The sequence below is a fragment of the Passer domesticus genome, chromosome 2 (genome assembly GCF_036417665.1).
Source record: "Passer domesticus isolate bPasDom1 chromosome 2, bPasDom1.hap1, whole genome shotgun sequence".
Lineage (NCBI taxonomy): Eukaryota > Metazoa > Chordata > Aves > Passeriformes > Passeridae > Passer > Passer domesticus.
The window spans coordinates 7,606,067-7,678,155 of NC_087475.1; the positions used below are offsets into that span (position 1 = coordinate 7,606,067).

The 72,089-nt window shown below is 42.6% G+C and overlaps 3 long non-coding RNA genes across 7 annotated transcripts; 1 reads left to right on the forward strand and 2 right to left on the reverse strand.

The window, feature by feature from the left end:
* Nucleotides 1-19,354: 19,354 nt before the first annotated feature.
* On the reverse strand, nucleotides 19,355-21,330 carry LOC135293301 (uncharacterized). Its single transcript, XR_010355394.1, has 4 exons — nucleotides 20,534-21,330; nucleotides 20,020-20,095; nucleotides 19,592-19,701; nucleotides 19,355-19,481 (listed from the first exon to the last, which is right to left on the reverse strand). It is a non-coding gene; the product is annotated as an uncharacterized LOC135293301 (long non-coding RNA).
* A 126-nt stretch (nucleotides 21,331-21,456) lies between these two features.
* Nucleotides 21,457-24,667, forward strand: LOC135293300 (uncharacterized). Of its 4 annotated transcripts, none has more exons than XR_010355392.1 (3): nucleotides 21,457-21,579; nucleotides 22,418-22,608; nucleotides 24,170-24,667. It is a non-coding gene; the product is annotated as an uncharacterized LOC135293300 (long non-coding RNA). The 4 variants fall into 4 exon arrangements; XR_010355391.1 differs by having other exon boundaries at nucleotides 24,329-24,667; XR_010355393.1 differs by having other exon boundaries at nucleotides 22,418-22,580.
* A 6,343-nt stretch (nucleotides 24,668-31,010) lies between these two features.
* Nucleotides 31,011-55,771, reverse strand: LOC135293302 (uncharacterized). 2 transcript variants are annotated; one of them, XR_010355396.1, is made up of 3 exons: nucleotides 54,298-55,771; nucleotides 34,985-35,115; nucleotides 31,011-31,585 (listed from the first exon to the last, which is right to left on the reverse strand). It is a non-coding gene; the product is annotated as an uncharacterized LOC135293302 (long non-coding RNA). The 2 variants fall into 2 exon arrangements; XR_010355395.1 differs by lacking the exon at nucleotides 54,298-55,771 and adding an exon at nucleotides 37,564-37,702.
* Between the last annotated feature and the right edge of the window lie 16,318 nt (nucleotides 55,772-72,089).

A 72,089-nucleotide genomic window follows, 5' to 3' on the forward strand; every position in this document is an offset into this window, starting at 1 on the left:
ATGCAAAAGGATCTTCAGAAGTTCTGCGCATGCCAGAAGGGTCTTTTGACTCAGCAGGCTGCATTTTGGATACCAGGAGTATTTTAATGAAAGAATTTCTGTTCAGATCTCCTATCCACAAAAAGAGAATTCCAGGGTGAAATACAATTAAACACCTCAAGCATCACTTTTCTAACTTTATAATTTTTCAAGGCATATTTTTCTAAATCTCATACTGAAACAAGTTAAAAAAAATTAAAAGTATTATTTATTCTTTTGTCAAAGAGAAATTCCTGATCTTCAAAGCATGAAAAGATCCTTCTACATTTCATCTACTAACTTGCATATTTTTCACATTTTGAAAACTGTTATACCACTTGATTTTTTTTTTTTTTTTTTTTTTTGTAAGAGAAGCATTCAAGAAAAAACATTCCAAATAATGATGTTCAAAATCTGTTCCTTCCCATTCTATCAACATACTGGTTTTCAAAATTTGCTTATGACCAATAATAATGGGAATAGAGAAAATAGAGAGTAACTCTTTACATGGCAATAGGAGACACTACAGGATTTGACTTTATCCCATACTTCATTAAAAATAAAAATTGTAAAATAAGTCTATGTTTTTTCCACGAGACCTCCTAAGAAATAATTTTCAAAGCGTTATATAATAATCAAAGGAAGATTCTGGCTATTTTTGCATTATTTCAGGTGACCCATAAGAAGTCTGAGTTTCCTAAAGTGTTTATCATATGTTGTTTGTGACCCTTCTGCACCTCCTGTGCAATCTTCTGGTTCTGCCTAACCCCAAATTAGGCAGGCAGATGTCCCACAACCACTGTAAAATATTGATAAATGTCCCAGGGACTGACAGGCAGCTGTATGGGCATGAGTGATGGCTCTGGAGCTGAGGGAGCTTTTGTATTCAGCACCCACAGCTCCTGCTCTGGGATGGTTGTTCAGACTTCCAGCACAGGTGCCAGTTATGACAGACAGCCAAACACTTGACCTCTGCAGCTCTAAATTTTGTAGCTGATCACAGAGCAGTCAAATGGTGATGATTTTTAGTCACATCAACCTGGTCTGAATTTAAGGCCTTAAGGCAGGCTTGAGAACAGAAAGACCATTTTCCATTACCAGAGCCATAAGGGTTGTTGGAAACATATTGACATTAGAAGGCAGGATAAAAGCAGCATTTTATCTTTGAGTTTTTATTAGAATTAGAACTCAGAATTTCCTATCCAGAGCTTATGTTATAAATGTTTAGTCTTACAGTTCAGGTCTAAGTTTGACAGAAAAAATCTAGGAGTGGTACCATAGATATTTTTAAAAATAATTTCCTGTAAGACAAATAAATGCTGCACAATTACTTTTTGTGTAATAAAAAAATAAATAAATAAATAAATAAAAAGAAGAAGAAGAGCAAGAAATGGTCAAATCAACACTAACAACGGCCAGATGGATTCATTCCATATAAATGACACCTCTGTCTAAGCCTCAGAAAGGGGAGGCATGGACTCCCAGGAGGATACATATCCTTGGGTAAAATAGCTTTATATTTATCCAAAGAGGTGTCTCTAGCCCAAAGGTTAACACCAGAGGCAAAAGAGAACAGTTTAAAGCAATGGGCACTCTTGCAAAATGTTCAGTTGGGCAGACAAAAGAAGCAGAAGCTAAAAACAGAAATATGTCAACATGAGTGTTTGGGACATCATTTATCCTGTTCACCTGCAGGAGTGAAAATTTCATTACTGTTCACTTGTTACAAAATGCAACACAAAGTTTAGGACTGAAACACAGCAGCTTTAAGGCTACGTTTCTTAAAAATGCCATGAAGTTATTTGTTCTGTATGTTTTATGTGAGACACTTCAAATGATCACTTTAAGTGATTCTGTTTTGTGGGTACAGCAAACCTGAAATTCTGTCCTGCATCCAGCCCTAGACCTGCAGTGCCTTTGATAGACAGGCACCTGCCACAGGCTGGGGTCATAAAATCCTAAATACACCAAGTGAGCACACCTTTGGAGAAGCTCAGTCCTTAAGTAAATTGTTGCACCTGAATTTGTATCCCCAGTAACAAGGGTTCCTATTTTAAATATTTTCCATAACATGGAAATTTATGTGATAACAGAAGTAAAGGCTAAATTGTCATGAAATAACTCTTCACTGTCACTGCAGTGGTAGCATGATGTTAATAATGGAGGGAATCTTGTCACTCTACAAAGTTCAGCCAGGCTGGCAGGAGAGCACACTCATGTTGAATACCAGAAACCAGGGAAAACACTGAAAGACAGAAGAAATTGCCACTCCCAAGAGCATGTATTTAATTTCAGACATGTCTTTATGGGAAGTGTTTGTACAAACAACTGTGAGGAGCTTAGGCTTTTAAAATGTAAAAGAATTTAGTGACAGCCATTAACTTAGAGAGCACAAATTCCTGAGAATTAAAAGTTCTTTTCCTCTCAGATGCAGAAATATTTGCTGAATAAATAAGCAGGAAAGAGAAGCTGATGGTATATTTAAGGAAACCCATGTAATAAATTAACATTTGTGAAAAATCAGAGTTTTTATTTGGCAAAGTAATGTAACCACTCTGCTGCCCAAGAGCATAAAGGCTGTGGCTGTGTCCCAAAATTCATCTCCCCTATGGCAGCAACAGGAATAACTTCATGTAGTTTTGCAAAGTCTGGGTGTGATTTCCCTTGTTGTTTTTCCTGAAGAAGAAAAAATAAAAATTAAAAAAAAATATTAATAAGAGTATCTCACAGAAACAAGAACCCATTTAGGAGCTCTGCTAAGAATGCCAGCTCTTCCCCTGAGGTGTGGAAAACTGTGGCAATGGTAGACAGGAGAAATTATATAAAGGTGACACTGTTAAAGTAGATTGCTCTTTAATTGTCTGCCCTGGGCAAATAATATCATCTTTTTCCATTCTTCATTCTGCTTCTCCCCCACATCCCTGACACTAATGTAAAGTTTCGTGTTCTGACTATTAATAAACTGGTAATGTTATAAAAATCTTACATCTAGTTGAATAATACTGACTTAACAGCCCAACCACTGATCAAATTTATTTCTGTGTAAAGGAAGAATGTCTGCTTTGATATCAGTGGCACTGTATTAGCTTAAACTTGAAGATCAGAGTCACTCTTAAGATTCCTGTCTAGGATAAAGCTTTTTTCCTCTCCTGTTCATTTCTCTGCAGTCTGAGGCCAGTTTAATTTTCAAGAACCATATTGCTTCAAGAGCAGACTGCAGGCAAATTCCCACCAGTTTGATTGAAAGGTGAATTTTAAGCTGATGCAATCAAGCAACAGGAAAATATAAGATGTTTTGAAACTTCTTTTCAAGGAGATATTTCAACTAGGCTAAGAGTAGCTCACGCTGATTTAGCCTGAGAGGAAAAAGAGCTTGCACACCTGTTACAAGGTTTGTCCTCAGCCCGAGGTCACAGCCCAGCAGCTGAGGTGCAGGAATTAGCACACACTCACTCCTTGGAGCACAAAGGGGCAGCAGCTCCACAAGCCAGTCCAGCCCAAATGTGAGCACCTGTCTGATCTTAGCTGAAGTCAATTCCTTCCTCACTCCACCTAGCCCCGAATAATCCATTATCCCTCTGAAATACAAATACCTACACAAGCTTTGGGCTTGTTGAACAGATCAAATACAAATTGATTCAAGTTGCATCAATACAATTTACTTAAGTTTCCTCATTTGTACTTCACTCCATATCCTAAGCTTGGGTATTTTGCCCATGATCTCAATGCAGATTTAAACAGCCTCTTGTTAACCAACATAAATGTTCTGTGCCTCACTGTGAGGCTCCCAGAAATCCTTATCCCTGCTTTTGCTGTGCCTGATCCTGGATCTGCTATGCAATTCTCTTGGATCTCAGGGCTGTGATGCCTGTGACTGGCAGAAGAGCAGCTTGAGGGATCAGCCTCCAAAATCCTGTGTTGCAGTGTGATGTCAAGGCTTGCCTCAGTTACCAGGTCCTTCCCCAGGTGTCAGCCACCTCTCCTTTCCCCCACCCTGACTCCTGATGGGCACTATCAACCCAGAAATTCCAGGGGAGCATCGAGTGATTGGCAGGTTCAAAGGATGCTCTCCATCCCCTGGGGGCCATTGGCCCATCCAGGTGTGCCTCTCACCTGAGAGCCCCTCTCCCCGTACCTGGATTGGTGGTCCTTGGTTCCCCCTTCCCCTCTGCCCCGGGTTAAAAGGGCAAGCAGAGCATGCACTGGGGGAGTCCTGGTGGAGCTGTTACTGCATTCAGAGGCCATGCAGCCCAGAATAAAAACTCTGGATTAAACCCTCCATGAGGACTGACTCCTTCTTCACCATCACCTTAAAAGGTTTCTCCAGCTCAGGGAGGCCTGAGGAGTGATCCTCTTCTACCAATAACCTCCAGCCCATAAGCACTGGAGCTTGGACATGGCCAGACTTGTCCCCACGTGCTCACAGCTAGCCAGAGCATCTCTGGGGTGCAAAACACCACAGGTGCTGCTATTTGGTTCAGCAGCAGGGACCAGACAAGCCAAGGTATATCCAGTTCAGTAGTATTGGTAAAAACCAATACCCTGATTATGGTGGATACAGAGAGACCCACACTCCCACCAACAGCACCACAGTCCCATGCTGACCAGTGCTTCTCCTGGCCTCAGAGGGAAGACCTTGAAGAAAATATTCTTCATATTTTCAGTGTGTGCCCACAACTCATTCCCTGCAGTTACACTTTTCCTTGCTATATGCCTAAAATCAAAGCTTCACTTGCTTGCTGGGATCCAGACTAACAATGTCTTGTTAGTCCTCCTTTGAATATCCCTCCAGCTGGATCTCTGACATTTTTATTCAATCTGGTTTTTTTTCAGACTGTAGCACCTTGACACCAATACTATTTTGCATCCTCACTCTAGCCTCCGGTTTTCTTGTCACAGCAACTTTATTTTCTATGCAGCTCTCTCTAGGAACAGCTGCTGCTGTTCCACCAGGATATTCCTTCCTCCCTCAGTCTGGCTCTTGGGAGGCCGCAGGTGTTCTCCAGCCCCACAGTTTCTGTCTGTGCTGATGGATGACCCAAAACTTCCTGGGTATTCCTGCATTCAGGTGTGCCAGGGACGTGCTTCTGCAGCCCACACCAGCCACAGGAGCACCTAAGAAAGGTTATTTCTACAACAGGCTTTCAAGGAAGCTTTCTTTTTCAATTCCAGAGATCAACCTCTGCAGCAATGCTGCTGCTACAGTGCCCCAGGTCTAAATCTGCTTGGCTTTTATTACACATCCTGCCTTGTTCCCAGCTGTTACATATTTGAGGAGGAGCCTGTGTAAAGCCCACCCCATGCCCCAAAAATCACAGGGGGTGCTTGTCTCCAGGGATGAGCTGGGCCCAGTGCATTCCAAAGGGGACATCCCTCCATCTCCTCAGCACCCCAGCCTTTTGTCTAGCTGCTGGACTTTATGGGAGCAGGCAGGAATTTGGGATCAGCATTTCCTCACAAGTGGAAGGGTTTGTCAGTCAGCCTGAAACTCTTTTGAAAACTAGACCAGTGTTCTGCAAAGAAAGAATAAGCTTAATAAAACAGTCTTGGAACAAATTTATAGAAATGAAAAGGAAGCACTCTCTCTCAGCTAACTGCATGCTGGCTGGGCTCCAGTTGCTGCTCTCTTTATTTCATCCAGCTGAAATGCTGTCGGGGCCTGTCTCAGCTCCAAGACCCTGGAAAGCCTGAGCAGTTCATGCTGAACTCAAACACCTTCCAGCTCCTTAGGCAAGGCCCAGAACTGGGGTGCTGCCCTGGGGATGCTCCCATTCCCACAGACCCCTTCTCTCTTTGCAGGTTGTACAGATGCAGACATCAGTGTTACCTGCAGCTGATAAACTCAACCTTTGATCAAGAGATGCATTTTTTACCACACAAACTGTGGGATTGTCGCCTCTTACAACCTGCCTTTAGGAATGTGGGTATCCCCTGGCATAGGCCAGACATATCCTGGTATCTCATTTGTGTGGCCACTGCACTCCAACCTTTCCTGACCATAACCACAGGGAATAACAACTGGGTTAGCAATGTTCCCTGCAGGCAGCCCATGTTCTCTCTGCGGATGAGATGCTATCTGCACCCCAGCAGGGAGACATTTCATCCTAAATCCATGATGATAAAACATCTCTCCTGCCAAAAAAGGGTGTGCTTACCCTCACTCTCCCCAGCAACACTTCTCCACCTCTTTCCCTGCAGACAGCTCTGCTCTGACCCTGTGAGCAGCCAGCTCAGGCTAAGCTGCTCTGCAGTCTGGGCTTTGCTTGCTGAAGTCCCTGGGCCAGCACATCGAGGGGTTGAACACACACAGGGAGTGGGACCACTGATTTCAGGAGCAGCCTGTGGTCAAGTCAGCTCAACCACCCACTTCATGCCCAGTCCTTACAGCTGAAAGCTGCATTTTGTACAAACAGATGGAGTCACTGCCATGTGCTGTACAAGCAAAGGATGGGGTTAGAGACACAGGTGACAGTGGGGACTAACAGGAGGAGAGGGGATGGCAAATTCCAGATTTGACTGACCACTTCTGATGCCAGGCTTCACTCCTTCATTGCTGAGTCCAAGGACACGTGGCATGCCAGCACTAAACCTTTAGCAATGCAAACCTTTAGCATTTGCATTGGTTGGACATTTATTCACTTCCCACACTAAATGTTGAGTTGTGCAATTCTGCAGCTCCTTTGAGGCTCATCTTTCCATCACACCATGATGTCACTTTACCACTCAACACATCCCAAAGTTGCAGCCTCCACAGCTCTGCTCCACACAGTCAGAAGCAATACTCACTTGTATTTCAGTCTACAGGTTTGTAAGCTCACACATGGCACTGTTACAATAGGTTATAAAACCACTCCCATGCCTGGCTTTGGCAGTTTCATGTTTGGTTTTGGTGAAAACAGTGAGGGCTCTCTTGAGGAGCTGTTCTGTCATCTCTGTTACAGGGGTGGTGGCAAATGTCACTTGAATCTGCACCTACAAGACAGCTGAAACTCAGCTTGATACTGTGGGCTTCCATTTTTAAGTGCTTGTTGCTTGATTGTTTCAACAATTTAGATAAGCTGGAAAAACACATCAAAGGCACAAACACAGCCTTCTGGTAATGAATTTGTTTCAAGCTACTTGATGAAATATGGAGAGCAGCAGCTAAATCCAGCACTGACTGATGCCAAAAGCTGCCATCAGTGGAGAAGACCTGTGCTCAGCACAGTGTAGCAAGTTTAGAAATGAGCCTGAAAGGTGCTGGGGAGACAGTGAGTAAAATGCTGGCTTTTTACTTAAGAGCCATGGTTAGAGTGGAAGATGTTGCCTTAATAAAATATGTTTTGTACCTACTCTTAGTCAGTCAGGGCAAAATCGACAGTCTATACAGGAGAGGAAGACTAGAACCCAGCTTGCAAGCAGACTGAATTATTTCTCACTACAGATTTGAGGTTATTGGCAGACAGCCCATGTTGCCATTTACTCCTCATAGCAAGCATGTTTTAAAAAATATTTTCCATATAGACAGACACACTGTAGCCACTGAGACTCCAGAGAGCTGCCATGTGGGCCCTCCTGCCCTTTGGAGGCTCCAGTTTGATTTCCAGATAATACAAATCACAACTGAAATTGCAATTATGTCTGTAGCAGAAAACTGCTGGTTCCTTCTCCACATGACAAATAACCAAGAGAAGGGCAAAATGTTCCCAAGGAATGAGGAGATGCACACTGGTTTCTTTCCTCCCATGAGATACAAACAGTGCCTCTTACAGTCCTGAAATTTGCCTTGAATAGATGTTACTGTGTCTTTATCAGAATAACATCTTCATTTGTAACTGGAGAAATGTTAGGCAGAAAAAATTATAATTGTAATGTTTGCTTATACTTGATTATTATTTTTCTTCTTGTTGTCCTTCTGCCTTTTATATTTTAGGCAAGAATATCCCCATATTTAAATGCCTCTTTGGTTTCTATTAAAATAAGCAATGAAACATTTTGTCTCTTCCACCCCCCCCCAAAAAAAAAATTACTCATTGAGATATCTTTTTACCCTTCTCCTCAGGGAAAAGGAGCAGTCTGTGGCCTGTGCAGAGGTATCACCTGTGAGGTTTTCTCAGCAATACATTATGACTGTGTGTTAGTCCCTCTTTAGAGAGACCCTTAGGCTACTGCTTTTTTGTATCCTCCAAATAGAATTGCACCCACTTCTGGGTTACTAATTGATGCAAATTATACTGGCATAGCTGGTGAATTTCCTGCCTGAAATTAGCAACCATTTCAATGGAAAAATCGTTAAAAAAGAAAAGGACTAAGTAAATAAAAAAATGCTCTTTGTTATGTTGTTGGCTAGGCTGAATCTGCTAATGTTTTAGAAGTACTTTTAAAGTTATTTTCTTTTCATCAGTTCAGCTAAAATTCAGAGGCCACTGTTTTAACATTAATGTGTGATCTGGTTGGGTTTGTTTGTTGGTGGACAAGAATTTGCACAATTACAAAAACTCAAGGTGTATTAGTGCTCAGGATGGATGGAAAGAGGAAAAGGGAGGGAATAGGGGAGGCAGAGTGGGAAGGAGAAAAGGTGTTTTATTACAGACAGCCAGCATATCTGCATTCAACACTAGGATTAGTCAGAACTTCCTTCTCTTGCATTTTTTCATGTAGCAGAGGGATTTTCGGAAGCCAAAAACTCAGAGAGAAGATCCAGAAAAACGTGTCTGTTTTAATAACTATTTTCTTCTGACTCCCAAAATATCCTCCTTTCTGTTGGCCAAACAGACTTCTAGCAAGAGCCTCCCTTTCCTGCTCTTCCTCACACTAACCCCATTATTTCCAAAGCCATCTCAGCAAAGCAGTGCTTTCAATTTTTGTAAAAGCCACGAATGGAGAGCCTTGACCTTTCCTAGACCTCTTCACAACACGGGCATGAACGGTCAGCTCTGAGCAGTAACCAAAATTCACTGCACAAAAGGGAGGTGCTGAGGAAACCTGCAACCAAAGCATTTAAAATTATGAATAATTCCTCATCCAGTCTTTTGTAGGAAGAATGTGCAGTCAGGACAGGTTCAGCCCAGAGCCAGAAGCTGCAGCACTGGCAGAGATGAATGGCTTTGGGTAAAAGACCTGTTTCCTGACAGTTCCAGGGCTGATGGTGAGCGTGGCCTCGGGGTGGGGAGGCAGCAGGGATTGTGTCCCAGGGAGCCTGCAGGAGCACTGGAGGGGATGTGCCACGCTGAGGAACACTGCTGTGTTTGTCTCTTACTCCAACCCACAGCCTAGAGAATCACAGAATCATTTAGGCTGGAAAAACCCTCTAAGATCATCAAGTCCAGCCATTGACCCAGCATTGCCAAGTCCACCATTAAACTGTGTCTCTAAGCGCCACATCTTCACTTTTATTTAAATACCTCTGGGATGGTGCCTCAGCCACTTCCCTGGGCAGCCTGTTAGAAGCTGGCAAGTGCTCAAGTGTTGCCTAAAATAGATGAAATGTGTAAATGTCTCTTTCAAAAAAAGTGCCTACAGTGCTCACGGGATGGGCACTTCTCTTGGAAAACTCTTGTCACTCTTTCCTTACTCAAAACACTTTCCCTTTGAAGTTCACACATTGCGTGCCAGCACAGGAGTGTCTTCTAATCTAATGTTAGCAGGAGAAAAAAAAAAATCTTAAATCTCATGATGCAATTGTAATTCCCCTGGGAAAACAGGCAATCTTGTAGCTGTAAACCTCCTCTTCACCACACTTATGTTGTGGCCTTTACTCTCTTAGTTCTTTAATCTCAGCAATAGACTTGTGACTAATATAACATTTCAACAGCTTTGGAGCAGGGATCACAGCAATTTCCTGGAGCTAGGATGAGATTACAACATTCAAAGATGTGATACGTTAATAAAAACAAATTAATCTGCTGCAATACAAGGAACATCTTGAAGCGTATTTATTAATTCCACTGGGATTATATGAACTGCTCAGGTCCTTAGGAATTTCCTGTATTGTGCTGTAATTTATGCCAGAGAGACTAGACCTGGTACCAGCCTGCTTATCTGTCTACGAACAGGTCAAGGATTAAGTGTTATCAGTGCATTAATAGACTTGCCTGGAGAGAACAAGGGTAAATGCATCATCAACAAAGGCAACCTTGCTAAAGTTGAAAATTGTTGAGTTTCTAAAATCTGTTGCAGAGTATATCAAGTACACTGGCTCTCAGCATCGTGTGCCTCTGAAGAGGGAAAATGTAGCTCTAGAGTGGCTTCCCAAGTGGAATTCTCTGTGGGATGAGAGCACAGGGAGCCTGCAGCAAACCTGCTCAGCTGGGGCTCCATGGGCAGCTGGGCTGGAGCATCCTCTCCATGGGAAGGTGTGAGGGGGAGCCTGACAGGCACAGCAGAGAGGCCAGGCTGGTGTGCAGTGCCAGAGTCTGTTTATTCCTGGGCTGTTCCTGGGGTTTGGAGGCAAGAAATCAACCAGGACTGCTCCGTGGAGGTCCTGCAAGGGGATTTCCACCAGAGTTGTGTGGATATAAAGATCTCCATGGCTTAAAAATTTATTTACGTTATCTTAAGTCTTCCCTGGTCTGTTGTCTGACCCCCCCAAGATGCTGCTTGGCCTCTTGTGACCACCCTTGTTTGGATTCCAGATCCCAAGGGCATGGCTGTAATCAGCATTTCCTTAAGCTGCCCTTCTTACCTGTTTGTGAAAATAATGTGTGCCTGGTCTATATGCTCTGCATTTTGAGCTTTTATAATTGCACTATAAACTGATTGATTCCTGCTAAACCTGGGGTGCTGGGGATGGCTAATATTCAAGCATGCTGATGAGCCACATGGCTTTGTATTCATCTACTCAAATACTCATGACTTGCTCACCAAGAGCAAAAAAGCTCTATTCATACAGAAAAAAGGTTTGTTTAACCTGAATAGTGTCACTTAATGCTGACACCAGAAAGTCAGAAACCTGCACATCAGCAGGTTTCTTTTATAATCTCTTGAGGTTCTACTTCAGCTGTTCTCTGCCCAGCTTGAATGTCTATTTGCCTCATCACAAATGATTTGCCCATTTATTGTCGAGGCTAAAATTACCTACTCTAAATCCCTGCTAACTCCTTCACTTACAAAAAGTGATGAAGAAAAAGATCTAGGCGGGGTTTTTTTGTTCCTCCAGGATTTTACTGGGCTAATATCCTCAACCCCTAATTGAGGCTAAGGGAAATTAGATCACAAAAACTTATATTAAAGTGACACTAAGAATCTGAATTGAAGTTGCAATAGTGATGAATTTCAAAGATGGAGCTGAAATTCCCACTGGGCAGCCTCTCCTTACTGCATCCTTAAGCACAGAGACTTCACAAAATAGGAGATTGGATTCCCATGGCTCTGTCCATACTGGGAAACCAAACTGGGCCCTGGGCTGGGCTCAAACTCCACCTGTGAATATCCACAGAGTTTACACCTTAGTGCACCTCAGCATGGTTACATTCATGATTCTGCCACAGAGAATCTGTGCATGGTCCAGGAGCAGCACTGAACCCTGGCTGCCCTGGTTGGGCTAAATGGGAGAGGATTCCTCCTCCCTGGGAGAAGAAAACACATCAGTGTGGGAGCAGGCAGTGAGAAAGAGCTTGCTCCTGTCAGTTTTCTTTCTTAAAGCAGTCACATCTATTTAGTAATTTTATAATTATAAGAACGATAGGCCCATTAGGTGACAGTTAGCACCTTTCACTTTGAATTTTGTACCTGAAATTCCTTTCGTTTTTCTCCCTCCTGTCCTTTCTCCTTTGGATTGAGCTCTATCCTCAGTGCATCCTTCCACCCCTCTCGGCCTGTCAAGAAACTTAACTGAGTCTGACTGTGCTTGGATCAAGCACAGCTCCTCAAGGGACCTGTGCAACCCAAATAAAATTAAATGTAAGGATTAAGAGGAGTAGGGGAGGATGTGATTAACACAATCAATTAACCCAAGTTCTCCTGTGTGGAATGAGACCTACCGCATCCATGGTAAATTCTCATTAAGATACTAATTTTATCGTGGATGAACATAGAGATAACCCATCTCAGTCCCTTTTTGTAGCAGATGCTCACGAGACACCAGGGAAAATGTGTCTGAGCCTGGTGCTCTTGTGCTTGGCCAAGTGCTCTGGCAGACAAGGGAGCTGTGACAGGACCAGCAGCTGAGTTCAGGTACTCTCATTCCCAGACCTGGAGAAGTCTGTCTGTGCAGATTGAGCATCCTGTGTGTTTGTGAGGGGGAAAAGGCAACATGGGGAGCAAGAAACATGCCATTTTCTATTTTAAATAGACATCAGCCTCGGCATGGGGTGTTGGTCCAACAAACACTGAGTGTGGAGCACCCAGAGCTGGATGGAACTCTGCCTCCAGGGGTCTGCAGGGACAGTAAATATTGTTTTCTTCAACTTTCACATCTTCTAGACAGGACTAAAAAACCCACTTGGATAAGATATTCACGGACCTTCTCTGCCATGGGGAAACATGGGAGCAGAGGATTTTAGGAATGACAAGAGGCAGCCCCAGACACCTTCCTGGCTGCTCTCTGTCCCTGGCCCCTTGCACTTCCTTGTTCTTCCATCCTTCCTTCCAGTCTGTTCCCTCAAACCCAGGCTGGGCTGTCACCCCTGCTCTCAGCACCAGTTCTGCTCCTCTCTTCCCAGTCCTGGTTGTCCTTTTGTTCTCATCCAGCCACTGCTGCCCTGAGGAGCTGGCAGTCCCATTTCAGCTGCTCCTGTGCTGCCTGTAGTGCCCAGCAGTGTGAGTGTGAGAGTGAGTGTGAGTGTGAATGTTAGTGTGAGTGTGAGTGCACATTGCCCACATGTGCTCCAGCTGTGCCTGCTGTGCAGTGCAGCAGCCTGCACCAGATCAAATGATTCCAAAATAGATAAAATGAGTTCCTCCCCCTCTGATGAAGTGTAGAGAACTGTTGGAACCCAGGACACCCCTCTGGGTGCCCTGGGTGACATGTGCCCCTGGTAGGAAGCCAAAGACACTTGGGAGTTCAATCTCAACCCATGGAGCAAATTGCCAATCTTGTATGAAGAATTACAAGGCACAAAAGTTTAAGTAGCACAATAATAGTTGTCACAGGGTGAAAGGTGGAACTTTGAAGAATTTTACTATGGGGTCTAGGGAACAAGATGGAGGAATTTGGGTGTTGTCCTGTTCTTCTTCCTTCTTCTTCTTAGCCTCCATCTTCTGGGTGATGCTGGCACATTTGGATTGGTCTAGAGTAGAAGTAGACAGTCTAACATAGGTGATAGGTATTGGAAAATAATGATATATAAAGTACACGTAGTTTTTAGAATAAAAAGACAGCAGCAGCCCAGGGGTGGGCAGTGTGCCCTTGACAGACCTGCAGATCAGACCTCTGCGGCTTGGGAAGAAAATGTTTTAAATAATAGACAATAAACACAAGCCAAAGAACTCTGACTCTTTCTTCAGCTGCCGGGCTGGGACCCTCAGGCCATCCTGAACGCAGGAAACCTGAGAAAGAACTTTATTTCTCTCCCCATCTACTCTTTCAAAAAGACACAGAGGTGATGCTCTAGGGCCTTTATAATCATATCACAGTTTGAATCTTAAATAAGTAACATTTACTGTGATTTCAAGTTGCTGAGGAGCCTCCTCACATCCACCTCCCAGCAGACCCCAAATGAGCAAGGAGCTGCTTGCCTGAGCAAGGGTTGCTCCAGAGGTTTTCCTGGGGAACCAGGAGGTGCTGCACAAGCAAGATGTGGGGTTTCAGTCCTGATTAACTTCACAAAGGGCCATTTCTGAGCTGTGACAGTCCCAGCCCAGCCAGCTGCTTTCCATCCCACAGTATCTCAGCTATGCCAAATATGTGATAACGCTTAAAATTAATGCCAGTTCCAGAGTTATTCACAGGGTTAGGCATATTTATTTCTGTAAATTGAGATCTTGCTAAAACCTGACTGCTTTAGGAAACACTTGAGCACACGTGGTAAAAGAGAGAGTCTCTCCAGAAGGACTGAAGGGAGGTTAAAAGCCAGGTAGATATTCTTTCATAGAACATGTAGATGCATCAAAGGGGGACAAGGCTGTTTTTCTGCTCTTTTTGTTCGTAGAAAAGCTGTTTGGCACCTATACTGTATATGTTTGTTTGTTTGGCAATTGTCTGCCATATGGCTTTTCTCTTTTCTTCCAACTGCAGCTCTATGTCTCCTAAGAAACAGAAATCAGATTGACAGGTAAAATAACTGAACTTTTGTCAAAAATAGATGCACCTCCAGTCTTTTAAGAGTATGTGGATATAGCATGCAGATATTACATGCATATATACATTTTGTTTTGGAGAGGATCTGGAGAGAGACAAATTCACTTGCACCCCTCCAAAGCATAATAAAATCCTGTTTCTGTACCCAGGATGCAGGTTTCCTTCTTTCTTTCATTTCCTTTCCTTCTAAAATGTCAGTCTTTTAGGTAAGTGTCCAAAACACCAACCTTCTAATCCACTCCAAAAAAATGAGTTAAAAGCTTTTATAACAATCCCACTTCCTTCCATTTTTGTGTTTGTTTTGATTTGTTCCATTTCCCTCAAAATAAGCCAACTTTGCTGTTCCAGACAGTCCTCCTCATGAAAACAGCTTAAAATATTTTCCTCAATGAAACCTGGACACCTGCCTTATTTCAATAATCTCTCAGTCCTTTCAGTGAAGCAGATGCTGTTGAGTCAGACCTGCAGGAATTGTACTCTTCCTAGTCATTTTTACTATCTAGAGTCTGCCTTAAAAGAACAATACTCTTCTTCTGCATGCCACCTCGTTCTCTAAGAGGGTTGTAGGAGACCACTGAAGGGAAAACAGTGCAGAGCATCTGGAGGCTGCTGAGCCTGCTCTGCCCAGCCTCCTCCCCGGGCTGGAGTCAGCTGTGCATCCTGCTGACTCAGACCCGCCACGTTTTCAGAGGAGTAAAATACGACTGAAAAAGTGCTAAAGTAAGAGTTCATGCATAATTAAAACTTGCCAGCTATGCCTAAATGAGTTCAAAATACCTTTTCCAGAAATGACTATTCCTATAAAATGGGATTTTTTTCTTTCCAGATCAAAGAATAGTTATAACAAATGAGGACATCTGTGGGAGCATTTCTTACTAAAGACAGTGATTAAATTTCTTCAGTTTCTAACCTGATCCCTCTGACTTATAGGAAGCATTTCCTGGGCAGGTGCTGGCAGCAGCCCACCCCTCGTGGGGTTCTCTGCTGTGCAGGAGCCCCAGGTCAGATCCCATTAGCACCCAGGGCTGTGATCACCTGAAAAAGCAGCAGATGAAGTCAGTGCCTGCTTTGTACCTGTCTGTTGAATTATTGATATCAAAGGTCATGCAGCTTCAGAAAACACCAAAATGTGGCATCCTTGCTCCTTCAGAGCTCTCTCAGACAATTCCCCTCATTTTTCTCCATCACAATGGAGGCTCTCCCCCTGTCAGAACCCAGGACACCCCTCTGGGTGCCCTGGATGACACGAGCCCCTGGCAGGAAGCCAAAGACACTTGGGATTTCAATCCTAACCCATGGAGCAAATGACCAACCTTGTATGAAGAATCACAAGTCACAGAAGTTTAAGAAGAGTGATAATGAATCAACAACTGGGTGAAAAGTGGAATTTTGGGGATTTTACTATAGGGGTCTAGGAGGCAAGATGGAGGGACTTGGGTGTTGTCCTTTTCTTCTTCCTTCTTCTTCCTAGCCTCCATCTTCTGGGTGATGTTGGCACATTTGGATTGGTTTAGGATAGAAGTAGACAATCTAACATAGGTGATAGGTATTGGAAAATAATGATAAATAAAGTACATGTAGTTCATCGTATAAAATGTAGACACCAGAGCAGAGGCGGGCAGTGTGCCCTTGACAGACCTGCAGATCAGAACTCTGTGGGTCTGAGAAAAAATATTTTAGATAAGAGACAATAAACAACCTTGTGAACCAGAGCCGAAGAATCCCAACTCTTTCTTTGACCACCGGGCTGGGAAAAAAGGGACTCTCAGGGTCATCCTGAACACAGGAAACCCGAGATCCCCCCCAGCCACTGAGCTCCTGGAGCTGCTGGGGGAAGCACACAGCAGCAGTTTTGCCCCACAGCAGCTGCAATACCTGTGCTGCAGCCACCAAAGCCCAGGCTTCAAGCTGAGATATTTCTGGGGAGGTCTCACAGAGCCTGCTGGCTGTGACCAAGGTGTCTCTGGTGCAGTAATTTCAGCCAGCTGTTTTCTCAGACATGTTTTGTATGATCACTGAAATTTCTACTGAGCTGCAGCAACACAAATAATTTTCTTCTGTTTTATCATATTTACTGTGTGCTGGATGGCATGAACAACGTGCAAATTATTAGAGAGGGAGTTGTAAGGACTTCAGGAATGTAGTTTCCTGTCTCAAAACACTGTCAAGGCCACAGAAGGGACTTCCCATAGGGCAAGCCACCACAGCAAGAACTTGAGATAAGCACAGAAGAAAGGAATTTGCAACAGGAGGGCACTAATTCCAGGCCTGGTGAGGCAAATCTGGTTAACCTCCCAGTTATTGCACCTGGACAAAAATTCTCTATGGCAAACTGTGGGGAAGAAAACAACTGCTTACACTCATGTAATCCCAAGTTATGGGAATGGCACCCACGCCCTGCACATACCCAGAATTTGGACTGTATAAAGGTGATAGCCCAGAAGAACTCTGGGACCCCCACCAACCAAAAACCAGGCTGAGGAAGGACCAGAGGATCCATGGGATGGTGATAACTTTCTGCTTAATCTGTCTCTCTCTCACTCTCTTTGACCCCTTTCCTATTTCTTTCTCTCTCTCTACCTCACATTTACTGTTAAATAAAATTTCTACCATTGACTTCAACCTATGGTCTCATTTGCACCTTGATTTGGACAGAGGCACCTTTTAATAACTGGATCATAGGAGGAATCTCTGTCCTATTGGCATCACTTCAACAGAGTCAGAACAAAATCTCAATGTAAGCATTTGCTCAGGTGTCCAAAAATCTATATTAGGAATACAGCCTCAGAGGAATAAAATAAATTATTCTGTTTTATTTCAAGTGTGACAATTTTGTTTAATAATGGTTCCTACTGCTTATTACTGACCCAAAACAGGGCAGATTAAAATATCAAGAGACAGGCCCATATGGCAAACATTCATGGTTATGCTAAGCATTAAATGGCTGGATGAGCAGAGGGGAAAAAGATCTCTAGATTCTAACACTGAAAAGGACATTGTGCATATTCTCTGGTTTGAGAGGAGGGAGGAACATGATGAGAAGGGTGAATTGGGAATCATAAAATCACAGGATGGCCTGGGTTGGAAGGGACATCAAAGGTCATCTACTTCCAACTTCCCTGCCATGGCCAGGGACATCTTCCACTGGAATGGGAGGCAGGAGCTGAGCTGGGACCTTCTCTTCTACTTTGTGTTTTTTAATGAGGAAAAAGGGGGGTGTGGGAAAGGAGCTGTGCAGAGACAGGGAGGCTGAATTCCGTGTATACCCCAAAACATAGGGCTGGAAAAGCAAGTCTGCAGTTCCAGAAAGCAAACTAATCTATTTGCAGGACACAGAAGTCTATGAGTCAGGCTCTTGGGAGCTGAGTGGGGTTTCAGCCTCAGCTCCTTCAAGGCTGAAACCCCCAATCCTCCATCCAGTGCTTCTGTGCCCACCCTGGGTTGGGTGGGAACACCTCAGCAGAGGAAGCTCCACCTTTCACAGCTGCAGCACATCTGGGCAGCAGGCTCCTCAAAGCATGCTTAGCTTTGTTCACCTACAGCAAAAGCCCTAAAGGATTTTAAATGGTCAAGCTGCATTTTTTCACATGCTTGACTCATGCTCTATGTCTCCATGCCTTATGTCAATGATGAGGTGGCTGGCTAGCAACACAACCCTGCCCAGGGAAACTCTTAAAAGCCACGATCATGTTTGCCTACAGTTTGGTTTGCAGAGGTAAAATAATGTAATAATTAATCCTCCTCCCCGTCACTAAGGAGCTTCAGTTTTCCAGAATTAAATAACTTGGTGGATTGTGGCAGTGCACAATTTACCCTTTCAGCATGTGAGTCACAATCCACTTTAATTACTTAAGTAATTCAGTCCCCAGGCCTCGTTTACAGTGGGCATGCAGTGCCTGGCATCCAGCCCGTGATTTGCATCTGAATCTCCCACATGCGTGCAGTGCTCCCCTACATAAAACTTTATATATTCCTACACTCTTTCCAGGAGTTATATATTATTTACATCATCTATATTGCAAACATACCAGAAGAGCGCTGGAGTTTTCTCTGGAGTTCAGCAGCCTTTTCATGTTCCCCATGCCTGAAAGTATATTAAACATTCCTGCTTCCTCTTGTACCTCCACTTTACTGACTCCACAGCCTGTTTTATGCAGGGCTGTGCTCCCCCTCTGTGTAGGTGAAAGTTTGTTTACTCACATAATGCAGCTGAAAAGGCAGCTGTAATGACAGTGAGAAACAACAGAAGGAACCAAGCAATAGCAATATTTCTTCCTTTGAACATTTGAAAGGGTTTGGCTAGTAGTGAAGGAGAACAAAAACCAAAAAGTTATGTGGGATCACCAGCATGGAAACAAGCTGGGATTGCTCCTGCAGTTGTGGTAACTGGTGGGAGCAGTGGGGAAAGGCAGCCTGGAGAAAGATGAGGAAGGCAGCCCTGCAGAGCTCCCATGTGCATGGCTGCCCTGCCAATTACCTCTCCTCAACTGCCTCGAGTTCTGGGAAATTGTTTATGTGGCTTTTGGAGCCTTTGTTCTCAAATGGATCCTTTGCTGCTTCAGATATTGATCAGCTTACAAGATTCTCTGGGCAAACACAAGAGGAAAAATATTGTTTGGGAGACAAATGGAATATTGCAGAAAGTAACATTTCTAGAGCACACATTAGAACCAGATGTTCCACTCAAAAGTATTTGTGGCCAGGGACTATGCCGAGAAACTAGCTGCTATAAAGAGAAAAACCCAGAATTACAGCACACTGGATACAAGAAAAAGTTACACCAAGAGCAAAAATATTGCAGAAAGATATATTAGGTGTCTTACAGTCTGACGAGTCTAATTACAAGTTACTATCCAAGCCAGAAAAGGGCTGGATCCAGCTCCCACCTCTTCCACAGATGTACTGCTGGATTTTGACCAAACCACGTAGGCTTCACTTCGGTGTTGACTAAGGACTTGAGGGCTTTGCTGCACTGAGGGGTTTTATTTTCCTCTCTCTCTGTGCCTTACTCATAAGAACTGGACGCAGCCCAGGGCTGGCAGGGGAAGTGCTGGCATGGCAAGGTCTGCATGGGCCTTTCTCTGGGGCACCACACAGAGTGTGAGGAGGAGGAAGGTGGCTGTCAGTCCCTCAGGACCTTTCCCATCCCAGCAAACCCTTCCTGGGTCAACAATCCCTTTGTGAATGGGGAGTGGGCTGCTTCTCTGCCACTTGGAAGAGCTGCGAGGGACATCTAGGTCTCCCACTTGAGACAGTGATGGAAGATGTGGAAAAAGTAAAAAAAAATAAGTCAGTCATAGATTTTAAAAGCATAACAGATGAACACAGTTGTCACACCAAAAAGCAAAGCCTCACCTGGCTCCATGCCCTGAGTGTGGACACTCAGGTGAAGCACACGAGAAGCAGTGCAGTGACCTCCCCTCTCTCACAGCTTCTGCTGGCACAGGAACTTCTGGGGTTTCATCCTGGACACAATTTTGAGCAGAAACTGATGGTCCCATCCTCTGCCAAACTGCCCCACCAGCTTTTGAACCCATTTGTTATTTTGGTCTCCATAATATCCCATGGCCATGACTTGCACAACTTCAGCACATGCTGGGTGGTGAAGTGTTCCCTTTTTAAAAACCCTGCTGATTTCATCAGCCCTTATTCTTGTATTGTCAGGAATGATAATTAGTCTCTTTCCTCAACTACCCATTACCACTCATGACGTTATCAGGCTTCATCTCTTCTCCAAGCTGAAAATACCCAGGGTATTTTGCTTTTCCTCATGCAAAACTCACTCCATTCACTGAGCCTGCTTCTTCCTTTTTCTGGGGCGCTTTCAGCTCTCCATTCCAAGCTGTGGTTATGACTTCACTGCATAATATTCAGGATAAAGATACACCATGAATTTATGTGGTAGCATAACTAATTTTTTCTGTTTGTTCTCTATTCTTTCCCTAACAATTCCTAACAATCTTTTTGACCACCGCTGAGCAATGAACTGATTTTCACAGGGACTTGTCAGTAATGACTCCCAAATCTCTTTCCTGAACATCAGAAGCTAATTTAGAAACTGTCATTCTGTGTCATCCTGGAGTGGTTTTTTCCCCCATATGCATCACTTTGCATCTATTGGCATTGAATTTCTTCTATCATTTTATTGCCCAATCACTAAGCATTGTAAGATCCTTCTCTGAAGGTGAAAATCAGAAAATTGATATGGGAATTTGGCCAATTGCATGTTAAATGTATTTGTAATTTCACGGGAAGCACAGTCAATATGTGAAGAATGCAACTCAGAGAAAAACGTACCTCTTGCTGCCAGAAAGCTCTGGGAAGTACATTTCATGGAGGATCTGACTTTTAGAGAAAAAAATTCTTTTCCTCATTTGTGTGTGGCTGAAGGAATTACAGCTTTTCAGTCTGAACTTCAGTCCTGAGATACCTACGATGCAGGGAACATGGAATTTGCCAGCCAGGGAATGTGTCAGGGGGCAACTAACAGCCTATGGAATGCAGAAGTATTGACATCCCAGTCAGGATAGCTATGTCCTGACAAGGCTATGCCAGGTCTGACCAGGCTGTGGGTTGGTGTCCTGACACCCTGGTGCAGGTGCACCTCATGCTTTGTTTGCATCCCACTGGAAGTACACTTTGAAAATTATTTTCATTAATAGCTTTCGCTAATGATTTTCAAGCCACCCTTATAGGCCATCTACACCTCTAAGTAGCTATTTGTGTCACCAAAGGGCACTTCCCCCTTGCAGAAGAACAAAAATGTTTTCTCTGCACAATGAGAGAGTTGAAAAGGACTTGTTTTCACTGTAACAAGTGAGTTTGTAACAAGTGTGCCCGAGGTAAACCAGACCTGACACTTGTACATGGGTGCCTGCATAAATTGTGAGTAGCTCTGGTTGTTAATTTATGCAAATAAATCCTGCACTGGAAAAAGGTGACAGGACTTGGGAGAGATCTGATGCTTCCTCCTGTCCTTCTCTGCAAAATGCTTTGAGCTGCCATAGGTTTCCTTCCTTCCTTCCTTCCTTCCTTCCTTCCTTCCTTCCTTCCTTCCTTCCTTCCTTCCTTCCTTCCTTCCTTCCTTCCTTCCTTCCTTCCTTCCTTCCTTCCTTCCTTCCTTCCTTCCTTCCTTCCTTCCTTCCTTCCTTCCTTCCTTCCTTCCTTCCTTCCTTCCTTCCTTCCTTCCTTCCTTCCTTCCTTCCTTCCTTCCTTCCTTCCTTCCTTCCTTCCTTCCTTCCTTCCTTCCTTCCTTCCTTCCTCCCCTTGAGGAGGAGCTGTTCCAGCTCAGTTTCCCCTCAGTCTGATCCTCTGTACTGTTTTTGGAGGATAGGATTTGTTGGGTAAGTGGATTAACGTCTCTTCTTTGTGCTGTCCAGGGCTGCATCAAATTGCTACTAAAATCACAAGATACAATCTCTGGCACTTAAAACTACATATTTTCAGGGCTGTTGCCCTCTGCATAACACACATTTGAGACCTCTAGGTGTTATCTGGAGTCTGAGAATTTTACCAGGTTTATTTTCAGATTTTAAATAAAGGGACGGACTCCATTTGGGAAGCAAGTTTATTATCACCCTCCGTGGCCTGCCTGTCACTGTGCACAGGAGGATGTTAAATCTGTGCTTTAGAAGATAAGAATGAATAGAAATTCTGCTGATTGTGCTCCCCTTGGCTCCAGGATTGTGCCCAGACATCGGAGCTGTGGGAAAAGGGAGACAGAGCAGATTGACCACGTTGTTTTGACAATGGCTCCAAGGCGCAGCATTTTGAGTAGAAAGCCCTGCCTTCCCTCTGCAGTGCTCCTGCTCCACATCTGCTCCCCAGCCTCCCTCTCGGGCTGCCCTCAGCTCTGCTACAGGAAATACAGAGCAGCAATGTTGATCACAAACACCACTACAGACTCTTTTATTGAGCCAAGAGCAATTGCAGAAATGGGGCTGTGTCTGCCAGGCAAACACATGCTCCAGGTCAGAAATAGGTTAATTAAAAGGAGATAAGCAGGGCAGGAAGTCCTGAAATAGATAATATTAGTTGGCATGAACTTGACTTTGAAACTTACTTAATAGTTTTCCTTTTCAGAGAGTTTGTTTATTTTCTAAATCTTTTGGTCAAGGAGGAGAGGAAATGTGATTAAATGAGATTAAATGACTTTTAATTCACATTTTTTTCTCTTTCCAGCTGTATGCCAGCTATTCCTTGTGTTGAAGTCTGTGCTCTTGCATTCAGTGGGGATGGAACCAGAGCCTGAATAAATAATTGAATGCAGCTCAGTGAAAAGTGCTCCATGTGGAATTTCAGAATTGTGATGACACTGGATTCAGGAATCCCTCACTTAACATGGGTAAAAGACTGCCTGTGCTAAAGCAGAGGTCTGCTCATTTGCTTAATTAAGGTTCCTGGAGTCAAGGCAATGGGGAGGGAGGGAGGGAGGGAGGGAGGGAGGGAGGGAGGGAGGAAGGAAGGAAGGAAGGAAGGAAGGAAGGAAGGAAGGAAGGAAGGAAGGAAGGAAGGAAGGAAGGAAGGAAGGAAGGAAGGAAGGAAGGAAGGAAGGAAGGAAGGAAGGAAGGAAGGAAGGAAGGAAGGAAGGAAGGAAGGAAGGAAGGAAGGAAGGAAGGAAGGAAGGAAGGAAGGAAGGAAGGAAGGAAGGAAGGAAGGAAGGAAGGAAGGAAGGAAGGAAGGAAGGAAGGAAGGAAGGAAGGAAGGAAGGAAGGAAGGAAGGAAGGAAGGAAGGAAGGAAGGAAGGAAGGAAGGAAGGAAGGAAGGAAGGAAGGAAGGAAGGAAGGAAGGAAGGAAGGAAGGAAGGAAGGAAGGAAGGAAGGAAGGAAGGAAGGAAGGAAGGAAGGAAGGAAGGAAGGAAGGAAGGAAGGAAGGAAGGAAAAATACCTTTATCTGGGCAAGGGAAAAACTGGTTGTTAAATACAGGAAACCAATGCTATGAATAAATAATTTCACAGCTGATTCCTTTTCTCCTAACCCTTTATCTTAATGTGTTCCAATAATTGAAACAAAAAAACTGGCTGTTCAGTGCAGGAAAACTGTGTGAGTACAAACTACACACAGCCAGCTATGAACAGTGATTTAAAAGGAGGAAAGCAGGTAACAGAGAGTTTAGAATAAATTCCTGCCAGGAAGGCAAATGATGACAGGATCTAGGCACATGTTCTAGAAAGAGGGTGTGCCTGAGCTGCCTTGGAGGTGATGATCTCACATTGTGGCACGGTGTCCTCGTGGCCCCACAGCAGTGTGACTCCCCTGAAGTCCTTTGTTGGACCCCAACACCTTCCAGCCTGGACCAGCCGCAAGCACCACAGTGTCTTGGAACACAGACAACGATGAATGTGAAAGCTGAAGATAAAAATAGGCACAAGTTCTTCTTTTCCATCCTAAGCTCAACTGAAACATAACACAGTCCCAAGCAGAGAGGAGATAATCTTAGATGTGGCTGCCAGCCTGTTTACTTACTTATTGTCAGATGATAAGTGCTGGCAAGTCCTCATCTCCTGTTTTACCCTTGAAAATGTTGATTTCCAGAGTTTCTCCTGTCAAAGCCATGCTGAGTTGGACACGAGCTAGGGTGGAAGCACAAAGCCAAGTTGTGCACTGCCAGTGGTGGCAAGGCTGCTCCAGCACCATGCCCCCAGGCCACTGTGAGGCTCAGCATGATTTCCTCACACTTCCCTGTCTTGTTCAGAGTAATTGTATTTCCCAGGGATGGGAAAATGTACTCTGGCAGCCAAGGTGTATCTCCAGTGTCATGAACAGGCTGGGCTTGAGCACAGACATCACAGCTTTAGCCTCTAGACAGGGCAGCCACAAGTGAAATTGAAACATTAGAACCCTTAAATGCAAAGTGTGTGTCTGTGGCAACAAATTCCTCTATGCCAGCTGCTGTAGCAATCAGCAAAACAGGTTTTTTGTGCCTTCCCTCAGAGCTGAAAGATAAGAAATACCAGTTCCTGGGAGTGGAATGTAGAAGAGCATCACCCAGCATCACTAAAGATGATCAACTGCTTCATCAACAGCTTCCCTCCAGCACTGGTCAAGGAAGAAGAATCTGCTGCTCAAAATACTCTTTTGTCTCTCTTTTAGGAAGGATTTTCTGCTCATTTCTTTGACTGACTGCCACCTGTCCATGCCTCAAGTGAGCAAAACATCTCTGGGAACTAAAAAGTTTGTTGTGTAACAGAGCTGGGAATATTACACCAAAACACAGTGTTTGGATGCTGCTTAATCAATATTTCATCTCAGAAATACCAACATGTTCTGTCTGACAACAAAGCAAACAATTTTTCTGCAAGAACACTATTTATCTAAATAAAATCTAAGGCAGAAAAAGCTTAAAAGGATTAAATAGTCCCAAAATGAAGAAATCTCTTTTTAGATTAAATAAAGCATTTGAGTTTCAATAAAGGATCCTTTAAAATACCATTTTTGGCTCAGCATCAGATGAACATTTTTCCATCCTTTTGCTTCAATTGCCATTCTGACAAAACTAATATTCACCTCTCTCTTGCACTGCACAAATTCAAAGCAGGAGTACCCCTATCTTCCCAGACAATACTGCATGCTTTCCTAAGAAGGATTTCTTTTGAAGTTGAGATGTCTTGAGCAAAAAACCTACAAATAGATAGTGAGGAAGGTGACTTGGGACAGCTGTGAGTTGTATAAAGGGCAATTTCCCTACTCAATGGGAGCAGCAGAATTGGATTCAACTCATAGCCACTTATCCAGATGTCTGTAATTCTTTCTGTCTCTAAAATTACCTTCCCACAATAAGTAGGAAAGGTCCTGTAGGTCAAGGCTTAGAGATACTCATAGAAAGCAGAAGGAAAATGTTATTGCACTTTAGTAGCTGTGGCTTTGCTACTGAGTTATTTGTGATAAGTCTATCTGAACATCTAGGTATGATGGAAAATGACAGATTTTAAATAAATCCTCTCACTTATTACCAAGAGCAAAAGCAGCTTTATTTTATATATGTAAAGAGCTTCCACTTAGACATCATACTCACACTGTAATTTCAAATAAACAACATTTAAAACAGCAGCTAACAAGACTTAGAGTTAAAAGCCTGATGATTAATCCATCACTTCACCTGTCTTCCCAAATTATACATGTTTAGCCAAATAAAGTAGTAACATTCTGCATTTTACATACAGCAGCACAAGGTAAAATAATCTACTGTGACAAATATTTCCAGAGGGGGAAAAAAAACCATTTACAAACTGTTGAGAAAACTGATGTAATGCACAAGAAGCTTTCAGAGATTTCATCAGCAAAAGGCTGAGCTTTCTAAACACCTCACACCTGTTTTCTGACTGCACTTGTGCTGAATTACATCACTGTGGGTTTGCTGCTGTTGTTCCTGGCAAGGGAGAGGAGGGAGAATCACTGGGATGGTTCCTGCGCATTTCACTCTCACATCACACTGAAAAAAGGCATGGCTGGAGATGGGAGAGGTGAAAACTAAGGAGCAGGAGAGCTGCAGAGCAGGCTTCATCCAGCAGCACGCTGGGGATGGCAGAGGCTGCCCAGCAGCTCCTCATCCTCTCAAAAGCAGCCTGAGATTGTGCGGGGACTGACTCAGAGCAGACCAGGAGCGAGCACGTTAAAAAAGCAATGCCAGCTTGAGAAACACAACCAGAATAGCACAGAGTGCTGTGACACACAGGCAGGGAAACAGGCTCATTACCTCATGCATATGTTTGGAAACTGTTTTCAAGAGAGCTTTTCTGGTGGTAGGTACAGTTTGTTCCTCATACTCATTTAGCTAGGTAACATTTTCTCTCATTAGGGAGAAACACAGACCAGTTGGGGCAAGGCTGAGACACATCCTGGCTCATGTCTAGGCTTCAGCTGGGAGGCTGAAACTGTGTCACCAAGCCTGTGAGCTCTTTGTGGGGGATCAGACGTGATGGGGTCAGGCTGCCCACTGAGGCTGACCTGAAATGACAGGAAAATCAAGATATATTTTTAATACATTTATGCAGCACATCTTCCACTTCTATCAATATAACATCTTTAAAGCTTGGAGGGATGGTGTACAAGCTTGTAACAGGAAGGCAGGAAGGGAAAGATGGTGTTTGTTGAGGATGGGCTGATCCTTGGGCTGTAAGTCATTCCTTGGCCTTGCTTATGCTTTTTGCTTATTGTTTTGAAGTAATGCTTAAGAAGAGCCCACATTTTCACTGATTTTCCTGCAATGGTGCCATCATGAATGTCCTGTTAGCCAGCACTGCCAGCAGCACATTATGGCTGTATTGGACAGGGGTTTTGGAAATGGGTGGTGTGCCATGTTCTGGTTACTTCTCAGCACAGTCCTTCTCCTCAGATGGGGTTATTGCCACCTTGGGGGACCCCTTAACTGAGCACTGCAACCTCAGAGGCAAAAAGTCTGCTAACATTTCAGCCTGTGAAGGTCCAAGGCACCACTAATCCAGTTCTGCAGTTTATTCTGGCATCAGTATTTTGAGTCTGTTACAAGGCTTAGTGATTTCAGAGTCCCAGTTTTAGTGCCAGCAGCACGCAGAGTTTACACTGCAGAATGAGCCCGAGGTGCTGTCATTGTGTTTTAGTGCTCTTGATGGAAATTTTTTTCCATTCATTTATTCAAGCACTTTTCAAGCACCAGATAAGATTTCAGCGTCCTGCAGCAAGTCCCGCCACTCAGAGAGGTGCTGAGTATCTCCTCAGCCTTTCTGAACCTGCCAATTGTCCCTTCTCATGAATTGCTCCCCTCTGTGCTCCACACTGAGGGGTCCCTGGCTGGCTGTCAGGTTTCTGTGGGCTGTCACCTGTGTGTCCCTGCCCCAGCACCACGTTTCTGTGCAAAGTGGCTGTGGCTTTCCAGCCAGACCCTTTCAAAAACTTCAGCCTTTCTCAGGCGTGTTTGTTTTGGCTGTTCCAAAGTTTCCTCTCCCTTTAATAGATGGCAAATGCATTATCCAGCACAAACAGGGAGCCCATATGATGGGGTGGAGGGACAAAACAGATGGCACATGAGTCACTCCCATTCGCGAAGCCGGCGATGAAAACATGCTCCTGCTTTAGCATCCTGCTGCAGGCTCCTTGCAAAAGACAATTGAGGAGTTCAGGGCTTGGCACTGAGCCCCCACAGCCTTCCAGGTGAGGCAGGGATTGCTGCTCGAGTCCTTTCTTTGTGCACCCAGAGCAATCCAGGGGAGGGCCTGGGGGCTGTGGCAAGCCCCTGGTGAAAATCTGCTGAGAAAGAACAAAACTCCCTGGGCGTGGGGGCACTGAACCATCCCCAGGGCCACAGGATCCCTGTGTTCTTCAGGGTATTAAACTTCCTTGTTGTATTTTGTTCCACCTGCCTTGCTCTTTGCTTTAACTCCCTGTGCCTGGCAGCACTAGAAATGCTCCCTGTTTTCTTTTCTCTTTTTTTCCCCCCCCATCCACAATCCTTCTATGGGTAATGGATTTTATATGCTCACTCACGTCACTGAAATGCCATGAATTACACAAGTAGGAGTAGAAGGCATTGGTTATGCTCTTGCCAGGAAAGATCCTCAACCTATTGGAAATAATGATTATTTGCACTGTATAAATTGGATTTCTGCCATGAACAATATTAGAAGGAAAAGGCAGCGAGCAGTATTACTCTGCTGCTGAGTATTCATTGTGTTAAAACAAAAATAGACATAATATCAGCTAGCTACCACCTGGAAACTGCATTATATATTTGGGTGAGAATACAATCCCAGTCTGCAAACACATTTGCACATGATTACTTTTACACATTGCAAGAAATTTCCTTGAAATTCAGTCTGTGTAACATTATTAGTCTTTATTCATATTTGCAGAGGACAGCTTGGAGGAAGAGGCACAAGATAGTTCTTTCTATCAAGAAGGTTTAATTAATTTTCTCTCATAATTCAGGGAAGGAGGATTGTTGAAATCAAAGACATATAATCAATGAACATATTATTAGTTATTTCTAACTTAAGTGTCCAAATGTAAATTTCTTTAGACATCAAAAGCCATTTCACTGCATAGCTAGAAGGGATTCTTTTTTCCTAAAAATAAGGCAGACTTATCCTCAGGACTATCTGAAAAATTAAAATTTGTATTTCAAAGAAAAATTGCTATTATTGTAGAACAGGAAAGTTTGTTTGTTTGTTGTTTCACAAAAACAAACAAACAAATCTTCAAATGTGAAACCTGACAAATTCAGGATACATACACAGAGAGAGACTTTCTCTTTTTTTATCCTGTTTCCCTTTCACACTGACACTGTAAAATCGATAACATCAAAATTGTTCTGGTTTTGCTTTTCATTTTCCTTTTTATTGCCTTCAATAATTTTGAAATTTCCTCATCTTTGAAAAATAAAAATGGAAGAATCCCTGTTTGTGTCACACTTCAAGCACTAGAAAGACTTTTCAAAGTTCCAATAGCAACCAGCAGCAGAAATATTTGAAAATGCAAAAAAAAAAAATTGTTTGTGTGGGCAGAGCTGCCTGTTCAGCTTTCATTTTACTGTCCCCAGTTTCAAAGAAATATTTGACACTGTTAAAACTTCAAAGCAATCAGACATCGGTGTTTCAAAGGTTTACAAGAATTCCTTTTGAAAAACTGTGTAGTGTCAGACAGAACAATGTTCAGACAAAAAACCCTGATGAGGGCAGATGCTGGTAATTTGCATTGGAGTCCCAATACCAAAGAGCATCAGTTGCAACAACCCTTCCCAAATACTCAGAGCAGCAAAAATAAAATAAAATAAAATAAAATAAAATAAAATAAAATAAAATAAAATAAAATAAAATAAAATAAAATAACTTTTTATAATAATATAATAAAATAAAAATAAAATAAAATAAATAATATAAAATAACTTATATAAAATAAAATAAAATAACTTTTAAAATAAAATAACTTTTAAAAAACCCCATAATTTGTCTCTTACAGTGTCTCCTCCTAATTGAGGAGATCTGGTAAGGAGAGAAACATTTTTAAGTGGTCACTGATCCTGCATGAACTCATCTTTAGACATCTAAGGTGGAACTTTACAGGGATCTGATTTTCAGTCATCATGCAAAATCAGACCCTTTAAATTCGTTCCAAGTTCAAACCCTTGAGCACAGCACATTTCTTGGCCCATGCAACACAGTGCATGCAAATTACACCATGGTATAGACACATCTGCACACAATTCCACAGACCAGTACACTGAAAAAAAAATAATCATAAACCGAGAGAAGAAATTGTACAAATGGAATGTCACAGACACACAAAACAAAAAAAAAAAAAAAAAAGGTATAAAACCAAGGCATCCTCTTTCTGGTCCCTGATCATGGATCTGGTGCCAGACCCTGCCTGGGAGGGGTCTGCAGGGTCCCACACAGCCCCTGCACAAGGACTGGACCTGCACAGCTCAGAGAACTCAGGTAGGACTGAATGTATTCTCTCAGCTTCCACACACTTTGTGCACAGCCAGGAGATGGCCTGAGCCTCACAAGCTGTGATGAATAAGCAAAAGAGGGGAAATTTCGAGTGGGAAATGTAAAAGAAAATCCTGCTTTGTGTCACATGTGCACAGGTGAAGGTGCATCCTTCAGTCAGCCTGCAGCTCAAAGCCTGTAGGACAGAGAAGTTACCAAAATCAGAAAATATCCCAGATTTAAGCAGACCTGGCTCATCTCAGAATGGCACTATCATTTTTGAATCTAAGCAAAGATTTTTTTAAAATGGAAATTGGACAAAAGTGTAACTGGGAAGCTTACACAGAAGTAAATACAGAGGTGTACCCTAAACCCACCATGTCTTTCTGCAAGTAGCACCAAATAACACTCCAAGAGACACAAATAACCTTAATATATCCTCTTCAACAGATGTAACTAAGGCATTGACACCATATCAGTGCTTTTAAACTTAATGAGACGTCAATGCCTTTGTTGCATGTATTGATCTGTTCACCAACTACAAAATAAAGGCATGTGACCCCATGGTGAACATCTGCACTGCCTTTTTGGGTGACTTTTCCACCTTGACTTTGGCATGGGGAAAGTTTGATATTCATACAATCAGTAACATTTCCTCCATCTGATCTGTGTATTAAGGAATCACAAGTTGCCACGTTATTATATTTTTTTCCTTCGGGATTACTTTTTGGACAATAAATCTTACTTTCCTTTTAATGTTGATCCACATGAAGAACACTTTCCAAGCAAAAATTGTGTGGATTTTTTTAATGAATTTTAAGCAACGAAGGGTCTGCACATGTAATGCTGAAACTTTAGCACCTCAATCTGAAGGTGAAGAAATGCAGTCCCAAGCTGTGTTCCAGGAGAGTGGAGACTCCCTAATAAAGTCCCAATAAATTTCAGATTATGTTTCCTATTCTGACAGCACCTCTTGCCAATGGGTTAATGCAGCATTAAATTTGCATGTCCAGTGCCTGGCTTGGCTTTACAACTCCCTTTCATTTTATGGTCAAAATCCACATGGAAGATTTTAACTCAGTCAGATGTCTGTTGTCATCAGGATTTACTCAGCTCCCTTCAGCTGTAAAGCAGGGAGCAGACCAAAGGGTCACCAAAGTCAGGACAAGTCTCTCACTGACTCAAACCACCTGGCAAAAGTGATTTCCTTGAGTCTGGGGCAGGCATCCCACAAATGGCTAAAAAGTAATAAAAATGTACAGCCTGCAGGAATGCAGTGAAATACAACAATGAACTCGAGCTGTTGGATGAGCAGCATGGCCAGCCACCCCCAGCCTGGTTCCTTGATCAGTCAACATCAATGCAGAAGAGCTCCACGTGGATAATTTATGGTTCACATAAATATCACATTATTATAACATTTTCCTGTTCACTCAGAGATAATAAGAGACATACTCCAAATCAATATTTATTATTTTAGCTTTACTTCCTCCCTGATGTTAAGCTTGACGTCCTTCTCCTCCCCCATTTATAGCCTGCCATTGCTTACTGAACCCCTCCACAACCTCTGAGATAAGTATCTGGAGGAGATTCATATATCAAGATAGCAATAAACCAATCCTTCCAGACACATTTAACCACAATGCAATACTGTCAAGCTCTGAAGACAAGTTGTTCCCTGAGGAGCAGAACTACTGAACCTTGATTTCCTGCAGTTCAATGTCCCAGAGCTTTCCTTTTTAACCCCAAACAACACCTCTCTGCTCCCAGCATTGCAAGTTCACCACATGTCCCCTTGGTCCTGTACATGTCTCTGAAATATTTTGCCTTGCAGTTTTCTCCAGTTGCCTTCACATCTCCCAGGATTTCTGGTGACTCCACTCATTTTTCCTTCATGCCCTTGCTGCTTTTTTCTGTCTTGACACTTGGGCAGGAGACCGTGGGACTAGGATGGAAAAACAGATTGGAGATTTTGTCTGCCAGCTGTGGGGCTGCCAAAGCCAGCACAGAGCACTAATTTTTCAGACAAGACATGAAGAAAACCTCTGTGCTTCACCCACCTGCAAAGGTGGGATTGATAAATTAGGATGGCTGGGAAAACTCCCCCTTCCCAGGTTTGGTTTGAAGTGCCCAAGAGGGTCACAAGTTCCCAGAGGGCCACCAGACAGGTGACAGAAAGTCCTCATCTTCTTCTCACAGTACGACAATGCCAAAAATTTGCTGACCCACCCCACACTCTGCTTTTCAGTCAATAATCAACTGACTGACCCAACTGCACATGATCTCCACTAGACTGACTGCTTTCTTTCTTTCTTGAGGCAGTTTGTTTTGTTTTGTTTTTTTTTATGTCTAGTGCTAAATTTACATTAAATATCTCTGTTGGTTATTATTGTCAAAGTTGCCAACCCGAATCCATAATAATGTCAAACTTGATTACACTGCTGACGTTTTGCTGTCTCTGAGATGGAGCATTACTTTCACTGTTGTGTTATTTACAGTTATTTACACAATTTCTTTGTTCAAAAATAAGGGAAAAACCACTAAATATTACTTGGTGTATAGGTAAAGCCTCAAAATGCACAGCTAAGACAAACAAGGCTGCAGTCTGCACATTTACTGCTGCAGCTCTTATAAACAAAGTTTAGCTGCCTGAATCCTGGTGATTTATACACTTTGGGCAAATATTGAGCTAATATGTGATTCATGTCCCCAGGCACACTCCAAAGCTGCACTGTGTTCCCTCCACTGTGTTTTAGATGTGTGCAACAGAATGTTACTGTTTGATCCAAAACATGTTGTGACTTGCTTCCTTTTCCTTTGGTGCATTAGCAGAGGTTTTTGGTAAGCCTAATTTCTTTTCAAAGACTATCAGAATAAAAGGGTCAGATTATAATTTCATTTACTTGGAGGAAAGTGAGAGGGTGGGAAAAATAAATTTTATGTCCCTCTGTGAGCAATAGCTGTCCTGTGGGCACTCTTTGGCCCTGACTTTTCTTCCATGACTCAAGTTTCACCTTCAAGTCTTGGCTTTCACCAGGAAGAACTGACAACATATCCTGAAAGACACTTTGACACCAATTGATCATTTTGCTCACCTAAGACTGTCATTTATATGCTAACAGAATGTTCAAGGCTGCCATTCAGCTGCCAGCGAGTCCCCAAAGAGGTTCTGGAGTTTTCTGGGGTCACCTCAGACTTAGCTCACTCAAGACTGACAGATCAGTCAGGGCTCCTGTTGTATTTGCAGGGTCCCTCATGGCAGGAAGGAATGATGAATCTGACTCCATGTTCTCAGAAGGCTAATTTACTGTTATAATATACTGTATTATATTAAAGAATACAGAAAGGATACTTACAAAATGCTAAAAAGATAATAAAGAAAGTTGTAACTCTCTCCAGAGTCCCAACACAGCTTGGCACTGGTTGGCCATTGAATCAAAGCAATTTACAGCAGAAACCAATAAAAAAATAACCTGTTGGGTAAACAATCTCCAACCACATTCCAAAGGAGCAAAACACAGGAGAAGCAAATGAGATCATTATTGTTTTCCTTTTTCTCTGAGGTTTCTCAGCTTCCCAGGAGAAAAATCCTGGGTGAAGGGATTTTTCAGAAAATATGAATGTGACAGGCTCCTGCTGCAGTTTGGCTTCTGGGAGGTGAAATGCAGCCTGGGCTCAGGGGCCAGCTCCAGTGCAGCTCTCAAGCTTGGAGAGTGACAAGCAGCATCTTTCTGCCCCTGTGGTGTGAGAAACTTCCTGCACATCCCTGAAAGGACCAGCCTGGTTCTGCTTTCCCTTCTGCTTCCCAATTCCCAGCAGAGCCTCTGTGGGTATCAAAAGCTGCTCAACAACGACACTGTGCCAGTAGCTGATGAGTTAATTGCTGGAGTGGGACTCAGGAGGAAAATGGTTGAGGCTGTGGTCTCATGGGTGGTGACAGATCGACTTCACCCCGCTAAAATCATTCCCACTGCTACGCCCAGGGCAGCACAGCTGTGTGTGGTCACACTGGGAGACACGTCACGGAACAGATCCAGATGGAAACAGCCAGTTCCCAGCATTTTTCACATCATTAGGCATTTCTGTTGGCAGCCAGACAGAGGGTGACAGGGAGACAGAAGGGACAAAGGAGGGTCAGTGGGGAGGAGTGGAAATGATGCTTAAATGGCATCATGCTCAGACAAGGGCAGACAGGCCAGCAAAGCCTAAATGTTATCTTTGAGTCGCTTGGAATTCTCCAGATATCACTGGAAAAGGGGGTCTGGATTTCACAGGCATGCAGGATTTTTCTTTAATATTGCCTAGAGTCCATATCCCTACATAATTGTCATTTCATTTCAGCTTTTGGCCTGGGAGCACATAGACTACATATGTGTGTGTGTGTGTGTGTGTGTGTGTATGTGTGTGTGTGTGTATTTATATATATTTATATATGCTCATGTAAAAAATGAGCAACAAAGGTAGAAAACAGACAGGATCAGACTGAAGTTTGCATCTTCTGTGGATTTCTTCAATCAGCTTTTCTGGTAGGGACAATCCTTAGTTGACTGCAGTTCACATCACAGTATCACTGTACAGCAGATGTTTGACTAACGTTTGAGCAAGCTATAAAATACATGAGATTGTCACTTATTCTTTGTTGAAAAACATCCCTACAACACCGAGAAAAGAGAAGGAGGAGAAGGAGGAATCCACTCTTCCCTTGGCTTTGTATGGTGTGTTTGAACTGTGGGCTTTCCTCATGCCTTGTAAGGTGAATTTTTAAGGATTCCAGTTATTGAACAGTCTATAAAATCCTTTCTTTAGCTTTAAATAAAAATAAATCCAAGCTCCATTCTCTGCAGAACAAAATGTGAGAGAACACATACTGTGCAGACACATACTGTACAGTGCTGCCAACAGCTGTTGCCATAATTAAAGAGAGTAGTATTTGAAACAGTAATAAAAATTAGAAAATAGTATTGAAAATATGACTTTTCACTGGCTTAATTCTGGCAGGCAGCCTCATGTGACACGCCTGAAGAGTAAGAGGCTTGTTGCTTATCTTTCAGCACTGAAGTTCTGCCATTCTGTGCTTCAGCAGATCTTATCTTCATCTTCAGAGTTTTACTTCCCTTTGTATTTATATGTTTTAGAAGCAGATGAAATTACTATCACACCAATATGCCTTTAGTTTCTGATAAAACAGCATTGCCTCCATGCTAGATAATAGGTGTTGTTGATGCATCCTCATAAGCACTTATTCTTTTATACAAGATTTTAGGGAAAACAATATATATTTTTTTACTTATTAGATTAGTATGTTGATTAAGTTTGTCAGAATAAAACAACAATACTTACTTACATTGAGAGATCCAGCAAGTCCTCACAGGCATTTAGTTTAGTCTGATCATGGATATTCTACCAGCATGAGATCACATGAAAGTTTTTGCCTCTCTAATGATAATCATCACATAAAATCTCAGATAACTGTGCCTAGAAAGCAAAATTACAGACTGAATTTCTTGTACAGCCTATAATCTGAAATTAACTGGCATTCTGTTATTGTTTATGGACTACATTGTCCCATTGGTCTGAATGGCAGATTACAAACATAAACACAAGGTCTTTGTCCCAGGGAATTTGCAGTTTACTATATGAGTTATCTTAGGATAAAATAACACAACCAGTAAGCAGGGGTTTTTCCTTATTTCTGTTTTTTAGCAATAAAACATCACCATATCACTAATAGGAATTTGCTAAATTTTCATCTCCACTAGGCCAACAGCTCACTAGAGCATCTGAGAAATGGCTACCATTACAAAAAGATTTCTGGAAATTAAAGGCAATGATTAGCTCAACAAGTTGAACATGGCATTGTCAGCCAGCACTGGCTGGATTTAAGATTTCTCATTTTGGATGCTGTAGTTTTCATATGTGATGTTCTCAGTTACCAAGGACTAATGGACTCTTCATTGAAAACCTACTCAAAATTTCCCACCTGGCAGTTCTAAATGAATCTAGACACAGTTTGTACCTTGTTTATATCAGCCAATATATATTTTTCAACTAGAACCAAGGGCAATTCTCCAGTTCTGAGAGTTAAGGAGACTTAACATGTCAGTTTTTCTAACTCAGTGCTTTACAATACAATCTCATTGCCGTATAAATCACCAATAAATAATAACCTCCTTAACACTATCTTCGCTTTCCATTAACCAAAATGTTCTTAACTTCAAATTGCAAAATTAAATAAAAGAATATTGCTCTATCCAGCATTACCTGCACTGTTCATCATCTTACTATTCAATAAAATAGAATGTAACAACAGGATTCAACCTGTAAGTTCACAGTTAGAGAATTCTAATCAACTTCCACATTACACTATTTCAGCTGGAAACAGGAAAGCCTAGAGATAAAATTTATATTTAAAAATATTCCTAGGTACAACTATAATTTTATTTGAGTGACTCTTTGGGAAATGCAGTTACTCTGTAAAGGTGCAAATCAGTAGTAGCTGTCTTTTTACACAATTGCTGTTGGCATTGCTGTTACTTTCAGTATTTTCAGTAGCTCTGCATCTATTTCACATATGCCAATTACATATAATGTGGGCATATTTGCAATGGATTATAACAAAAAAGCCATGTAACAGCCTAGCACAAAACAGGGAAATAACTCCAAAATACATAAAACATATCAAAACCTTCAAACAGGCCCACCACAAAATAAAACTAATGACTAAAGAGTGCGTGTTCAAGCCTCCCTCAAAGGCCAGCAAACTCAACTTTTGATGACAGAAAGGATGTTCACTATTTAGTTGTGAAGTAAGATAAGAAACTTTAGCTATTGACACTGCTTGTCATGAAAAATAAGAAAGATGTGCTTTGGTGATAAGTTTCTTAGTAGATTTCATGTAGATATAACCTTTTCTAAGAGATGGCTTACTCATGATGAGAATATACCTAATGGCAGCAGCCCTTAATTTGATAATATCTTTTTTTTAGTTTTCAAATATATAGCTCAAAAGAAATTCTTAAAAGACATGAGTACCCCGTAAAATGCATTGCTTACATATACAGAAAAACCCCACGTATTTCACATAATTTCCACTCTGCTTTTTCTCCTTCTACTTTTTTTCCTTCATCTTCAGTGAAGTTATTCTGAGCTCCATATCACTCTTGATAATTTGTATTTCAGTTGCATCCCTGTATTTTTTTCACTTTTCTTCATAATGAAGGTACAAAAAGTCCTTGCCTTGGCAGCCAAGGGTGCACCTGGATTTGTTAGGAGTCACAGCAGTTGTGGATGCTGTAGCCCAGGCATTCCCTGGCTGCAATTCTGGCACCATTTATCCAGCAATTCACTGCTAGGATAGGTGAGAGTAGCTCACCTGTTGCAAGCACCATTTCCAACCTCATGCTTGGTAGAGAATTATCAGTGTAAGCTGCATTAAATATCCTTCATATGGCAGAAGATAATCAGGGCCTTTTCCACCCCATTTGTCACAGCAGCTGCAATCAGCAGTGGTTGGTATCTGCTGGTGCAGCTTCAGGGCTGCACAGATGACTCAAGAATCCCTGCAGATCTTGAAAGCTGTGGCAAAAGCTCCCGTGTTTGCTCGAGATCAGCAAAATTCTATTAAATATAATCCCTTTGCATAGGTTTTTAATTCCCAGAATCCCTCTGTCTTCAAAAATATCAACATGTTCCCTCTCTAAAAGGCACACAGGCAACCAGTGGCTTGTCTGTGTGCAAGTACCAAGCCAAAATATACTTTATTATTCTAAGTAAATCTTTCCCAGGTCTACATTCTGGTTTTCCAGTGCACTGGCAAGAAATAGATTTGCTGAACCCCAAAATAGATCACTGTTTTCAGCAGTGACTATAACTGTTTAAATCCACCATCCCAGAGCTGGAGGACAAGCACAGAAATTTTCTCACCTGCCTCCTCACTGCGAAGTTGGAGAAGTTGGGTTTGTCACAGTGATTGCTGCTTGGCTGGGAGCAGAGACATGTGCCTGAGCTCTAGAGAGTGATGTCATCTCTTTTATCTTCCAAGTGCATTTTCCTCAGTCTTTGAAAAAGAATCGGATGAGAAGTGACTGATTCAATTTTTATCCACTACTGAGTCGTGCAGCCACAGACTGTGTGTTTGTACTGGATGCATCAAGGTATTCCTGAGCAGCCTCTGTGCTCCTCATGCTATCAGTCATTTTTTTAAATGGCTTTGCTAACTCACTGGCTAATGAGTAATCTGTCTTCCAAAATAGTTTATTATTCAAAAGAGTCCGGATAATCAAAGTAGTGATGGGATTTTAAAATCACATCTGGCCTGCTTCTCCAGACAACTTCATTCATTCCAAAATAAAGTCTATGACGTGAATGTAAGAAATGCAAAATGCTATTAGGTTTTGGTTTTCAACACCTTTTTATTATCTGCATTATACTCTAAACTGATGCATGATTTATAAAAATGAGTAAAAATGAGTAAAAGACAGTCTAAATGGTCTTGGCAGATATTATCAAAAACATTGTTGATCCATTCAAGCATCACTTCCAAGCGGGCAACATCAAATATAACTATTCTGCAGCCAGGAAAGGAATTAATTCCATACTAATCTAAAGAAGTGCTTCAACTCTAACTGTGTCAAGCCTGACAACACAGGTATTATGCCATCCCTTCAGCAGCTGCTGGATAAAGCCTCAAACTATGGTGCCAAATTCTACACATACTCCTCACAAACGTGTCTCCTGGAAATGTTTGCCAATAGTAAACAGAAGATTGCAAATATGGTTTTGAAGTCACCACCCCAGTAATGATTCCATGTATCCTGTGAGGTTATGCATGTGGCCTTTGCACAGTTTAATCCAAAACATTTGTATTGGCAGAGTCAGTATTTCTAGAGATGTTGGTACTTAACATCCCTGCCTATTCCAGAGGAGATGGCAGAAGGCAGGTGGATGGCAAAATGGTGATTTATTGCTGGGTTGCTTTTAATATGATAACAAATTAATGTCTTTGCCAGGTCCCCTCCTGCAAGCACCACATCCCTGGTGTGCTCTGCTGGTCTGTAACCTGAGAGGGCCCATCCCATCCCATGCCCAGCCCTGCTGGTTGTCTCTGATGTTGAGTGTCCCCTCTTTACAGCTTACAGCAATAAATTGCAAGTTTTCTGCAGGGTCTTAAATTTTCTGGATATAGTCTTTCAAAGAGCAACAGAAAAAGAACTCCCCTTACACAGTATCAGGTGTGCTCCCAGTCACCTCCTGAAGGCTACAGAATTCTCACAGACACTGTTCTGGCACAGAAAGAAGCAGCAGCACAATGCCTTACTGAGAGTTGATGGTAGAAGTTGCCTTCCTCTCCTGTTACTGAATGAGGCACACGATGGCCCAGTCTGTTTAGTGTTTAAATGCTGCTCACATTCCTCAATAACCTCAAACTGTGACGTCCTAAAAGCAGCAGTAAATGTGCTTTAGGAGATGACTTTTTTCCATGTGGTACTGTAAAAACTGTAGTGGCTGAAGAAGTCGTAGTCTATCAAATGAAGATCCAGGAGTCACACGATTTCTGAAGATCCAACTTCAGATCTGCTGGCAATGGTGTTAATTCAGGGATTACTTTTCTGAGAACCATCCACATTTACAGTGGTGGGAACTGTTATGTGATGAAGAGCACATCACCACAAGCACAAAGGCCTGGAGATGGGCAGAGCACAGTACCAAGCAGAGGAAGCCCCATGGTCCTGGGTACTCCCAGGGACCTCAGCACACGACTGCCCGACCATGGTTTGGGTGTGGGACAAGTCTGCAGGATCTGCTGCCACCAGACAGCCTTGCAGACTGAGCAGGGTTATTGCCTTCAGGTGTTCAGGACTCTTTGTGGGATGGGCATTTGGGAAATGGTGTGAAATGTACTGCAGGATGTCTTAAAGGAGTTAGTGGGAATGTGTGAGACTTAGGGGTTTTTAAGGGTAAAGACCAAAGGCAAGAAGAGGAGGGTGAAGGTTGCTTGCAAAGGATCAAGCATGAAAAATAAAGAGATAAGTGAATAAAAAGATCCAGTTGCATGTGCTTGTTTGGTCATGCCCTGATTTTCTTGTTAAATTGCATTTCTGACTGCTTGCCTGGGTCAGGGACCATGTTCTGTGTGCCTGTGTGTGTTTGTGTTTGTGTGCAGTAGCTGGAGTCAAGCCATGCAGCAGAGGACCTGTGTGTCTGGGTACCAGTATCTGGAGAAACCAGTGTGTGTTTGTGTGCTTTTCCCCAGGGAACATCACTGCTGGGAGTGTCCATGTAGGATAAGGGGTGTGGGAGGCAGTTATGGGGGAGGCTGGATACCAGAGAGACACCAGAGGTCTGGCAGTGAGATCCTGGCATGGCAATAGGTCTGCACAAGCTACAGAGGGACCTTGTGTGCATGTTCATATCTGTGTGTGTGTGTGTGTGAGTGTCTGGCTGCAGCAGCCAAACTGGAGCTGCAGCCCCATCCCTGCAATCGCATGAATGTCCTGGCCTCCAAAAGATCAGCCCAGAATAACTCAGAGGCAGAGGCAGAGGTCAGGCAGAGCACGGAACGGTGCCGTGTGTCACCCTAGGACTGACACCCACTCCTGCCCAAAAATCAGCTCAAACCTCCCACCGAGCCAGGCCGAGGAGGCTGCAGGCAGGTGTCCTGGCAGAGCTCCACTGATGGGGCTCTCACAGCTCCAGGTGACAGGGAACACAATTGCCTGTGCAATTCTTGCTCTCCCAAGACAGGAGGAGCCAGGTCCCGAGGCAGAGATGGCCACACAGGAGCAGCCCTGTGGTGCAAGATGTGTGGGAGCTCAAGTGCTTTGGAGTATGGCATTGCCCAGGGACAGCCTGTGCACACAGAGCAGCCACGGGACAGCCAGAACCTGCCTGTCAGACAGTCTGGTGGGAATCTGGAAGTGGCACAGCCACGCTGTGTCCCAAGGGTGTGGGTTGCAGTGGTTTTCAGCTCCTGCCTCACAGGACAGTGCTCAGCTATGAACCAAGGCTGTCCTTCCATCTCTTCCATCTGTCTCCTGATTGAGGGGACCAGCAGGGCCAGCCCTCCTCACCCCACAGGCTGCTGGTACAAGCCAGGACAGTGGGGACAGCCCCTGAGGCTGCCCTGCTGCTCCTGCGCCATTAGAGCAGAGCAGGGTGCTTTGTTCACTTGTAGCTGGGTCACTGGGGCTGAATTCTCAATAAAACAGGCTCTGATAGGTTGCAGCTGAGATGCAAACAGATGGCAGAAGGCTTTGAGCTCAGCTGATGGGAAGAGCTGTCAGAAGGAACTGGGAAATGCTTTCCATTTTCAGGGTGGTGGGACTGGGTGACTCCAGGAGATGCCACACATCCTTGCCAGAGGCATCACATCTTCCCACTGGTGCATCTGCAGCTCTGGGCTCCCAGAGAACTTCCTTGGGTATCTCTTAATGCATGGAAGGTGAGGAGCAGGAGATTCACTTCCTTCAGCAACTGGCCTCACTCAGAGCTGCAATCTGATCCAGAACTCTGTTTTTACCTCAGGAGTAGAGGAGGATTTTAACTGCCCTGAGTTTTGTATTAAATGGAGCATGTTAGAAAATCCTGTACCTACCTGAGAAACCACAAGCCTAGGCATTAAAAAAAACATGTTTCCTTAAAACTTACAGAAGTAAGAATGTTCACCTTTGAGCTCTCAATTACAAGCGTTCAGGGGACAATAGAGCTGTACAAGGAAAAGGCAGTTTGTAATTGATGTGATTTATTAGGTTGTTTTTATTAGGCTGTTTTTCTGCTCTATGAATATCCATAAACCTGCTGCAACTGTTACATGCATTTGTTTATTCAAATACATTTGACTAACAGTGTTCAGAAGCTTTGACAAGGTGAATTGATCATATGTAATCAAAACCTGAACGGTGTTGCACTAGTAATTTGCTAGGAGAAAAAAAAAGAAATGTTTTAACAAACCTGGAAAGCACAGAAGTACTTGTAGGTAGTAGAAGCTGCTTTCAATGTTTGTTTTTTGTGGTTTCAAAGTGACTCCCAAAACTCCTGTCAGGATAACAATTGTTCCTATAGACACAGCATGCAAACCTTGAAGTTGGTAAGCATGTTCCCTCAAACTGAATTAATTTAAAAACTCAGCCACTGTTTGCATACTTTTAATTACATACAAATAACTGGCAGTGCAAGTAACAGAAAATTTTTAAAAAATGCAAACAGAAAAGTCATGCCTTAAAAATTAAGCTCCTTGTTCAAGCCCCAGTAGACAACATCAGAGCTGGCCCTGAAGAATAAAGATCAGAAAAAAAGAAAGCCAAAAAACAGCTCTCATTTTTCCTAACTTCCCAACTTGCATCCAGTGAACATTCTTTGCTTTGCTCTCACTTTGTGCAGACCACTACTGTGATAGCAAAGGCATTTTCTTTGCCTGGAAAATGTGAATATTCCCTCTGAAGAGCACTTGAAGCATAGCAGGAGGAAATACTGCAGGGAAGAGAGGTTTCTCTGAAACCAACCATAATGGATTCCTTTTCAATCCTGAGCCAAGGGACTCGCTTCAGAGCAGAAGAGTAGCCTGGCTCCTTCAGAGATAATGTTCCCTGTATCAAATGGAGACTGAAAGGGGAAATATTTTTTCCTTGGGGCACCTGTCTCTGGTCCTCAAGGGCTCTGCATTGCATAGGGCCAAGGCAGGTGAAGGATTTGTGGGCTAAGAGTTAAAGCAGGAGGAAAGAGAGATAGGACCCCTGGATTACAGCCTTTACTCTGACACAGAGGTAAATAGTCACATTCAAATAAAAACTTCCCCTTCGAATTATTTTTTCCATTCTCTACCAATCCCAGCTTATCTCCCCATAATGGTCTTCACTTCCAAAATCAATTTATAACCGATCAGACAGCTAAAATAGCTTCTTACAGTAGGTGTCTCTAGTCAATGACTGATTTGCATTAAGAAAGATATGACAGCCAAGTGTGAAGAGAAAAGAATGATAGTTTAATTTTAGAAAAATTCCACATTCATCTGAGAAATGATTACTAAGCACTGTGTATATTCATACATAAATTACTTCTAAAAATGTGAAAAATATATTTAAATGCTAAATGTTTTCTTGCAGTGGGAGCAGGAAGGCCCCAGATCAGATGCCAAGGCCTTTTTTGCAGTAAGGGAAGGAGGAGAAGCACACACATCCAGTGGCTCTCACTGTGGCACTGAGCAAGGACAAGGGGAGTAACTCAGGAGGATGGAAGCAGACGGATGCAGGAGGAGAGGGAGGCTGAGAGAGAGAGGCCAAAGCACCTTCCAGAATCTCTGGGGAAGGGTGAGAAGCTTTGTGCGAGCCCTGGGACACCCTCCTGCCAGCCCTGGGGACAGCAGGGACGTGTAATTATGGGAGCAAAGAGCGAGGTTCCCACCCAGGCAGTGCCAGCTCCAGCCCCTGCAGAGCCAAAGGCAGCTCTGAGGAGCGTGACACAGTCACAGCAGGACGTGCCAGCAGCCAGGTGCCAGCTCCCAAAATAAGTCCTGCAGCTTGTCAACAGAGCTCTGTCATCTCTATCCAGAAAAAGACTAATAGTGGGCTGACGCCTGGCACTGACAAATTACCAGGTTGCTAGAGCTGGGATTTGGATTGGCTGCTGAGGTTTGTTTTGATTTTTGAAGTGTATCTTTATTTTACCAGGAGAAGGGTTTTTCTTTGTCTGCTCGTGGTCCAAGCTGGCAAAAAGCAGCCTGGGATCTCCCACAGAGGAAGCCCAGACCCTGCCAGGGCCTGTGCACAGGCACTCAGAGGCAGCAGAGACCAGCAAGATAAATTGTAGGCTCAGAGCCTGCAAGGGAAGGGAGGGAAAGAGTCAAGAGGCAAGAAAGGTGTATGAGGAGGCAGAAAGACAAGGAGAAGGTCAATGCAAGACCATTAGAGCATCTATTATATTTTTTTACTAGATGTGTCTCATTTTTCAGTGTCAAGAAGAGAATGTGTATGCAGTGTTTGTCCCACGCTAACACACCCTGAGAGAACAGACATCAGTCACCGGCTGTGTCACGTTTTTATTAGCTAAGTTTCACAGAATCATCCCTCCAAGTAGGGAATAACTCCATGCATCACAGCTCAGGTTTGACAGGAACATTAAAGGCAATATGTACTTTGATATATCAATCCAAATTTGTAGGCAGCAGAGGCCAGACTTGATGTAAAAAATTATTAAGATTATTTCTTATTAAAAAGTTAAGGTTGTGGCCTTCTAATGAAGATCTCACTATCTTACATAAAGGTCTGTTTCAAACAACCAAAGTTGTGTTAGCTGACATTTTAATTAGTTCCATTTCATTGCTTTGGATTCACCCCATCTTCTTGCATTATAAGTCTTAGAGCATTTGACACTCTAATGTATAAGATCATCTTAGAAAGACAGCAAACTTTTATTAATCTTGACTTGGTTTCTACACACTAGAACTCTGTTATTTGACATATCTGCTCTGCATATCACTTAACTTCCCTGAAATGTAACAGGAAACTCTTTCCTGGCTTCATTCAGGAGAAGAAAATTACTGTATAAGCAAATCACATGGAGGGCCAGATCTTTTGGGATTTTTACTCTTAGGAGACAGCATAGAACAGGAACTTCTCTTCCCAGAACTGCATAGCCATGAGTACCAGCAGAATGGCTCCAAGTTCCCTCACAAAGAATTGTCAATGCTTTTCTTGCAAGAGGCAGGAATAAGTAATTCTTTCATAGATGGACTGGTCCAAAGACTGAAAGGCAACAGGAATCTCCTCAGGAGACTGGAGAGCTCAGCTCATTGAGAGCAGCGTGATTCCATCATCCCAGTATGACTGAGCACACTTTTTTGTGTTCTTCTGCAGACATAGCACTGTGTAAGGGACTTCTTATCCCGTGAAAGTAATTTAACTAGCCCTTAAAAACGTTACACCGTTGTAGCATGACACTGAACAGTTTCAGTCCTTTTTAAAGCACTTTGAAATTATGCAGAACTCAAGCATTTCCCACCCAAGGGACTAAAGGGTAAATTGGTTTACTTTGCGTAATTTAATCTCAAAAATTTTAACAGATTTGTCTAAAACAGGCAAATATCAGTATTAAGCAATGCATTTTAGACAACAATTTCACACACTCACAGAGCAGTCAAAATACTACATAACAGAAAGATTCTGTGGTAAAAGGATTATGCTGGCTTACACCAAAAGCTCTATGTCTAATTTAGGACTTAGGCATTCTGAGCAATAAATTTAAAAACTCATGGGAAATTAATTTTTTTCATCAGCAGTGCCAAAGGTTTCCAGATGAGTTTGAGTCAACTGACTGAAACTGGAGTTGAAAAGCACCATCCCCCATCCAGCCATGGCTCCACTTTTCCATCGTTCAGGGCAGAGCCAGATTCCAGGAATTCATCTCTCCGTATTCACATTTATTAAATCTGTGTTGCTAGACACAATGTATGGATTTTCACCCAGGACTTCTCTGCAACAGAACATCCTCACTGCCTTTCTCTCTGTTGATCAATTACTGCTGAAATTACATTCCAGTGCTTCTGAAAACAGCTCAGCTGGCTGAAACCTAACAGGAGCCACGTGCCAGAAAATTCTTCAAAGATTTTTTTTTTCCTCTTTGGATGAAGCTAATAAAAAAACCACTTTTCCTTTCTTTGCTAGGTAGAAGCCTCTCAATTGACCATGTGGAAAGGAAATTAAATTATGCCTTTTCTTTTTCAATGGTTTGCTCTTTTTTCAGGGCTTCAGGAGGAGTAGTTTGCTCTGGACCCCTGGATAACAGTTTCTTTAGGCACTTAAAATACATTTCTATTTACTTAAAACTTACACTTCTATTTCATGTCTGTGTGGCTTAATATATTTCAACTCCTCTAAAGGCTCTAATTCAAACCCTGCATTTCTTTGTCTCTCTGAAGGACTCAGAGAGGCTTCTGTTCCATGCATTGCAACATCTGCCCTAAAGACCTGGGTGATTAATTTTTGTTCTTCATCTGAGAACATGGAAACAAGGCAAGACCAGCTCAGGTCTAAACCCCACCAAAGAATCCCTGAAGGTTTCCACAGGACACACACACTGGAGGACTGGCTGCAGGTTCAGGGAGGACATCACCATCTTTAAAGGGTTGTTCTGTGAGTACAGTAAAATTTTACACATTTCTTGCTCTACTCTATTTATTGGTAACTGGAGACAAAACAAAATATAATCCTGACATTGCAGTGCCAAGTCCCCTGCCACGGTGTGGTCCCTGCTTTGGAAGCCTCCTCCTCTCCTCCCTGGCTCTGCTCTCTCAAAGTCAGTGTAGAGGCTGAAAGTCCAGCCCTAAACACCCCCAACAATCACCTTAAATGACTGCCTGGCACAGTCAAAAAAACTTTTCCTTTCCAGGCACATCTGAGCAAAGCTCTGGACTTTTCCTACGCCAGGTGACATTCTGTTATTAATATGTGACTCTGGGAGCCAAAACCCTGCAGGGCCCCACCGTGACCATGAAAGGCACCTGGCTGCATGAAAGCACTGCTCTCTCATTTACCCAGCTAAAACCCAAATATTTACTCCCAAATTGAGCTGAGTTGCAGCTCGTCTATACCAGCTGGTTACCCCATTGAGCAAAGAAAGGAGGGAAATGGATTTCTTCCTGTTTTCCTTGCTGGTTAAAAGATTAAAAGCAATATAGTTGTGTTGGTCCCTAGGTATTGTCTGATTAATATCCTGCTAGCCTGCTGGCAAATTGCCAGAATCACTTCTCCTTAAATGAAAGACTTTTCCATGAGCTTAAATGGATTTTATTAGCATAACACTAATAATTCAGCACTTAAAACCCAGAGAAAATATTATAAACAAATATGAGCATGCCATGCCTACTAGGGTTCTTGCCTGCTTTCTTTCCAGGTGGGCAAAGAACTGCAGATATTTTACCACTACAGTCAGGTCAGAAGGGTCTAACTTTTACAGGAAAGGGGCTAGGAAGCAGAAAGGAGAGCAGCCCTAAAAATTCCTTTTTCCCAGCAGCATCTAGCAACTTGTCCCTACTGGTTTTGAATGGTGTTAATCAGGTAAGATGTAACACAGAGAAGTCTTCTTCCCCTATCTTCAGGTTTCTTGGTCACAACTTGGACTCTTTCCCTCTCCTGACTCTTCCAGCATGTTTCCCATTAATGACCATTGTGAATTCTCCAGCTTCTCATTCCTTTACTCTTCTTTGTAGCAGAGATTTGCAGCCAAGTTCAGTTTAGAAACCACTGGCACTAGCTCCAGGCTGGAGTCAGCAGCCCATAAGGAACATGAGATTGCTGCCTTTATTCAGTGTTATTCATGTGTTTGGGAATGCAGCTATGGCAAGCCTATCTTTTGCCTACTGTCTGCATCAGCCACTCCTGTCAACAGGGATTTCAGAGGAGATAACTCCTCCCTGTCACCTCTAGCAATGGTTGCTTCCCAAATAGTGCTCCCTGAGGGACTGACATGCCATAGAAGAAGATAAATGTTCTGAGGACACTCACTAAAAATACTGTGTGTTAATCCCCCAATTAAAAGCCTCTGGAGGAGAATAATGAGTGATCTGTTAGCAGTTCTGTAGGTTTTCAGCTGTCTGATATCCCACATCTGGGAGCCACTGCCCTCGGGTAGCAGCTAATTGGCCCCAGTTACCACAGAGCCTGCAGTCCTTAATGTATGTATCATCACTGCTGCTCAGTAAAGCAAAAAAGGACTGATTTCAGCTCGACAGACTCGGAGCTGCATTTCAGAGAAGGCAGGGAACTGACTTTACAGTATTATACTCCATGTGTAAATCACAGGACGAGGCAAAATCCAGGTCCTGACAAGCACTTTCTACCCAAGGGACAAACTAGCTGCAGAAGATGTTTCTTTGGGTCAAATACATTTATTTACGAGGACTGCAAAAGTGCTGCTTCCCTGTCAAAATCAAACAACCAGCATGTTCTTCACCTAGCCCCTCTTGGCCAATCTGTAACCAAAAAAAAGCTGTTGCAAGGTCTTTTCTTGAGCAAAGATCCAGTGATTGCTCTGTCTCCTTGGTTTTGTGTTACTTTCTGCCTCTGTCTCTGCAGAAGTCCTGCTGCTTCTCTGGCAGGCACACAAAGATCATTACCTCTCCCTCCATGCCTTGCTCTTTTATTCCCACAGGCCTGTGTAATTCAGCCTTTGAGGGATCTTAAGAACTTGTTCCCGTGGTTTTGGAGACTTGGTACAACCAGAGAGCCCTGTTATTTGTAAGGCTTATCTCTGAGCCCACTCACCACCCCCTGCAATGCACCCAGGCTGTAACAGTGCTGAGATACCTCAAGATTTACTTTTTTTTTTTTTTTTAAAGGCTCTATCCGCATTGATTTCAACAGGAGCTGGATGCCTAATCTGCTTATACACTTTTGAAAATCCTATTAAGTGCCTCTTTACTGCTCTAGGTTCCTAAATATACTTTTCTTAATTTGGTCCTAAGCGATTTGCATCCGTCATCAAGATTTTTGAGAGCGTGGCTGGAGGGGAGAGGCCTCCCTGTCACAGCCCCTCCGTGCAGTCTGTCACTTGCTCAGATACCTACACTGGGAGCTGAGCTCCTGTCAGGATGCTGTGGCAGTGTGAAATATGTCTATTAAACTGTGAACACTCTGGCTGCTGCTGCATCCTTGTCTCTCCTGTGCTGAGCACAAGTGTTCCTTCCCACCAGAGCCCTCACCACGGGCTTGTCACGGCCTCCCCTCCCTTCCTACCATGGCCTCAGACACAAACTGGGTCCTGCAGCAGGTCCCAGCTGCAGGTGGGGACAAAGCTCCTTGGTGAAAGTGGGGAAATGCATTTTGGGAGCAGGGAAGGGATGGTTTGGCTGCTTGGGGGCAGCAGCCAGGACAGCATCAGTGTCTCACCTGGCAGTCCTAGAGAATTCAATGCCTGTGGCTCAGAAATGCCTTTGCTCAGCTGATTTTATCTTCCTGGGTTTGCACTTCCTAAAAGGAAGTCACAGGCAAGAAAAACTGTGAGGATGTAGATCAGAGAGGCTGAAAAGAGCAGTTTCTGCTAAGCACTTCTCAGTTTGGAGAAAGGGCACTGAAAATGGGTCTGTGCCTTTAGAACCACCACGGGATGCAGGAACTGCTTCCTGCACTCACTGGACATGGAAGTGGGGCCAAGGAAGGAAAGTGGCCATGGCTAAGCTGGTCCCCACCCATGGACAGCTTGGGAAAGATGGGCCCTGCTGGCATCCTCAGCAACTCTGCAAGTCTCACCAGAAAAGAGAAGAAAGGAAATTAGCACCTTGAGAATTACAGTTTAAACAGTCCTCAGAGCACCTTTAGCTGTTCTGAAGATGAAAAGAAACTTTGAAAAGGGATTAAATGTGGGATGGTCTGGTTTTGATACAGAAGAACAACGATTTTAAAAGAGCAATGAAAAATGGGAACATATTTCAAGATCTAAGCATACATTCAAAGAAATCTAGAAAAGTGCAAATATAGGAATGTTCTGAATCTGGTCAGATCTTTCTCCTCTTACAGGCCCTATGCTGCAGCCCAAAAGGCCTTGATAAACCAGAGCCTAAAAGTCCATATGGCCTTTGCTACTGATTTCTCCCAGTGTTATTTGTTTGCTATGAATCGCAGTGTCCTGGATTGAAAGATAATGTGTGTATTCTATTTGCCATCAGTCAGAGGTGGGGCAGTTATCTTCTGTTCATTGGGCAGTTTACTTTGTCTCTTCCACAGCTAATCCTCCTCCAGGAGATCTCTGCTGTCCATGGCCACTGAGTGTCCCTGCAGGTCTGATCAAATTCCAGCATCCCATGGGGAGATGCTCCACCCAGGGGAGGAGCCAAGCATTCCTACCTGGATACAATCTGAGCCTAGAACACCAGGGCAGCCTTTTTCCGCTGCATTCCCAGAGGAGCAACTTTCTTCTGCCCTGCATTCCCAGAGAAGCAGCTTTCTTATCCACTGCATTCCCAGAGAAGCAGCTTTCTTATCCACTGCATTCCCAGAGGAAAACCAGGCCCATCTACAACACCCCTGGAGATTCAGAGGAAAACTTCACCATTCTCCAGGATCCTTGCTCCAGCAGAGCCACAGCTGGCACTGCAGGAGGGCTGAGCCACTATTTAATCAGACTGACCTACAGGGTGTCAGGTCCTATTCTGACTCTGTCAGTAAGTTTTTTTGTTGTTTGTACTATTACATTTGTATTTTTTTTCCTAGTAAAGAACTGTTATTCCTATTCCCATATCTTTACCTGAGAGCCCCCTTAATTTGAAAATTATAATAATTTGGAGGGAGGGAGTTTACATTTTCTGTTTCAGGGGAGGCCTCTGCCTTCCCTAGCAGACACCTGTCTTTTCAAGACACACAGGCAGCAGCTGAAGTGCACCAGCACTCTCAGCAGCCCCATTAAGGACTCAGCAGTGCAGGACCCAGCCTGGGAGCTTCAGTCAGCAACTTCTGAGCTCTTGGGTCTTTCCTTGCAAAGTGTCAGCTTGGGCAGGCCTTACAGCACATCTGAGCTCCAGTCCCTTGTCTGCAATACTGCAGTAATAATAGCAGTGGATCCTATGCAATCCTTATGGATTGTTTAGTTACCATTTGCAGTGGATGGTCACAACTGTACTGACGACAAATCACCTTTTTGCAAAGAGTGAATTAAATGCCCTTGTAAAAAATCTGACCAGTTATAACCTGCTGATACACACTGAACAGGCAGACTATCCAAATCCAGAAATGAAAAAAAAATTAAAATAACAAAAAATATTATTTGCTCATCCTCCCACTGCAACTGTGCAATAAGCAGAGAAGAAAAGGTTACCCTTGTTCTCGGTGGAAAGGGACAAGAATATTCTTGCCCTTGGATCTGCCAAGCTTTCAAGGAAGATCCCAGAGCTGGATATCCTCAAGGAGCAAATGTCAACTAACAAAGAGAGAGCTGGACAGGCTCTCTTTCTTGGGAGAGGAGCAGGGCTTCCCTCAATGCCACTTTGCATGAGACCCAGAGCCAGAGGCCAGAGCATAACCTAATTAGGCCAGAAAGGGTGATTAGCTGTTTATTTTGAGGATGTTCAAACCATGCACTCACATTATACACTGCCCTGGGAGAAAAAGGATGCTGTTTATAGTTCCAGGCCTACGGGATCAGCAAAGTTTATTTTCCCCTACAAACTAAGGCCTGTTCTACTTACATTCTTTCAACTCAGATTGGATCTGTTTATTTTCACTCATCTGCAGGAAATGGGAATATTTCAGTCTATTATTTTGAGTCCAGGGAAGGAGTTTGTATTGCTTAACCATGGGCAAAGGCAAATTAGTCACAGCCTTCACATTCTACCTCAAAATGTTTGTTTAATAGCAGTACCATTAGTGGGAAAAGGATTTACAAAGCCTCATAGTGCAAATTCTGCTTCTTGAACCTTTTCTGGAAGGCATGAGAAACTTTGTTAAATGCCCCAGATGACTGGTACTCCACTGTGGAATATGGAGATGATCAAGTTGTCCCTCTTCCCAGCAGGCATTCCATGTATTGATGCTGAGCTGAGGGGTGTAATGCAATATTTTCAAAGAAGCTCACTGCTTCTTTATTGAATTTTGCTGCTGATTGTCTTGAAGCAAAGCACTGAGAAAGGAAAATGCTGGTGGGAGAGAAGGGAGGTGCAATGATGGTCCACACATGTGGCTGCTGGTCAGAGCAGTGGCAAGAGGACAAAAATGTCTTCATAATATGTAAAGCACACCCTGCCAAAAGCTACAATGGGATCTGTCTTCAGTGTTTCCAAATGTTTGTTTGAGTTGGCTTCATATTTAGTTATAAAACAATCCCTGTTTGTTAGAGTATATTAACAGGATTTGCTTGCGTGCTTTGATCTTCTATTTTTAATCATCTCTCATGTCCATGAAGCCTTTGGTAAGATTCTCCGTTGATAAAAGTGCTCAAATTATAGCAAATGGACTGTGAGGTGCCAATATATCTCAGAGAGGGTTTTAATTCCTTTGAAGTTAAGCTTTTTGATGGTCAATTAAATTATTTTAATTGTATCTTACTTATTTTAAACTTAAATCAAGATTATTTTTCAACTGCTGTAATTTAAAAATTCTGCAGAAGCCAGGCAACTGCAAGTGCTGGGAATGTAAATTTTATCTGTTGCCTGCATTCAGCAGAAGAAACAATCAAAAATGCACCAAATACTGTGATGAAAACAGAAATTACTGGCAACCAATTATAAAGATATGGAGCAGCAGAAGGTACAGTGTGTTACATACATTATGGGGCTGCCAGAATAGGCTACTTAGGGATGTACAATAATAATTTAGATTGTTGATCATAATAATCTCATGCTGGCCATAACTGTCTGGCTGTTACTTTATGCTTCCCCAGCCTGTTTGCTGAATCTGTTTGCTGATTTCTGCACTTGTTTATAGTTTGCAAATTGTTTGAGGCAAAGTGAATTTTGCTGTTTGTTTGCTTTGCTGGCTCTCGAGAAAGGAACGGGAACCTCCGTGATCTCCTTCGCTGAAAATAATTTAAAAATCCCTAATGGATGCTGTAAAAATTCTTCTCTAGGAAAAACAAACTCAGCTGAACTCTAGCTAAATTAACTGATATCTCTCATGATCCACCAATTTTCATGGTGGATTATGGGGAAGCTTTCTGAAGTTCAGAAATGGCATCGTGTTCCTCCTTCCTGCTCCTCTCCTCCTGGCAGGATCCTGCCAGCTGCCAGAGATGGAGCAGAACTTCCCCACTGCACTGACACAATCCCCCAACTCACCGGGCTAAGGGAGCCTAGAAGGATCACTTTTCAGACTAATGAGGGTTAGGTGCTTCCCAAGAAAGCTAGAGAGCCTCCACGGGTTTTTAAGATGAGCCACTGCATGAGAAGTCACAAAGTACCAGTAGCCTTTACCTGTGTGCTTTTTTCTCTTTTCTTGCTCTGAGACATCCAACTTCCTGGGAGCAGGTTTTTCATGCAGACTCCTGGAAAAAAACTTCATGTTTTTCTTGTTATTTTCTTCCAAATAGTTTCCTTTTTGTTCTTCCTTTTTTTCTTGTAAAAAAAAATTAAATTATATCTGTTCCATTTTCAAATATTCCTGTGATTGCCAGGACAACAAGGTAGAGTCAATTGATTTGCAGGGTTTTCATACAGCTTTCTCGTGGAGTTTTGGTTGTTCCTTGTATATGATTAAGAAGTCCAACACAGACAGTAATTTAACCAGAAGCTTGGTGTCAGCTCTTCTGGGGTAGGAATATTTCAATATTTCAGATTTTTCTATTGTTCATAAGAAAAAAGTAGTTAAAATCTGATTTGCTAGTTAATTCTCCTGCAACACATGACTGACAAGCATTCATAATATTTACTTATGATTATTAAGTAATTTCTAGCCTTGATAAAAATTTTTGACATTTCTGTGGAATTTATTTGTAGGTTTTCTAAGGCATTTTGACAAAATCCATTGGAGTATAGCTGCTTTCTACCAATACACATAGGAATTTATGCTAAATTGGATAACAAAGCTGCTTGGGTTGGAAAACAAATTAATCCACCCAGTCATATATGAAATGCCCAGAAGAAACAGAAGAATAACAGCTTTTCTACATTTTACTCTGTGAAGAGAGAATGAAACATTCTTGTCTCCAGGGATCTTTGAGTCCCTGCTCCCATCCTTCAAGTTTTATCTTCCCTCCCCAGATTCAGAATTGAAGGAGCAGAATTAAATGGTTTAATGAGAAGAGGTGATGGTGGCAAGAGGGCATACTGTCAATCAAGGAACAAGTCCACGGCCATGTGAATATCCAGGATAAAATGCTCAGTGCAGCCAGACAGGCAGTCCAGGGGCTGCTGGGGAGAGCAGAAGTGGGATCTGAAGGTCTGATAATCAGTGGCAAGGTGATCAATACAGTGCTGGGGGTCTCTGCTGCTGTTCATCTCAGGCAAAAATAGAATTTAAATGCAGGTGTTTCTCTCCAGTGACACGGACCTCTTGCTCACATGAAAGCATCCACACTTAGTGAAACAAATCCCACCCTCTCCTAAAGCTGCTTGCATTCCCTGAATTGCTCAGGAGGGAACACTTTTCCCTTTCTGCTGCACTTGCAGCTGCCCAAGAGGAGCGTGGGTGCTCAAACTTTGTTTGGAAAGAGTAGTGCCTTGATGGGGAGCACTGGGGGAAGTGCTTGCCAGGATTAAAGGAGGAAGAAATTGCATGTGTCCAAGTGAAGAGTTTCTAGCAGAGTCCAACAGAGACACAAAGGCATCAGAAATTCATCTCAGGGGAAATTCTCGGCTGTATTTTCTCTGAAAAAAACACCTAAGCTTTACATCACGGATGTGCCTGACAAAGGAATCTGACTGGCAAAGTTCATCCACATCTGCTGTCTTTTAGGAAAGGGGTAAAAGTATATTTGATGCAGCGTTCCATTATTTGCTCTTTGGAAATCCAGTTCCCAGGGAGTTTTTCTCTCATTCTGCTTTATTGGTTTTCACTGTCTCCCAAGATTTGTGCAGTTCAGCTCCATGGTAACTCAGGAACTTCCTCAGTCACTTACATATTGATGTATACAAGGAAAGCACAGTGCTAATACACTGTTTGAGCATCTCTAAGGTATATTTAAAATATCTAAGGAGTGTGGCAGAGTAGGATTTATAGAGGACACAGAGCAGTGCTGCCTTACCTTAAGTGGTAGTGATTGTCTCTTGGGAAGTTCTACCAGGTCACTCCAGGCTTTGCAACAACTAAAGTCATGCTAAACTCCTGCCCACGCTCTTAAGCAACATTTGTTCTCCCTGTCCTGCAGAGACTACAATAAAAAATATGAGGTGATTGAAAAGGGGAAGCAAAACATAGGAAAAATGACTTGTCCTACAGTAATTAGCCTTGTCAAGGCTTACTAGACAGGTGCTACTGATTTAACAGCCAGGATATGAGCCCTGTAATCCTCATTCTCTGCTGATCTACAGCCCACCACCACTCTGCTCAGCCTGCCAACCCTGTTTTTTTTTACAAAAACAGAAATGCTACAGGGGCTAGTGCATGTCCACATTCTGCTCTGACATGTGCATGCATAATCAGAAAGCACTTCAGGCATTAGGAAACAGAAAAGCCATAACAATTCCCACACGGACCTGAAATCAGATCCCTGCTTTCTAAGCTTTCATCCTGGTGCCCAGCTGGCTGCTCCTGTATGTGACACAGGTGCAGTTACTTTGAATATCTGTGTGTTGATTTTTACAAATTATGATAGGGTCCAGACAACAAAATGCTCAGTGAAAGCTGCAGTTCTGGAGGTGCTGTGGGGATTCATTGGTTAATGCCACAGGACCTGGTCTAGAGCATTTAAAGCTTTAGAAGCATTCTGCACCTTCTCACTCTTGTGAGCTTTGAATATCCTTGGGATTAATTTTTTTAATGCTTCAGAGAAGATGACTCAAAAAGTAGAAATTACTACCAGAAGGGGAAAAAAAATTCTCACATATTCTGTGAGAGAAATAAAGCTACATCTTATCCTTTAAATCTTGCACTGAAAACAGGCGAAGAATCACCTTCTACTATTTCAGTTGCAATGAGGGACCTGCAACGAGATATTTGTACAAACACAAGGGCAAGAAGCTAGAGATCTGTATCAACATGTCCAGAGATCTTTTGGAATGGTTAATTTTTCAAGGAACTGTTCTACATTGAAAAGCCCAACTTTCAAAACTGGCAATGAGTAACCAAGGGTGTCAACCAAAAGACCACTGCAGCTGGCTACACTACTGAACATGCCAGAGTAACCACAGGATCTCCACTCCCTCCACCAACAGCAGGCAAGCACCACTCCCTGGCTTCAGCTCTGGAGATGGAAATCTTCCCCGGAGAGTTTCCCAGAACTCCCAGCTGGTCCACATCACCCTCCTGCTCTGGAAGTGTTTCCTTCTGAAAGACACAACACCAGGGTCATTCGAGGTGAGGTTCAGTTGGTGGAATGCAATTTTCTGGATGGTGTATGTTTATCTGTAATCCCATGGCTAATTTCTGAAGCTGAACAAAGCCAAATGCAGAAAAAATGGAAATAGTTGGGTTTCTGTCCACATTATAAATTCCATATGGACCATTAGCATGAAGCTCTTTATTCTTACTGATACTACTATTGTTATTGTATTTTTCATTTTGAAATTAAAAGGGTAATAAAAAAGTTCATAATTAGTTTCATTAAAAGAAGGGAAACTTGCCCAATTATATAAAACATATTTATGTATAACTACAGAAAATATGTTTACATGGTCAGAACCCCGATCCAGCCTGTGCAGATAAAAATGGTGAAAGAAAGCCTACTTCACTTCTGGAGACATCTGTTGTCTGCTGCTAAATAGGGAACTAACTTCTAATTAGATAGATCTTACAGAAAATGTTTGGCAATATTTGAAGCATCCTGCATGCTGCATCTTGTTTGGGCTACCTGAGTCATCAACGTTTTGCTTTTGCAGTTAAGTTTAGCCACACAATGCTAATGCAAAAATAGAGTCATCTGACCTGTAAGTAAATAATAATACAGCCACAGGAGCTACCTCTTATTTAAGGTTTCAGAACAGTTTTGGTTTTAAAGTTCATTTCATTAGAATGCTTCAGCACATTCCCCTCTGCACTGCTCTGTGGTTAGATCCCAATCAGAGGAAAATATTTGGAAGTTGCAGGTTTTAGGAGGAGCTGCTCTTTCAGAACACAGAATCAGCAATTTGTGACTTTCCATACTAAAGGTTTTGTGCATTCATAACTCAAAATAGGCAAAATTGAACAGAAGATTTCTCACTGGTCATGCTGACAATGAAGATATGGAATATTTTTTGCCAAGAACCTGGGGAAGAAATAGGTGTAAAATGATCTCCTCACCCAGTATAACCCCATGAGAAGTTTAGTAAAAGGGTAAAAGTACATCACCTGTCCTGTTTCTAATTCTATCCTACTTTGATTGCTGGAGATACATTATATATTATACATGTCTGGGGGATTATATTAATCAAATTTTCATAAAAGTCCCCTAGCTCTGCCCTTGTATCTATCTAATGAAAAGTGAAGGCCTCAGCCTCCAAAGATCATCCTGAAATTCACCTCTAGCCTATCTCCTTTTATGAATATTCTTGGCAGATGCTGGCAATGAATACACTCAAGCAGTCATTTAAATTCTGCTACTTTCTCAGGAAGGGAATTCTTTGCAAATTATATTTGGTAGCATCTACTAATTCATTCATTCTCTTTCAAATGCCAGCTATAGCCTGATCCTGTATGAATGTTCATATAAAAAACTTCCCCTTTAAACACTGAGACTCTAAGACTTAGTAATGAAAATACTCGAATTGATGATTTTGTTTTCTAAAAAAAATTATCCTGAAAACAGCACATTCCTATGCAATGTTTCCACCTTGATTAAATTACACACTTCCCACTGGAAAAAAAATCCATTTTCCACTCCCTATTTATGGAAGCATCAGCCCACCTTCCTGAGGTTTCTCTGCAGTTCAGACAAGGGAAGTTTGCACTTTGCACCAATCAGCTGTTTACTGCCTTAAAAAATTTGGCTTCTATAGGATGAGTCACCAGGCACTGGAGATTCAAAGATCAGTTCCTGGGTCCCAATAAGGGAACACTTCACTGTGTCTAATTTAATTGCTAAAGTATATTTAAATCCTTCTCCATTTAGACCACAACTTAACATTCAATGGGCGGCAGGTTTGGGTAGAAATGCCATTGTGCAAAAATCAAAGGCACACTCTGGAGTGACATTTCATGTGACAGCTAATTAGGAACTTGAGCTGATAGATGATGGACATGGGGTAAAACTAAGGACATTGCAGACTTTGCACTGCCTGCTTCTGGGATTTCTAATGCTTTTTCCATCTTTATTAAACAGCCTCATTATTTTGAAGAACAATAAACTGTTACAATTAAATCTTCTTTACTGTTATCTTGTTTGGGAACTTTTTTATGGATCACAGTGTCTCCTGAAATTGCACTGTGCAAATAGTATTACTTGTGAGATGAAATTAAGCTTAGTGAGTAAACCAAATAGATGCACAAATAAATAGACATTCTTTAGTGAGCAACTTATTCTGAATAGTTTTGGACATGTCCATTAATTTGTCCTTCTAAAGGTAGTAAATAATAATTTCACCACTCCAGTTCTGGACACTGAGGAGCAGAAGGCTTCAGCAGTCCTTAGGCAACCTTTTAAAGTCACCCACATTTTTAATCAGAACGTGAAATACTTTCTAAGCAAATGTCTCATCATAGACTGCAATTATTCAGAAACATCCATGTGGTTATCATCCCATAAATGCAGCGTAACAGGTAATAAAAATCATGGAAACTTACTTTTTTGCATCTGCTGAATTCCTAAACTTACCCAATTGCAAAGCTAGTTACAAAATTAAGAGAGAGAAAGTTATAGAAAACTGCAATAAACTCTGAAGTCAACACTGACAGAAAAAGGTGGCAGGTGTCAGACTAGATAAAACAACTTGTGATTGCATACCACAATGTGACTTCATTAAAAATACAAACAAATTTAAGCCTGAGGTTATGGAATTTACTTTAATTTGTCTTCATAACAACACCTAAAACTTTCAGAAAATGTTGGCAGAAAAAATCTAAAGACAACTGTGAAGAAGCTCTATTATTTTTTTTGTCAGTATATAATCAAAATTGAAATAAGCCTTAGGTTGAAAGTCAGATATAAGATCTGGTTTCTAATTAATTGGGTAAAATAATATAATTAGGAAAAAATAATTCATGCTACTTTGATCTTGAAATAAAAAAAAAAACATAACTAAGTGAAGAAATGCATTTTACCTGCTATGCTCAGCTGAGTTCAGGTTGCTTATTGGTATCAAAGGTATTTATATTGTTATTGGTTGTTTAAAGGTATTTATGTTTTTTTACGTGAACCATGTCAGCAAAGGGAAATCTGTGCTTTTAAAAGAAGTGACGCAGTGCAATCCCTGATCACTCCTGACCATTCATCCCAGTTAATTCCTAGGGCATTGCCTCACAAGATCTGCTTTAGGTTGTTCCAGCCAGGAATTTCCAACACAGCATCGCTGCTGAGGGACTCACTGAGCATTTTATCAATTCAGGCCCTTCCACAGAACTCAGCTGCAGAGTCCTCTTGGTCTCCTTTCACTGAGCCATCCAGGCATGGTCAGGGTAAGCTGTGCCACTGCTTTTCAAGGGGTGTCCTTCAAAGGGTTTTCTTCAAAAAGTGATCAGAGCAAAGCTCTGCTAACTCAGCCACCCCAGCAGAGATCCTGCAGCCCAGGGTTGCTGCTGCACTCTCAGCACAGGTAGGATCTGCAGGGTATGGTTCATTTTGCTCAGGAAAGTAGAGCCATGGGGAAGTTCCCAGCAATTTTGTTTTGATTTATTTTGCTTTGCTTTAATCAAGTTAAGATGCAACAGCAAAGCTGAAGTTGCACAGCGCAAACAGGAGGATTTCTTCAGCTCATTCCCATCCATTGCACCATGCCATACTTTTGCTAACGTGATTTTAAAAGCCAAATCTTTTCTTTCTGACTGGCTCCTGTCTTAGACAAATTCCACACATCTGAATACAAAGATCATTCCAGTATTAGATATGAGACTTCATTATTAAACATTACTGAGACATTTAATCTCTGTTTGACAAACAATATTAAAAAAGATAAACTGGAGTATCTGAGCCACAGGAGGGTCTCAAAAGGTTCATTAGATAAAAAAAAACCAACAGGAATTTAGCTCCTAACCCAAAAGGATAATAGCAAATTGTTTCTGTTGGCATTTCAGATGGATTTTTTTTCAGATTTCTCTACAGGTTAAGAAAAAATAGACTTGGAAACAGTGACTCCTAAAACAAACTGAACAAAGATTTATATCTATTTGCAGAAATATTAGTTCTCAGTGGGTCTGTCTGCATTCAGCAGTTTCTATATTATTATATTGTTTCAGTGTTGCCAGAGTCTGCTCGGTTGCTCTAAATTTCTTTTGCTCAAGTATATATTTTATATCTCTTGATGGGAAAATCTGAGGCTTGTAACTTCCTGGGCTACAAATTCATAAGTGACAGTCAGACATGAACAAAATTTCTCTATCTCTTCAGCACCTCAATAAACAGAAACATGGAAATGATGTTTTAAATGCAAGCAGAAAATACTGATGTTAAAGTGTGGTTTCAAAAACTGCTAGCAGGAAACAACAAAATTCACATTCAACACAGAAGACTGAGAAAGGGGACTAAATTAATCTATTTTCAGCCACAGAACATGGCACACTTCAAGAGGCCAATAAAACCAAGCTCATGAAATAGGATTCCTCTAGATGGAACTCTTGAATTTGAAAGATGACAGTTGTGTAACAAAAGCATCAAAACTTAGGAAATTATTCTCTTCCTCCACTGATTATTTCTTCTTCTGAAACACCTCCTTGGAGGAAAATGAGTGTATCTCACCTACTCAGCTCGTGGCAGATGAGATACAGCTCTCCTGTGCAGAAGACTTGAATTCAAAGGACCTGAATAATGCTGTAAAATAAATAAGGTGATGACTACGACAGAGGTTTTGACAGGTGCAGAGAGCTCTTTATCTGTGTAGTTCTTTTCAGAGTAGCATTAAAGCTGCTAAACAAAGATTCTAGATTTTACTCAGCTCTTGCCATTGAATTTCCTACTAAGACTTGTAAACAAGCCTGGACTAGAAAAAAAATTTTTTTAATAGTCTTTTAATTATTCTGTAAGTAAAACAATTATATAAAAATGCTTGGGAAGGTAATGGGCAACAAAAAATCAAATTCACTTAAATAGAACTTAAATGATCACTTAAATTATCTTTTTCAAGTAATATGAAGTACTCAGAAAGCCATAGAAGAATATTCTACACCAATTTTGTGCACAGCATCAGAACAGTTCTGCAATAATCTTTAAGACAAGTGTGACATCTTTAAAAATGAATCATTACAAATATGTGGGAGAAAATGGATTATATCTACAGGTCCAAGTGGTATCCTTCAGCTTCAGAGAAACACAAAGGTGCCAGCAGTTACACCTAGACACCACAAATGTATTCAACGAGAACACAAGTGCAGATAAAGCAGAAGTGTTAAAACAACAAAGAGCTTTGCAGGATAACACGTCCCAGCTGAAGCACTTGCAAGGTAAAATAAAATACTGTGAGGCAGCTGCACTTAAAGGCTCCACACTCACACTGAGGGCCCAGGGATCAGCTGGATGTCAGGCCCTTGAACCCTCCATCAACACTGCAAGGAAAGGAGCTGCCACAAGCAAGATCTCTGCACTCCAGCACGGCACACGCTGTGGAAATAACAGAGACACATTAGAAAGCACAACGTGAAAACAGGTAGTGAATGCTGACCTCTGCCAGTGACTGTGCAGTTTTTATTCTTTGCATTTTTAGCTTCCCATCTTGCCTGCTGGAAAACAGGTTTTTTTTCAGGCTACCTTTGAGACGTGCAGAGAAATCTCTCCTGGCAGAAAGCATAATGTGCGTGACCTCCTGTGGGCACACGAGCATGGCTGGGCTCTCTCCTCGCTGTCTGCTCGCTTCTGGCTGTTGTTAGAGGTGCCAGCTGCCCTCCAAACCCCCTTCTGCATGTGGAATGCATTTATCCACCAGAGACCACTTCCCTCATTGAATCTGTCACAGCAGCAGCAGTGCTTTGGCTCCTCTGGACACATCTGGAAATGCCAGTAGCCACAGAGACTCCAGCATTGGCCACTGTGGCCGCATTTCGCTTCACAGAGAAAAGCAAGGCACAGCTTCCCAAGGATATTTTCTGGGAATCGCAGCAAGGAACCTCAGAGAAAGAAGAAACAATTATTATCTTTTTTGCTGTGCCTGTGTTTGTGCAAAAGCAGAATGCAATATGGAGATTGTTTACCCAGAGTGATGGTGTTTTGTTTCCTTGGCCTGTCAGGGCCAAGTGTGTGTGTGTGTCGGGATTGTTGGCTGACAGTCATGAGATTCAGTGCAATTATGTGCAGAGTTGAGTGCTTGGCAGATTCAGTTTAGATGTAATGTAATATAGTGTAATATAATATAGAATAATATGGTACAATAAAGTAATTAATTAGCCTTCTGATAAGATGGAGTCAGATGCACCATTCTCTCCCCCTCGTCAGGGGAGAAAATATCTACTATAGGCCACGGTCCAGGAGCTGCCTTTCCTCTCTCAGGGCTCCAAAGAGGATCCCAGCTCCTGCAGTCAGTGAGGCATCCAGCTCAAGATGTACCTCACAGCAAGGATTAAAACCTTGGAATGCTTGCACAGAATCATGTCAGAGACATGTCAGAGACAGCACACGCTGCCATCCCACCCCAGCCCAGAGGCAGCCCCAGGCACAGGCCCTGAGAGGAACAAATTGCCACTTGTGGGACCATGGCTCCAACGAGGAACAAAAAACTGCACAGGGGAGAAAATGGAGCATCAGACACAAAATATATTAACTGATCTATCTCCCTTCTGACCTGAGCACTAAGAAGGACCAAAGCCAGCTGTGTGGTGTAACAGAGACCTCTGTCACTGCTGCCAGAGGCAATGGTCCCTGCCCATGGGTCACATCATACAACCATGGTGCAGAAACTTGTCCCAGCTCTGCTACAACTTGAACCAGAGCTTGAGGTGGGCCCTGGGTGCTCAGCAGGTGCTCCTGAGCCAGCAGGTGCCCATCCAACACACACCATGCCAGGTCCTGGCTGCTGCTCCCCCGCGGTGCTGCAGCGGCCGCAGGGGTGGGGATGGCTTCTCAGAGGACGTTTTGTAATTGCCACCATGAGCTTCACATGCAGCAGCCAGATGCTTGGGGGGGAAAGAAAGGTGGGGGACTATAAATCTGTGACTAAGTAATGGAGTTCTGGGCTATGAAATCCACATATTACCCTGGGAGAGGCTCTCTGGGCGGCTGCGTTAACGCCAGCACAGCGTGCGGCTGTTTATCGCTCTGAAACAGCTCCTGCCTCTCGCCACAGAGGCTGCACGGGGCTTGTCTGGCCTCCTGGAGGCTCTTTTCATGTTCACCTCTGGCCGTAAAGAATTAATTCACCACTGAAATGCTATAATCAGGATCTCAGGCTCCACTAACACCTGCTTAAATAGTATGACTGTGCCTCGAATAATATGGCTATGCCTCATGTAACACCAGCCCCTCTGGTCTCAGAGTGCAGCCTGGTGCTCACTGCCTGTCTGAGAAGTTTTGGGGGAACAAGAGACACAAGGGTCCACCTCAAACCTGTTTCTGCTTGGCATCAGACACCCCAAGGTCACAGCAATATTTTACACACACTTGAGATAAGTCTGTAAGAGGATTTACTGGTCTTGGAGAATCACTTGTCTTGGATGAACCACTGCTCTTGGATGAGCCACTCCTGGTTGTCAAGTAGGGACTGATCTAAACCTGCAGCCTCTCTAGGTACTGCCTTTTCAGGGAGGAATTAAAAACTCCTTAAAGACACATCAGCAAGCAGGCAGCTGCAGGCTCAGCAGGTGCTGCTGTTGTGCATCCTGAACCACCCAGCAGAGCCACATCCATCTTCCCAAAAATTCCTGCCTTACACCCCCCTCACCCCAGGGCACTGCTGGGATTGCTGGCAGCCCTGGGCAGCAGCTCACCCAGTGGGAAGCCCCAAGCCTGTTTTTAATTCCTCTCATGCAAGGACAATGCACCCTTCTCTTTGTCCTGCTGCCCAGCTCAGCACAAGACCTTCCCCCAGGTTTCCCCATGGAATGTGGGATCCTGCACTGTACAGCAAAGGTACCTCACTGTCCAGCACCCCAACCCTACAGCTCCTCTCCATCTACATTTTTCCTGTCTCTTACCCATTTTTTAGTGCTTCTCTGACTGATTATCAACTTCCATCATGAAAATACCCATGTGCTTTGTAGTTATTGTACTTTATTCCTCTGCCAAGGGTGCTCTTGAGCTCCTGTCACTGGAAGCACCGTGTGTTCTCTTTGTGCCACAGATCTTTAAATGCAGTAGTTATACATTACTTAGGCTGCACATATTTATCCCTAAAATAACACAGGCGTCTCTGCAGACCTTCACTGGGCCTTTGATGCACTCCAGACATCTTGCTCTCCAGTCCATTATTCAGTAGCACAACTAAAATAATTGGTACTTTCCAAGCCTTTGCTGTGTTTTTTTGACTCCTAACAGTGTGAGTGGTCAGGTGTGATACTGAGCTCAGAGGAAGCTGGAAGAAAAGAGAATAGATGAGCATGTGAGGAATTAAGCTAGTTCTTGTTGTTTGCCACTGTAGAGGGTGTGAGGCCTGCTGAGGAGAAAATCACAAATAAGCACCATTCTGAAAGCAAGTAAAGGTGAATGAATGACTTGGAATTAAATGTTTATTAATAAAACAGAAGAAAGTCAATACATATCTTTTTAATGCAGTCAAGATTTGAAGTATTCCAACTAAGCACTGAAGAGAAAAACCACAAAATATCTGCTTAAAAAGACCCAGGGTCTGAAATAGGATGTACTGGTTGCAAACATATTCCATTATTTAGCTGCACCAAGGAAGCTGCCATGGGATATGCTTCTTACATATCTGTTCTTTGCCAGGTTTAAGGAATCAGAACTGCAAACAGAGTTGGAAGAAAAGATCCAGTTTCATCCAAGGCTGTCAGATAAATGAGGTCAGGAAGTTTTTTGCTGAATTTGGGTAAGGGGAGCTGGGTAAGGCCATAGGATTTCTCCTCAAGCAAAGTGTAGCACACAGTAATATCCAAAGCAGAAAATGCTCCAGCCTAAAAAAAAAAAAAAAACCCACAAAAAAAACCCCAGAGAAAACAGAGAGAGAGAAAAACTCTAGAGGCAGGCTCCTGTTTTATTAGGTGTAAATCAGATGTGATATTAAATCCATATGGTAAAGGTTAACATGTAAGAAGGATTGCATATTGATTGCAGCACTTTAGAATTGGACCATTTTCCATTAACATTTTCTCAGCTTCACAATAGGCAACAAGAGTGATACAGAATGCCTAAGAATTAACCACAACTGTAAATGCTAATGCGAGTTTTATAAAGATAACAATGCCTCCCTTACATTTGTGATGGCAACAAAACAACAGAGATCCTTAATAGCAGCATCAATTCTGCCTCAGAAACTAGGAAAAACTAACAGCAGAAAAATAAACTATCTAGACCTACTAATAAAATTATAAAGCTGAAAGTAAAATGATGCAGCAGCAGAAGAAAATGCAAGATCAATATAAAATATACTAATTATTGCCTTTTCCATTCTGCTGCATATTTGTCCTACTCTGCTGCTTGCAAAAGCAAGAAAGATTGTGATATCAGGGCCCCAGACTCTAAAGCTCATCTTTCTGTGGCTGAGCAATTGTCCCTGAAGGCCACTAAATTAAACAGAGGGAGACAGAGCAGTAACACTGTTTTTCCAAGGATATCAGGGGATGGCAGGATTAGACCTCTCCCTGGCACTCCCCTCAGTGGAACTGTAACATCCTGCTTCCCCCTTTTCTAGTGTTAATATCCCAAACTTTCCAAAATACCTCACCAGTGAGTGAACTGGACTCCTCCCAAGCAGAAAGAGTTAGGTCAGACCCTGTTGTTGTGCATGTAAATCTTGGAAAAATTCTCTTTTTGGCCTGCTTTCCACCCATCAGCACTGAATTTCGCCTGCTGTTTCACTACGTGGCCATGCAGTGTCAGCTCTGCAGACAGATTGGCACTGCCCTCAGTGACTTGGTGCCATCACCCAGAAATAAAGTTATTTTGGCAAGTTATCTGAAGTGTCTTCTTATCCCCACAAAATAAAATCATTCTGTCAAATAAACAATCTCTCTTCTGTGAGCACACCACTCCAATTAATGGAGGTTAATTGTCTATAACAAACAACCATTCAATGTATTCATTACACTAATGAGATTTCCATTTTAGAGGATTTATGAGTTGAAAAACACAGTTCTGTTCAGTCAGCTTTTAACTGCAGGAAGGAAACGTGCTTGAATTTGGGAAAACCTTTCACTCCAAGAGAAAATTACTACCTGCTCTTAAGAAAAAATGGATATTCATCCACTAGTTGACAATTGGATATACCTGAGCAAAAGGCCAAAAGAACTGCCTTCAAACACATTCATTTACTCTGTTTTGTAATATGAACATGTGTGATACCACAGTTACACCCACTTGTTACAATGACTATGAAGATTATTTTTAAAGCATAACTGACCCTGATGAAGCAATCTGTCTTCTTGTGGCACTTTCAGATTGCCACCACAGAGCTAAAGTCACCTGGTTCTAACAGCAACGTGCTGGAAAGCCAGTGGAAAGTAACAGCCATGATATTTTCAGTTCTCTTTCTTTAATGTTTCCACAGTTGAAGTAATTTGCCTGATTAACCACTGTCTATTAAAATTAAAAGGCAAGTATCATCAGAGAAATTACACTGGGCTTGGCACTGCTACAGCCAGACCACTACATCTTGTTAATTCACAATTAGGCTGTGGATTGCTGTTCTGCTCTCCACTCACACCATGTTTGCAATGCAGACTATACCCCAAATCAGAACCTAGTGCTTTCAAGATTAATAAGGGTATTGAAGCTAGTCCATAAGAAAAAAAAAAAGGTATTTTTGTACTGGAGAAAAGGAGGCTCAGGGGTGACATTATTGCTCCCCACAACTCCCTGACAGGGAGGGTGTAGCCAGCTTGGGGGTTGGACTCTTCTCCCAGGTAACCAGAAACAGAAGGAGAGGAAATGGTCTCAAGTTGTGCCAGGTTAAGATTGAATATTGGGAAAAATTTCTTCCCAGAAATGGTGGTCAAGCACAGGGAAGGGGTGGAATCAGTCCCTGGAAGTGTTCAATAAGACACGAAGGTGGGGTGCTTGGAGACAATTTAGTGGTGAACCTGACAGGTTAGTGGTTAGGCTTGATCACGTTGGAGTTTTTTTCCCAAACTTAATGATTCCCTGGTTCTATGATTCTTTGCACAAACGTCTGTGCTGATCCCTCTCCATCACTGCTGGCCAAAAACTGGGCTACTCTCACCAAAAAGGCTCCAGGCCAAGCAAGGCCAGGTGTTCATCTGCAAAGGCCTGCAAAGACAATTTATCCCAAGAAATGTGAAACGAAGAAATTTGACCACAGGGGTGGTAACTTTTAGTCTTATGCACATGACTTTATGGTATTTACTGCCACTGGTTTAGACTGGGCTTGGCCTCACATTTGAGTCAAACTCCACCATGAAGGGAAGTTTCTCCAGTGAAGTTATCCAGATGGAAGTGGACATGAAGTCATCACTTGTTAAAGATGTGTAAAAACTGCATCACAGTGTATGAGGGAGGTGCTCCACAGTACTGAAAGCAATTTCAATTTGATGATGAAAAAAATACATTTATAGCATGGCAAATATCAAGAGAAAAGGGAAAGGAAAAATAAGAGAAGCCCCACCAAAAAGATAGATTAAAAGCCTCAGGTGTTTTACTATGCCAGAAGTCAGCTCATTCTGAGTCACTTCCACAGGGCCAGTTCCCCTTATCTTTTCCAAATAATCTGTTTTCAGCTTTCAGGAAGGGCTTGGCTGTGGAGACTGAAAAGTAGCATGGGCCACAGGGCAAAGAATGGTGCATGAATGTTTGTAAGTGTGCCTACTTAAAAGTAAAAACTCACTTTCATTGTACGTGCAGGTTCATTTCTCACTCCAGCTATGTGTGAAGAATAGATCATTAAGAGCACAGGCATGAGAGATGAAAACATTTGACTGCAACTAATAAGATGTTAAACTGAATGAGATGTGATGGGGAACACATCTCTGGGCATGGCCTGGATTCTACCACTGCTCCATCTGGGCTGAAGGAAGAAAATACCAGCTTAAAATCAATTGTTTTAGTCCAGGAAAAACTGCTGTGGCCTTATTCATGATGTTCAATTGTCCTTCTCTTCACAACTCACAGACAGCTCCAGAGAAGAGCCAAATGCCCTCTGCCAATTGAATGATACTTTGGTATTTTTACCAAATACACATTCCAAAATGCTCTTCCAGACAATTCTGATGCAGAAATAGTTCTAAATATAATCCACTTCTCTCAGCTCCCCTTTCCAAAGTCTTCCCACTAGCCCCATAAACAATCAGTAAAACTAATATGAAACATTACCACATCCAAATTCATACAGAGATTACATCCTGAGGGTCTGCTGCCACCCTTCATAGTTTCCTAGAGCTCCCATTTCCAAACAAAACCTTGATCATGTGCCTTGGATATGTGATACCTTCCAGGTGAATGGGATTAGGAACATTTACAGTTTATTAATGCCAATGAAACAGTAGGAGTAGAAAAGGCATAAGTTGTCCAAAAATTAAATATTTGGTAAGAGTAAATATATATAAAAAGAAAAATGTGGAAAAAAAAATCTCCTCACTATCACTTGATGAGGTGATACAACTCTAATCAGCAAATTGCAATCTTGTTTCAGACTGATGATTGTTTCCATGCAGAGCATAAGAACAAACTAAATCATCTAACACTTATTTAAAATGCTGCAACACCAGCAAGCTTATTGCAATATAATACAGTAGTAAAGCAATTACACTCTGAGATTAATATTTATAGAACATAATCAGGTTTTCCTTATTTAAAATTTTATTCAATAATTTGTGCTCCCTAAAAACATTTTCAAAGTCAAAGAAGGGTTTGAAATAAGTCTTTAAGGGAAGGTATCAAAACCCTGGCAGGAGTCTGGAACAATGTTCACTGCCCCTGGGAGGCCACATGCAGTGTGGGCCCTGCCAGAATGGCAATTCAGGACTGAGGATGTCCCTTTGTCACTTGAAGGAATAATCATAAGAGAGAGCAAGGAAGGGGTTGAAAAATGGCATGAATTAGGTGATGTGAAAGGAATTTGCATCACAGAACAGTGACCATTCCATGGCAAGAGACACAAAAAACCCAACAGAAGTCAGACGCAGAACCTCACCAGCAGGAGGGAAAGAAGGGTATTTTTTGAATCCAAAAGACTGTGACAGTGACACACCAGCCAGAGCCTCAGAAAATTAAGTGTGGATCTCCAGCATGGCTGGCCAGTGACACAAGGACCCAGTGACACAGTTCTCCAGGTTTCTTTCCTCCTGGCTGGTTCCTCTTCAGGCAGGAGCTGTTGGTCACTGGGTACACAGTGCACAAAGTGTGACTGGCCTGGGCAAAAGTCTCTGTGGGCTATTGCAACACAAACTCTGTGAAATAATGGCTATTATTTCTGGAATACAGTTAAAACTGACACCAGAGCTCTAAAAATATTCACTTTAGTGTGAGAAAGGTGTATGCTGGGATGTCCTCATCTGAGTCAGAGCAAGAACAGTGTCCAGATCAGAAAAAGGCAGGTGGAGCTACCAGGTAGCAAATCCCTTACACCCACAGCACAGGGGATCAGGGTTTGCCTTCTGTCAGCAGGAACTGACAGTATTTTAATTGTCAGTACTGCCAATTGTGAGCTAAATGTCTTCTGCTGCAACAAGCCCTGCTTCAAATTCCAAAATGCACATACACTTTATAACAGGGTGTGGGAGGGTTGTTAATTGCTTAACTGCACTCTTCAGGAAAGCATTTCTTACAGTTGAGTGCGTATAAATCCTGATCATTTTAATTTTTATCTTGTAAATCTCACTTCTTTTTACTGTATAGTAAATTCCCATGGTGCCTTATAAACTTTGTATGTAATAGAACTGATCAAGATATGATCTTGCTTTACAATCATGTGGGGAGAATCCTTCAGTTTCCTTGTCTTCAAGGCAAGTCCTGCTTATAGACAGGACAAAATATCACCTGGTTCTGGGGTGCTCAGCATCCAGTTTATCTGGGATTAATACAGATTCTCAAATCCCACCTCTGGGACATCTCAGTCACACTCAGCACCCAAGTGCTGCTTGTCAGTGCCCAGTGAAACACGAGTTCAGCCCAGCACCCCCTCAGATCAGCCTGTGAAAAGCCTCTCCTCTTGTCTCTGGAAATGGTCTGTGGCAGCAGAGGAGCAGAAGACAGACAGAGGAACAGAAAGTGCAACCAAGCATCTTCATTGGGCATAATGATAGGTCACAGCAGACACAGAAACTGAGAAAACAGAACACTTGAGATTAAATGAATTAACTTCATTGCTGACACAGCTTCTGGCTTCAGCAATCTTGTGTTTTCACATCTCACCAAACACACAGCTCCCGAGCCTCCCTTTTTTGTCTTCAGATTGTAAGAAAGCACAATTTCTTGTTTGTATTATCTGCTCAGTTTCCTGGCAGTGGCTGTCAGCAGTGGACTTCTCTTGACACCAAGTGACTAATGGAGACAACTTGCAAAGTATCAGTGCAATTCAGAGCAAAAGGAATAGAATGTAGCATCCACCAGGTAATTCCCCTGTACAGTCCCTGTTAACTGCTCAGAGTTCTCAGTGCTTTGGAAACCATTGAAAAGAAAGGGCATTTCCCTCCTGTGACTTGATCCAGACAGGCCCAGGCTGATTTGGGCTGTTGGTACAACTGAAAACAGTTTTGGCCTCTGCCTTTTTTAAAACAGCAGCCAACTCTATCAATCCAGCATTGCTGTGACATGAGTAGAAGCTACAGCCAAGGCACATCTATTGTTTGGGGTTTTTTTAATTTCCCTCCATCAAACAGTAATTTATTTCCTTTCATCTTTATATCTTGCCCATCAATCCAGTGATTCACAAATGTATCTTTTTCATATCTTTCACAAAGATATTCTATTAAAAATATTAGCTTGACTTGAGTGAACAATGGCAAAGTGTACTTCCAAGTGTTAAGTCTGGACTGAAAATCAGGAATTTGCTTTGATATTCACAGCCCCTTTTGTCCCTGTAAATTTTCCTAAAAATGTTTTATTTCAAAAAAAGGCAAAAGCAAACAATATGTTTACAAGTTCATGTGAAAATATACAGTTATAAACAATAACTACAGAACAAAACAAATGGCAGAGGGCCTAAGTGGCTATTCCAGCATTGGAAAGAGTAAGGTACAAATGGATGAGAATATAAATATTAACACATGCAGGAGAACAAGGTTGTGACTTCTCCTCACCTCTATCAATGTATTAATCCATATCTCACATATATGGGTGAAACTAGAGAGGACCTGATAATTCTGTTTCCAGAAATGGACCAGACTGTGCTGGATCACTGATTCTGCACCAGAGCTCACATTTCATACAACCTCAAGTTGGAAGTGGCCCATGAGAATCACCAAGCCATTTTCCCTGCTCCTTCCAGAACTGCCTAGAACTAAACCATATGACTAAGGATGTCATCCAGATGCTCCTGGTACTGTGATGTTCTGGCAGGCTCCATGCCACAATTATATCCCGGGGGAGCCTGTTCCTGTGACCAACCAACTTCTCCTAATGTCCAGTCCGAAGTTCCCTGACAATATTTACTTCCAGGTATCTGCAAGCTTTCTTTTTAACTTTTAGTTTTAATTGTTTCTCCTTTTTCTTGTTCTTTTTTTTTTCTTTCCCTGTCTGAAATAATCGCTTGTGTTTTGTGTGTGAACCTGGAGGGTGCATCAGCCAGAGCACACTCATTCAGCAGTTTGACTGGAAAAGTGCATTCCTGAGCGTAGACTCATTCCAGAATGTCAGCTCCTGGTGCCTTGTGGAAGGTAGGGAGAACACTTCATGGTTTGTCCCTTGCATCCTGAAGGGAGAGCCCTCACAGCCTGATGCTTGTGCACTCCCAAGAAAATCACACCGGGCTGCAGACCCAGCAAGGGGTTAAACTTGAATCCTTCACTGGAGGGGCATGAAGCAGGCCAGCAGAACAAAGCTGCACATGGCAGTGCCACTGCAGCCTGCTCCTGGTGTCTGTCCCCTTTTCCTTCCCCCTTTCCTTCCCACTGCTCAGTGATGAGAGGGCTGCTTCAGCAGCGAGGATGATGGGACTGATTTGTGACATTTTTTTGCTGCCCATGAAATGCTTTCCATGAAGTCATTTTGACAGGTAGAAACTCCTGTGCATCCAAAGCGTTCTTTCCTACCTGCTTTTTTTTCATTTTCTTTCTTTTTTTTTTAGGAATTCTTGATTTTAACAGGAGGATATTGACTGTTTCAACCAGGAGAAAGGTTACATGGTGTCAGTCTCAGACATGATGTAGAAGGAACTTGCACAGAAAAGACTGCAGGCAAATTAATGCACGCTGTCAATCTAAACTCACTGTTGCCAGGCATTTATAGCCTGTATCTAAATTATATTAATTTTTGACTGTCCATACTGCCAGCTTGACAGACGACTGGTTCATCTAATTGTTGTGTTTCCTTCTCATTAAAAGATACTTGCAAAAGCACCTCTAAGCAAATACACAAGCTGCACAAGAAGAAAGCAGTGTTTTTCCAGCAACCTTTGCACTGCACATTTCTGACAGGTTTTTGCACCACATTCCACATCAATAATGCTACAGCAACCAAAAGGCCATGCAGGCATTTAATCT